Genomic DNA, 72,089 nt, shown 5'->3' with positions numbered 1-72,089 from the left:
GATAGTCGGCGGAGGGGCTGCTTGACTGGTTTCGCGTCTTTTCGGACGTGTAGTTTGTTCTCGGCGAATTCCTTCGGAACACCCGGCATGTCCTTGGGGGACCATGCAAAGATGTCCCGATTCTCACGGAGGAAATCGGCGAGCTCGCCTTCCTATTTGCTGTTCAGGCTTGCCACGATGACGGCAAACCTCTCGGGGTGCTCGGGGTCAAGGGGTATCTTCTTGGTTTCTTTGGCCGGCTGGAAAGATCCTTGGGCATCATACTCCTTGGGGTCGGGGGACTGGTTTGGCTGCTTGCTGGCCATGGCCACGACCCGGTCCAACATCTTCTTCTCTTCGGCAATCACAAGGGACTCGGCCAGCCGGCTGCTGGCGGCAACACACTCGGAAGACTTCTTGTAATCGCCGGCTATGGTGATGACGCCCTTGGAACTTGGTATCTTCATCTTGAGGTATGCATAGTGGGGAACTACCATGAACCTGGCCAAGGCGGGTCGGCCAAGCAACGCGTGGTAGGGGCTCTCCAGGTCCACCACTTCAAACCAGATTGCTTCCCGGCGGAAATGCTCCTTTTCCCCAAAGAGTACATCAATCTTGATCTTGCCAATGGGGGCGCAGGACAAGCCGGGTACGATGCCATGAAACACTGTCCGAGTAGGCATGAGCTGCTTCGTCTTGACATTTAGCTTCTCCAGGGTGTCACGGTACAGGATGTTGATGCTGCTCCCGCCGTCTATCAGCACGCGGGAGAAGCGGGCAGCGCGTCTGTCCGTCGCGAGGGTGGCTTCCAGGACCAACGCATAAGAGCCGAGAGACGGCATCACCCCTGGATGATCGGCCCGGCTCCAGCTGATGGGTTTTTATGACCAATGCGTGTGTCCGGCGGGGTTGGCAGTGACCACGCTGACTTCCTGGTGCTCTCGGTGTTTGCCGCACCGGTCTTCGAGCTGGCTTGTAAAGACGATGTAGGTTGCTTGCTCGTCGGGGAATTCATCATGCACGGCTCCGACTGCGGGCCGAGCGGCCGGAGGCGGCGGGCCGGCAGGCAGAGGCGGCGCGAGCCCCTCGCCTTTAGAGATTCGAGTGAGCCAATGGCACTTCCGGGTTGTGTAGTTGGACGGCTTCGCGCCGCTATGGAATTTGCACGGGGCGTCGAGAGTTTGCTCGTAGGAGAAAGCCGGCTGCCAAGCTGGCCGGCCACCCTTGGGCTTCATGGGCGCATGTCGCCCTTCAGGCAGCGCGTCTTTGACTGTGGCCACCTGCCGACTGGCGGGAGGCGGCGCAGGGCCCTTGCGCTTGTGGTCGTTCGGGTGTGGGCGTCGGCCGGAATCTCCTACCGGCATCTTGGGTGCCGGGTTGAGTACTTTCCCGGACGCGTCTACCCGGAGCTCGGTCTTCATCGAAGAGTCGGCGGTGGCGTATTTGTCTGCTATGTCCAGAAGCTCGTCGAGGGTAGTCGGCTCGTCGTAGAGGAGCTTGTGCTTGAGGAGGGTACCTTCTCGGCACCCGGCAGTGAAGTATTCAATGGCTTGCACCTCGTGCACCCCCTCGCAAGAATTGCGGAGCTCGGCCCAACGCGTGAGGTAGTCGCGAGTGGACTCGGCTGGGCCCTGTACACACAGGGAGAGCTGCCTGGGCTTGGGGGCCCGCTTGTAGGTGCTGGTGAAGTTGCGGATGAAAGCTTCGGTGAAATCTAGCCAGCTGTTGATGCTGAGAGGCTTGAGGCTGTTGAGCCAGGTCCGCGCCGTGCCTTGCAGCATGAGGGGCACGTACTTCACGGCAACGCACCGGTTACCATTGGCTATGCTGACCGCCGTGGAGTAGTCGATCAACCAATCTTCCGGCTTCACGGAGCCGTTGTACTTGGGCGTGTCTCTTGGGAGCGAGAACCCTTTGGGGAAAGGCTCGTCGCGGATGCGGGGGCCGAAATAAGGCGGGCCGACATCGTCTTCTTCTTCCAGCGCCAGGGATCACGCCAGGCGGTCGATCCGATGGCGGGCGTCGTTCTCACCGACTCCTTCGCGACGACCTAGTCGGCCGCTGAGAGTCAGGTGCGCCACTGGCGGCGGGGTGGGATATCTCTCTCCACGGGGTGGAGGCAGAGGCGGGTTGCCCAGCCATTCCATGGCTCGGGGATGGCCGTCCGCGTCTCGCTCGATGGAGATTTGGGTCCGGCTTCGGCTGGCCGCCGGCTCTTTCTCGTGCCGCGCGCGGGTGTTGCTCGTAGTCGGTGTCCAGGACGTTGCACCGTGATCTTGGCGCGGGGGAGGGCTTCCCGCGCGGGCGTCGGCTTCGTGCCGCCGTGCGGCCGCGTCAATCAGTTGCTGGATGCGCCGGGTCATGTGGGGGAGTTCTTCGGCCTCCAAGCCATCCAACTCGTCCACGGCTGCCTGGGCGGCACGCAAGTTCTTGAGCGGAGTGGCATAGACCGGGCAGTCGACTCCCAACATGTCGACGATGACGGCGCCGCGTTGCTTGACAATGCCGGCCCGGCTTGCCCCGCCCGGGGCCGGCATGCCGAAGGCGGCGCGGTCAGCTTCGCGCTGGTAGGCCTCAGTGAGGCGTCTCATGGAAGCCATCCTCCGGCCCTCTGCGAGGAGGGCGAGGCGGCGCGCCTCCAGTGCTTCGTCATCAGCATCAGCCGGGAGGGGGGTGGACAAGTCGTGGGCCGCCGCGTGCGGGGCGTCATGGGTGCTCTCGTCGGCCGGGCCGCTGTGGCCGACGACCATCACTTCGGTGGTGACAGTATCGCGGCCGTCGGTTCGAGGAAGCGGGTCGTTGTAGATCGCGACGTTGGTGGGGAAGGTGTCGAAGGAGGCCGTGTCGGAGCCGACAGGCATCGGGTCGGTGGAGCCAACCGACTCCAGATCCACAGCGGGCTCGCTGGAGACATGGAGCTGGCCGAGGAGGTTGGCGAGGTGGTCGGTGCCCGCATCGGAGGCGATCTCGTCGGAGATGAGGGTTTCGCCGAGGAGATTGGCGAGGCTGCTTGCCGCGCAGATGCTGGTGACGCCTTGCAGCGCGTCGTGGCAAGCGCCATCGGGCGTGCCGGGCTGGCTACGCTCGCTGGGGAGGAAGAGGGTTCCCGTCCAGAACAGGTCTCCGGTCGACGGTGCACCTGGCCCCATGGTGGGCGCCAAATGTCGGGTGGTAGGTGCGACATATGCCAACGGGTGGCTTATCATTGTGGGAGCCAGTAAGACGTCGCCGGTGCCTGGAAACGGGATGAGGCGAAGACATGCACGCCGGTGAATCTTACCCAGCTTCGGGGCTCTCCGTGGAGATAACACCCCTACTGCTGCTCTGCGGGGTCTCCGCATGATCACTAGATGGACAAGTAGCTACACAATGCTCCTTGAGCTGTTCGGTGGGAGGAGGAAGAAGGGCACGACTAGCTTGGTTCTTCTCCTGGTGTGGTGTCTAAAACTAGCTGGGGGTCCAACCCTTTGCATGGGTGCCCCGGGGGTACAATGGTAATCCGACTGGGCGCGGGGCCCAGCCGTCTGTGACTGCGCTCGCCGGCTTCTGTGCCGGCCGCTGGGGCCCGCCGACTGGTGGGTCCCGCCAGCTACCGGCCCCTTGGTCGACAGGCAGGCCCCACCGTCCAGGATCTGGTCGGCGGCTGGTCACTGTTGCTCTATCTTGGTGACGTGGGCTTCGTCGTGGTAGGCGTGGCTACAGTACCGCCGCCCGGTGGGCGATTGCTGTAGCCTCACCGCGTCTTATCTCCTTAATGGGGCGTCTCCTTCGAGGAAGATGGCAAGCCGGCTGCGGGGAGCCGGCTCTCTCTTGGGCCGACTGGGCGAGGTGTGGCCGCCTTCGGGTGTCTCTCTGCCTGAAGGGACCCACCGCCCGTGGGCCGCACTGGTAGTCCGTCGTGGATGGCGTCAGGGTTGGCATGGCAGCAGTGTTGCGCCGGGCGGGTCATGGTCACCCGTACAGCGCACTGTGCCGATCGTGCTCCGGGATTTGGGGGTGGCAGGTTTTACTGTAGCCACGCCCCGTCTCATCGCCGCTAGGTGGATGCAAACTTTGAGGGTACGGTCTCGACCGCTTTATGGGAGCCGGCTTCTTGGAGTCGGCCTCCTCGCGGCCGGCTTCTCGAAGTCGGCCCTCCCATGGCTTTCTTCATGAGGGCTAAAGTCGGGCCGCCTTCCGAAAGCCGGCCTGGGTGACAGCCAGCAAGGGGAAGGCGGCCCCATGTCTTGGATTCTTGAGAGCCGGACGGGCTCGTAATTTTTTCAGAAGGGCCAGGGGAAGCCGGCTAGGCTACCCATGGCTATTTACTCCGACATGTAGCTTCTCTGTTTTGAATAATATTCCTTGAGGAGCAGAACTGACCACAGTAATGGGATGACCAAGGAAATAATGCTTCAACTTGCGAGTAGCCATGAACACTCCATAGACTAGCTTATACTAATGTGGGTACCTCTGCTTAGATTCATATAACCTCACTGACATAATAAGCCGGCCTATGATCTTGAGCATGATTATCATTTGTGAGTAGTTACTTTTGTTCTTGAGGTCATGGGAGAAGTCATGTTGCAAGTAATCATGTGAACTTGCTATGTGTTCGATATTTAGATGATATGTATGTTGTGATTCCCTTAGTGGTGTCATGTGAATGTCGACTACATGGCACTTCACCATATTTGGGCCTAAGGGAATGCATTGTGGAGTAGTTATTAGATGATGGGTTGCTAGAGTGACAGAAGCTTAAACCCTAGTTTATGCGCTACTTCATATGCGATTGATTTGGATCCAAATGTTTAATGCTATGGTTAGATTTTATCTTAATACTTTTCTCGTAGTTGCGGATGCTTGCGAGGCGGTTAATCATAAGTAGGAGGTTTGTTCAAGTAAGAACTCCACCTAAGCACCGATCCACCCACATATCAAATTATCAAAGTAGAGAACACGAATCAAACCAACATGATGAAAGTGACATGGTGAAATTCCCGTGTACCCTCAAGAATGTTTTGCCTATTATAAGAGACCATTTTGGCCCGTCCTTTGCCACAAAAGGATTGGGCTACCTTGCTGCACTTTATTTACTGTTACTATTACTTGTCCTTGACAAATTATCTTGCTATCAAACTACCTATTACGGACTATTTCAGTGCTTGTAGAAAATACCTTGCTGAAAACCACTTGTCATTTCCTTCTGCTCCTCGTTGGGTTCGACACTCTTACTTATCAAAAGGACTACGATTGATCCCCTATACTTGTGGGTCATCAAGAATATTTTCAGGCGCCGTTGTCGGGGAGTGAAGCGCTCTTGGTAAGGAAAAATTATTAATGCGTGTTGAAATTTATTGTCACTTGCTACTATGGAAAATCATCCTTTGAGGGCTTTGTTCGGGGTATCTTCGCCTCAACTGAAAGCACAATTAGTTTCCCCTCAACCTAATGCACCTACTGAAAATATTGGTTATGAAATTCCTTCGGGTATCATAGAAAAATTGCTAGCTAATCCTTATGCAGGAGATGGAACACTACATCCTGATATGCACTTGATCTATGTGGATGAATTTTGTGGATTATCTAAGCTTGTAGGTTTTCTCGGAGATGAATCTAAGAAGAAGGTTTTTCCTTTATCTTTGAAGGTAAAAGCATTGACATTGTATAGGCTCTGCGATGATATTGGATCTTGGAACTGGAATCGATTGAAATCGGAATTTCACCAAAAAAATATATCCTATGCATCTAGTTCATCATGATCAAAATTATATATATATATATATATATATATATAAATTGGCCACATCAAGGAGAAAGTATCGCTCTAGCTTGGGGGAGGCTTAAGTCAATATTATATTCATGCCCCAATCATGAGCTCGCGAGAGAAATTATTATTCAGAACTTTTATGCTTGGCTTTCTTGTGATGATCAATCCATGCTCGATACTTCTTGTACTGGTTCTTTTATGAAGAAGACTATTGAATTCAGGTGGGATCTTTTAGAAAGAATTAAACACAACTCTGAAGATTGAAAACTCGATGAAGGTAAAGAGTCAGGTATTAAGCTTGATTTTGATTGTGTTAAATCTTTTATGAATACCAATGCTTTTCACAAGTTTAGCACTAAATATGGACTTGACTCTGAGATAGCAGCCTCTTTTTGTGAATATTTTGCTACTCATATTGATCTCCCTAAGGAGAAGTGGTTCAAATATCATCCCCCTATTGAAAAAGAAATTAAAGAACCGGTAATAGCTAAAGATGAAACTATTACTTACAATGTTGATCCTGTTGTGCCTACTGCTTCTATTGAAAACCCACCTTTCCCTGTTAGGATAAAGGAACATGCTAAGGTTTCAACCGTGGTTTGTGAAAGAAATATTAAAGCACCTAAACCTTCTAAGCAAATTAAAGTAGAACCTTGTTGCTATGGTTAAAGATATCATGGTAGAAAATATTGATGGGCATGTTATTTACTTATGTGATGAAGCTGCTAGAATTACTAAACCCGATGATAAAGATAAACATAGACATGTTGTTGGCCTGCCTGTTGTTTCACTTAAAATAGGAGATCATTGTTATCATGGCTTATCTGACTTAGGTTCTAGTGTGAGTGTTATTCCTTTTACCTTATACCAAGAAATTATGAATGACATAACACCCGCTGAAATAGAAGACATAGAAGTCACTATTAAACTTGATAATAGAGACACCATCACACCACTTGGGATTGTTAGAGATGTTGAAGTCTTGTGTGGGAAAGTAAAATATCCTACTATTTTTTTAGTTATTGGTTCCCCACAAGATGACTTTTGTCCCATTATCTTTGGTAGACCTTTCTTGAACATCGTTAATGCTAAAATAGATTGTGAGAAACAAACTGCCGGTGTTAGCATTGGTGATGAGTCTCATGAGTTCAATTTCTCTAAGTTTAGTAGACAACCTCATAAGAAAGAATTATCTAGTAAGGATGAAATAATTGTCTTGCTTCTATAGTTGTGCGTCCTACTGATCCACTAGAACAATATTTGCTAGACCATGAAAATGATATGCATATGCATGAAATAAATGAAATGGATAAAATTTTCTTTGAACAATGGCCTCTCCTCAAACACAATTTGCCTATTGAAACTCTAGGTGTTCCTCCTCCACCTAAGAGTGATCTTGTGTTTGGATTAAAACAATTTCCTGACACTTTGAAATATGCTCATCTTGATGAGAAAAAGATATATAATGTTATTATTAGTGCTAACCTTTGAGAACAGGAAGAAGAAAGATTATTGAAAACTGAAGAAGCACCGAGCTGCTATTGGATATACTATTGATGATCTTAAGGGCATTAGTCCCACTCTCTGCCAGCACAAGATTAATATGGAACCTGATGCTAAACCCGTTGTTGATCACCAATGACGTTTGAATCCTAAGATGAAAGAAGTGGTAAGAACTAAAATATTGAAGCTTTTGGTAGTAGGTATAATCTGTCCCATAGCCGATAGTAGATGGGTAAGTCTCGTTCATTGTGTCCCTAACAAGGGAGGTATTACCGTTGTTCCTAACAATAAAACTAAACTTATTCCACAAAGAATTATCACTGCTGTAGAATGGCAATTGATTTTAGAAAATTAAATAAAGCTACTAGAAAAGATCATTACCCTCTGCCTTTTATTGATCAAATGCTAGAAAGACTATCTAAGCATGCACACTTCTATTTTCTTGATGGATATTCTGGTTTTTCTCAAATAGCTGTGTCGCAACCTGATCAAGAGAAAACCACCTTTACTTGCCCTTTTGGAACTTATGCTTATAGACGTATGCCTTTTGGTTTATGCAATTGATACGTCTCCAACGTATCTACTTTTTCTCACGCTTTTCCTCTTGTTTTGGACTCTAATTTGCATGATTTGAATGAAACTAACCCCGGGCTGATGCTGTTTTCAGCAGAACTATCATGGTATTGTTTTGTGCAGAAATAAAAGATCTCGGAATGGAACGAAACTTTACGAGGATTTTTTATATCAATAATAAGAATTTTTGGAGCCAAGACCCACCAGAGAGGGGCCCCTGCGTGGGCACAACCCACCAGGGCGCACCCCCTCTCCTAGCGCGCCCAGGTGGGTTGTACCCACCTGGTGGCCCCGCAGACGGCCCCCCCTGATTCTATAAAATCACATATTTCCAGAAAAAATCAGGGAGAAAGAATTATCGTGATCCATGAGACAGAGCCGCCGCCAAGCCCTATTCTTCCTCGGGAGGGCAGCTCTAGAGTCCGTTTGGGGCTCCGGAGAGGGGGATCTTCGTTCTTCATCATCACCAACCCTTCTCCATTGCCAATTCCATGATGCTCCCCATTGGGAGTGAGTAATTCCTTTGTAGGCTCGCTGGTCGGTGAGGAGTTGGATGAGATTCATCATGTAATCGAGTTAGTTTTGTTAGGGCCTGATCCCTAGTATCCACTATGTTCTTAGATTGATGTTGCTATGACTTTGCTATGCTTAATGCTTGTCACTTTGGGCCCAGTACCATGATTTCAGATCTGAACCATTTATGAATTCACCATTATATCCATGTTCTAGATCCGATCTTGCAAGTTATAGTCACCTACTATGTATTATGATCCGACAACCCCGGAGTGACAACAGCCGGGCCCACTCTCGGTGATGAACGTAGTTTGAGGAGTTCATATATTCACTATGTGTTAATGCTTTGTTCAAGTTCTCTATTAAAAGGAGGCCTTAATATCCCTTAGTTTCCAATATGGACCCCGCTGCCACGGGAGGGTAGGACAAAAGATGTCATGCAAGTTCTTTTAATAAAGCACGTATGACTATTTACGGAATACATGCCTAAGTTATATCGATGAACTGGAACTAGTGCAGTATCGCCCTAGGTTATAACTGTCTCATGATGAATAACATCCAACAAGTCACCGATCCAAAGCCTACGAACTTTTCCATATTGTTTCTGCTAAGTTACTACTGCTATCATCACTGTTACACTTGCTACAAAATTACTGCTATCACTGTTACTGTTACTATTGCTGCTGTCACTACTATCAAAACTATCAAACTACTTTGCTACTGATCACTTTGCTACAGATAATAATCTCCAGGTGTGGTTGAATTGACAACTCAGCTGCTAATACCTTCAAATATTCTTTGGCTCCCCTTGTGTCGAATCTATCAATTTGGGTTGAATACTCTACCCTCGAAAACTATTGTGATCCCCTATACTTGTGGGTTATCAGCAATGCACCTCCTACCTTTCAAAGATGTATGACTGCTATATTCTCTGATTTTTGTGAAAAGATTGTTGAGGTTTTCATGGATGATTTTTCTGTTTGTGGAACTTCCTTTGATGATTGCTTAAGCAACCTTGATTGAGTTTTGCAGAGATGTGAGCAAACTAATCTTGTCTTAAATTGGGAGAAGCGCCACTTTATGGTTAATGAAGGTATTGTTTTCAGACATAAAATTTCTGAACGAGGTATTGAGGTGGATAAAGCTAAATTTGATGCAATTGATAAAATGCCATGTCCTAAAGATATTAAAGGTATTCGTGGTTTCCTTTGTCATGTTGGTTTCTATAGGAGGTTTATTAAAGGCTTCTCTAAAATTTCTAGGCCCCTTACAAATCTTTTACAAAATGGCGTTCCATTTCTTTTTATGATGATTGTGTAGAAGGCTTTGAAACACTTAAGAAAGCCCTAACTTCTGCACCTATTGTTCAACCACCTGATTGGAACTTGCCTTTTGAAATTATGTGTGATGCTAGTGATTATGTCGTTGGTGCTGTTCTAGGACAAAGAGTTGATAAGAAATTAAATGTTATTCAATATGCTAGCAAAACTCTAGACAGTGCCCAAAGAAATTATGCTACTACTAAAAAATAATTTTTAGCAGTCGTGTTTTCTTGTGACAAATTCAGATATGATATTGTTGATTCCAAAGTAATTGTTCACACTGATCATGCTGCTATAAAAATATCTTATGAAAAAAAGCTAAACCGAGACTCATTAGGTGGGTTCTCTTGCTACAAGAATTTGACTTACATATCACTGATAGGAAAGGAGCTGAGAACCCGTAGCAGATAACTTGTCTAGGTTAGAAAATATTCTTGATGCCCCACTACCTATTGATGATAGCTTTCTGATGAACAACTAGCTCCCATAAATGTTTCTCATAACACTCCTTAGTATGCTAACTATGCTAATTACATTGTTGCTAAATATATACCACCTAGTTTCACATACCAACAAAATAAAAAAAAATTCTATGATTTAAGACATTACTTTTGGGATGACCCACATATTTATAAAGAAGGAGTATATGGTATTAATAGATTTTGTGTACCTGAGCATGAACATGAACAAATCCTATAGAAATGTCATTCCGAATCTTATGGAGGGCATCTTGTGGGAGATAGAACTGCTCACAGGTATTGCAATCTGGTTTTTATTGGCCTACTCTCTTCAAGGATGCCCATAAGTTTGTTTTATCTTGTGATGAATGTCAAAGAATAGGTAATACCGGTAAGCGTCAAGAAATGCCTATGAATTATTCACTTGTTGTTTAACCATTTGATGTTTGGGGTTTTGATTATATGGGACCTTTTCCTTCATCTAATGGGTATACACATATTTTGGTTATTGTTGATTATGTTACTAAGTGGGTAGAAGCTATTCCAACTTGTGGTGATGATCATAACTCTTCCATAAAATGCTTAAAGAAGTTATTTTCCCAAGGTTTGGAGTCCCTAGATATTTAATGACTAGTGGTGGTTCACACTTTATTCATGGTGCTTTCTGTAAAATGCTTGCTAAATATGATGTTCACCATAGAATTGCATCACCCTATCATCCTCAATCTAGTGGTCAAGTTGAACTTAGCAATAGAGAAATAAAACTAATATTACAAAATACTGTCAATAAGTCCGAAAAGAATTGGTCTAAGAAATTGGATGATGCACTTTGGGCCTACATGACAGCTTATAAAAATCCTATGGTATGTCTCCCTATAAAATGGTTTATGGAAAAGCTTGTCATTTTCCTCTTGAGTTAGAACATAAAGCATATTGGGAATTAAAGAACTCAACTATGATTTCAAACTTGCCAGTGAAAAGAGGTTATTTGATATTAGCTCACTAGATGAATGGAGAACCCAAGCTTATGAAAATGCCAAGATGTTTAAATAAAAAGTTAAAAGATGGCATGAAAAAAGAATCCAAAAGTGGGAATTCAAAGTGGGTGAATATGTTCTTTTGTACAACTCTCGTTTTAGATTCTTTGTAGGAAAACTTCTGCCGAATTCAGGGTTCCGCAGACCCTTGAGAGGTTCGACCACTTGGGTGCGTGCGAAGAACTTTCCCTTACCAGCCTGCCTGCTCAACGATTCCACGGCCTAGCTCGACGAACCCAAGAGACAGGAGACACAGAAGTTTATCCTGGTTCGGGCCACCTTGTGGTGTAATACCCTACTCCAGCTTTGTGGTGGATTGCCTCAAGGGGCTGAGGATGAACTAGAATAGTGGTTGAACAACCTCAGGAGGTGAGGTGTTCTTGAGCTCGATGAGCTGGTGGGTGAGAGGATGATTTGAATGATCCGTCCTCGTCTATGGTGGTGGCTAAGTCCTATTTATAGTGGCCTTGGTCCTCTTCCCAAATGTAACACAGGGAGGGATCCCACAACGGCCAAATTTGAAGGGAGACAACTAGTACAAGCTATCCTGACAAAAGTAGTCTTCGCCTGCAAAAGGCTCTGGTAGTGACAATACGGTGGGCTCCACGATGACCTCCGTCCTGCCGTCCTGGCGGTCTTGGTCTTGTTGCACCAATAAGGAAACCTTTGCTTGATTCCTTGGAACTCCGCGCCTGCGCTTGCCTCCTTAGCACCAAAGAGGAAACTGGTACACTGTACCCGCTGGCGCCTACCTGGCCTTGGTCGTCATGGCTCACATTATGCGAACCTCGTGAGGTGCACCTGGCCTTGATATCTCCGCTCCTCGGGAGCCAGCACTAGGCTGCCCCCAAGGGAGGTCTTGGTGTCGTCTGCCTCGCGAGGCTCGGTCCCTTGCGGGGGTGTTGGATTGTTGTTGCAGAAGCTAGGCCGTACTAGGCCATCGATGGGGCCATGTCGTAGGCCGCAGGCAGGCAAGACTGGGTACCCCCGTTCCCAGGATGCTGACAGTAGCCCCCGGGCCCAAGGCGTGCTTGAACTTGGCTTCGAGCAAAGCCAAAGGGCAAGGGCAGAGCGTCGCGTGCCCCAACCGCCTGCGGCCTCGATTGACGCGTGGCGATTAATGGGACGAGGGCGCCTCCGCTTCCCCATGCTACCTCGGCAACCGTTCGACTTGACGAGACTTAGCTGCATCCAGAGAAAAAACATCATTAAGTGCGACCGTGGAGGCTGGTGGTTGGCCTCCTTCCGGGTACAAATGAGGGGAGGGGTGGAGCCCCTTTGCTCATCTCCTTCTTCCCATCACCCGCTTCTTCTTCTTCTTCTTCTTCCTTGTCTCTCCATCTTGATGTAGCTCCCATGGCACCGATTAGGAGGTTCTCTACGGCAGAAAAGGGAAAGGCCCCTCGGGAGGAGCCTGAACCACTTCCGCCGAAGAAAAGGTTCAGCCGCCCTTGCGACGCCGGGGAGAGATAGGAGGTGGCACGGCCCTGGTACGAGCGACCACTGCCTGGCTTCCCGCTCCGTCTGTACGCCCGAGTGCAGGGCCCCGGAGAGGGCGACAGCGCCCAGCGCCGTGCGGGCCACGGCCACGGTGGCCAGGATTGAGGCTGCGCGGCTGGCTGGCCCGCGAACCCACGCCGAGGGAACCTCGTGTGAGTTCTTGATATGGGCGGCAATGCTGCTGTGCACTTGGATCCGATTCCCACGGTTCTTCGCTGAGGAGATGCCACCGAGGGGGCCGCTTGAGTTTTGGCTGCAACATGCCGGGTGTTGCAGCCTAGCCACAGGGGCGGAGGTCGAGGCCGTCCCTCCGAGTGGCATCTTCATGACTCGAGGATGGGGAAAGGTCTCTCGTGCCTGCCGCGCGGACGGGGCCTTCGCCATCCAGTTCGAGTACGATGGCGCTTCCACGCTGTTCTTCAGGGTCTTCGACGAGGAAGGTCACCGCCTGGAGTGCTGCCCCGGGGGAAGCTGCCAGGATGACGCGGCAGCAGGTGCTAGCTCTGCTTCCGGTCCTGCCGACAGCTCCTCCAGCAGCAGCGACGACTCCTCGGAGTCCAGCGACTCTCCGACCCAGCGAGTCTCCGGAGTCAAGCGACAATAGCTACATGCCTCCGAGCTCTCACCATGCCTGGAGCGCGGCAGCGGCATTCGCTCGACGTCGACGATGATCTGGATGGGGTTGGCACCGTCCTCGCGTGGCCCACTATTGATGATGGTGTCAGCGGTGATATCTGAAGTCAGGGCTCCTTGAGATTTTTCTTCTTTTGTTCCCTGCGAGGAATCGAGACAAACCCGATGGGGGTATGTAAAGAACATGTAATGCCTTTGCTCCAATGTCTATTATTCATATTATAAGATTGTGGTTGTGCATCTTGCTTGGGCACTGTTCCCCCCTTTTCGTGCTCGCGGTAGCTTAGCGCTCTACGCCGGCAGGTCCCAGTCCCCAGGTAGGCTTCAGCCGTCACTGGTATGCCAGGTCGTGATGCCATGGTCAAGGCCAGGAGGTGAGCGGCCCGAGGTCCGATAAGAGCTCCTGAGGCGCGATGCTCAAGAGGTCCCCTTTGGCGTGCAAGCAGCTCCCTAAAGGCCGAAAAGGGAAGTAGCATTGCCGGAGCGAGTTTATGAGAGTGGAGAACAGCGAACAAAGAGATTCGCGCCGTCATGCATGGTTGACTTATCTTTTGGCAACCCTGAGGTGGTTCCTTGTGTGATGCCCGGTTTTCGCTTTAGCGGTGGTGCAACTAGGTACGGCTCGCGCCAACCTCCCCTTTCCTCGCTCATCTAAATGCTCTGCATCCTTGGGTCCCGACCCTCGAGCGAGGCTCAGCCACCACTGGTATGCCAGGTCGCGATGCCATGGTCAAGGCCAGGGGGTGAGGGCTGGAGAGTTAGTAGGAGCTCCTGAGGTGCGATGCTCAGGAGCTCCCCCTTTAACGCGCAAGCGAATCGCGTAAAAAAAGAGGGCGGTCGGCGGGGCCGCCCGTAGTTAAGCTCTGAAGATTCCTCCAGGTTAGTCCGAGAGGAGAATATAACTCATAATCGCGTTTTGCTGTCCTGTCGCTGATCTTTCCGCAAGAAGATGAAGGCACTGAGGGTCTGGTGAGGTGACATGCACGGAGCGGGCCACGAGCCAGAGCTTGATCTGTCAGGTTTGTCAGTGTTGTAGGGACGGACCCAAGCACAAGCGCCATGCCAGCATGCATAGCCCCCGTTGCGGGATGAGCAGGAGGCTGGTCAGTAACGTGGGAAACCACGAAGGGCAACAAGGAAGCACGTGATAACATAAATCGTCTCATGGAAGGAGATAACGCTACTTCTGATAGATGCAAAATGGCACATGCCACGGGGACAGACCCACGCGGCCTGGGGATGATGCAGCCCGAGGGGCGCCCACCCCCAACAAAGCAAATTTAGGATGCAAAAGGATACATGTCGCAGGGACTGGCCCATGCGACCTGGGGATAATGCAGCCTGTGGGGCGCCCCCAACTGAATAAACTGGAAAATGTCACCTGGCTCCGTTGCTGAAGAGATGTTGGAGTAGCTGAAGATGCGTGCTGAAGAGGTAGCTCCTCACGAGCCGCCTGGGTCTTAGATCTCGGGAGGCCCTGAAGGCTCGGGAGGCTCGTGAAGAACCATCCCCATCTCCGCTAGGACCGCGTGGTGCCTGGCCTCCTGAGCTACCATGACACTCCGCAGGCGATGCTGGAAGGCAACAGCCGCCCTCGGTAGGCCAAAAGTCATGCGAACATAGCTGTGAGGGGGGCCCTCACACCGACCAACATGCAATGGCCAAAACCGCTCCTGGGATGCGGCCCTGTTGTGCCCCGGAATGATGACGCAGACGCGCAGCCCATTGTCCTTGCCAGGACAAGGAGCCGTGCCAGGTGGTGGGTGGCGGTCGCCGCACATGGCTCTCGCATCTTGAAGCTCCTCGGTCGCCTTGGTGATCAACTCCTGAGCACCCGGCACCTTGTGCCTTGTGCCCTCGCGAGGGAAGCGTGTGATGTAGCACGCCTCCACGTGGTGCCCGAGCGCCTCCCTCGTGACATTGGCTAAGTCAGAGGCCCTTGAGAAGGGAGCCCCCGAGCCCAGCCTGAGGAGGGCGCTGGGCGCTCCATGCACAATAGGGAGGCGCCCCGTCCATGGGCGCTGGTCCTGAGGTGGTGTCGCTGGAGAGACCGCTCTCCTGAGGCTCTTGGCGGAGGAGCTGCTTCTTCTTCTTGGGGGCAGCCTCAGGAGGGTGGATGGTGCCCTCGTTGTCTGGGTCCTCGATTGCTGCGGCCTGGTAGGCGCGCCCGACAGAGCACACCGCATCCTTCTCCTCCCAGGCTACTGTGATGATGTCGCGGTTCCCTGGCATCTTGAGGACATTGTAACCATGGTGAGTCATCACCATGAACTTGGCCAGGGCTGGATACCCTAGGATGGCATTGTACGGAAGGCGGATGTGGGCGATGTCGAAGTCGATGATCTCGGTGCGGTAGTGGTCGCGTTGGCCGAAGGTGACAGGGAGACGGATCTGCCCTATCGGGGTGGTGGAGCCGTCGGTCACTCCTGAGAAAGGCTTGGTGGGCTGCAGCTGGTCATGTGGTACTTGGTGGCGGTCGAACGTCTCGATGGAAAGAGCATTGAACCCCGCTCTTCCATCATGAGGGTCTTGGTGACGAGGAAATTGCTAATGACGGGCGAGCAAAGCATCGGGAGGGTGCCGGCAGTTGCCGCGCACTTGAGTTGGTCGGATGAACTGAAGGTGATGGTGCACTTGGACCACCTGAGCGAACGTGTGGCCTCGAGCCTGGGGAGGGCCACGTTCACCTCACGAGCGAACTACTTGAAGATGCGCTGAGAGGCTGGGGCCTGAGCGTTGCCCAAGATGCAGGCGATAGCGCGTGGCTCATAGAAGCCCCCAACCCCCTCATCCTGGTGGTGGTAGTCGTTCCTTCTTGGTGGCGGTGGTAGCGGAGGGAGGCCGGCATTGCCCTGGGGACTATCCTCATGAGGTTGATCTCTCCAGGTGCCCTCGCGAGGCTGGCCCTACCAGCAGTCCTCATGAGGCTGGTCGCGCCACTCCTGGCGGAGGCCACGGTCATCCCAGCGTCCTCCACTTCGACCTCCTCCGCGGCCGTATCCCCGATCGTTGCGCTCGGGGCATCGACCGAGGCGTCCGTCGCGTATGGCCCTGAGCTCCTGACAGTTGTTGGTGTTGTGGTTGTGTACGTTGTGGAAGATGTAGAACGATGACTGCCCTTGGATGACTCTGGGTGGTCGCAGCCGTGCTTCATCTCTCGTCCAGCCACGAGCACAGCCGCCCCTTGCGCTTCATGTCCTTGGCCTTGGCCTTCTTGTCTTCTGGGTTGGCTGCTGGGAGCTCGAGGAAGGAGAGGTGCCCTTCCTCAGCTCGCGCGCACTTGATTGCCATGTTGAACATCTCCAGAGCCGTGCACAGGTCCTCATGGATGGCGAGCTCCTCCTTCATCTTGACATCGGACGCCATCGGGGAACACCGAGATGATGGCCTCGTCCGAAACCTTGGGGATCTTGAGGCGAACGATGTTGAAGCGCTGGATGTACTTCTGCAGGGTTTCCCCCGGCTGCTAATTGATGTGTCATAGGTCACTCGTGGTAGGTGGGCGGTCGCGAGTGCCCTAGAAGTTGGCGACGAAATGCTCGCGCATATCGCCCCAGGAGGAGATCGATCCCGCAGGCAAGTTCAGGAGACACGAGCGCGCCATCCTTGAGAGACATGGGAAACCAGTTCGCCATGACCTTCTCGTCGCCGTTAGACGCCTTGATGCTCATCTCATAGAGCTGAAGAACTCCGCGGGGTCTGGGGTGCCGTCGTAGCGCGGGGGCAGGTCAGGCTTGAACTTGCCCGGCGAGATGACGTTGCGTAGCTCTGGAGTATAGGCTCGGCAGCCCGCGGTGGTCACGGGAGCCTGTCGTGGAGGTGGAGCCCGGTCTTGGCGCTCACGCGCCGCTGCCGCAGGCGGCGCGTGGTCTTGACGCGGTGGTGCAGGGAGCGTTCGAGCACCTTCTTGCGGATGCTGGACCTCCTGTCAGCTTTCTTCTCCGTGTGCGGGCGCCCTACGTAGCGGGTCATGCCGTGGGGCCGCGTGTCTTGGACCGAGGGCGACGTCCTGACGAGGAGGTGCCGGAGGTGCTCCGTTGGCTACATCGCCCACAGCGGGTGGCGGGCGAGGCAACAAGAGGGATGGTGCAGGGGAGCCCCCAGCCGTGCTGACAAGCTCGGCGATGCGGTCCAGCCAGTCCTCGTAGAAGTCCTCGACGAGGCGATAGAGCAAGAGCTCGCACACCATGAGCAACACAGCCTATGCATCTGCGGGCCCGCGACGAGCGTGAGATGATGAGCCAGCCGAAGTGAGCGATGGGGTGGCGGTGCGTCCATCCCATCGCATGGAGGGGTGCTGTAACGAAGCTTGTTGCTCGTGCCCCGCCGGGCCAGTGGCGGCTTTGGCGGCAGGTGATGGAGAACGACGGGGAGGTCCGCCGACGGGCGCTGTCTGGGCGACGCAAGCGGCAAGATCGGCCTGACACTCGTCACGAGCTTGACGAGCATCGGCCATGGAGGCGGTGAAGCGGCGGCGGGTTGACCGATGGAAGAGAGGCTTCGACACACCCCTACCTGGCATGCCAAATGTCAGATTCAGGGTTCCGCACACCCTTGAGAGGTTCAAACACTGGGGTGCATGTGAAGAACTTCCCCTTCCCAGCCTGCCTGCTCAACGATTCAACGGCCTAGCTCGACGAACCCAAGAGACAAGGGACACAACAGTTTATCCTGGTTCGGGCCACCTTGCGGTGTAATACCCTACTCCATCTTTGTGGTGGATTGCCTCGAGGGGCTGAGGATGAACTAGTACAGTGGTTGAACAGCCTCAAGAGGTGAGGTGTTCTTGAGCTCGATGAGCTGGTGGGTGAGAGGATGATCTGAATGATCCGTCCTCGTCTATGGTGGTGGCTAAGTCCTATTTATAGTTGCCTTGGTCCGCTTCCCAAATGTAAGGCGGGAAGGGATCCCACAATGGCCAAATTTGAAGGGAGACAACTAGTACAAGCTATCCTGACAAAAGTAGTCTTCGCCTGCAAAAGGCTCTAGTGGTGACGCTGCGGTGTGCTCCGCGATGACCTCCGTCCTGTCGTCCTAGTGGTCTTGGTCTTGTTGCACCGATAAGGAAACCTTTGCTTGATTCCTAAGGACTCCGTGCCTGTGCTTGCCTCCTTAGCACCAACGAGGAAATTGGTACACTGCGTCCGCTGGCACCTGCCTGGCCTTGGTTGTCATGGCTCACGTCATGCGAACCTCGTGAGGTGCACCTTGCCTTGATATCTCCGCACCTCGGGAGCCAGCCTGGTGAGGCCGCCCCCAGGGAGGTCTTGGTGTCGTCCGCCTTGTGAGGCTCGGCCCTTCGCGAGGGTCTTGGATTGTTGTTGCTGAAGCTGGGCCGTACCAGGCTGTCGATGGGGCCACGTCGCGGACTGCAGGCAGGCAAGCCTGGGTATCCCCGTTCCCAGGACGCCGACAACTTCTTTCCAAATGGGAAGGACCATATATTATCGAAGAGGTTTATTGCTCTAGAGCTATCAAAATTAATATTGCCGAAGGCACTAATCCGAGGGTGGTCAATGGGCAAAGAATCAAACACTATATCTCAGGTGCGCCTATTAATGTTGAAAGCAATATTATCCAAACCATGACAACAGAGGAACACATAAAGGAAACCATCCGGAACACTCGAGAATCATAAAAAAGTAGTAGGTACGTGATATGGTAAGTAAACGGACTCCAAAAAAACCGCAAAAAATATTTTCTGTTAGTTTTGGAATATTGCAAAAATTAGGAAAATAAGAAACAACCAGGAAGGCAACCGAGGAGGGCACAAGACACCAGGGTGCGCCTGACTTTCCTGGCGCACCCAGGTGGGTTGTGCCCACCTCGGGAACCTTCCCGGCTCCGTTTTACTCTTGTTGGCTTGTTTCCCAAGATAAAAAATCTTTATATACACCCCAAACGCATTGACCACAGTATCGCAAAGAAATCTTCTGTACTTCTTTCTTGTTGTTTTCTGACAGATCTAGATCGCAATGGCCGCTCTAAGCTCCTCCAAGGACAAGTTCTTCGAGAGGGTAATCAACCCTTAATTTTTGGTGGTGATGCAACACCCTCAAACCATCGAGATGCATGAGGGGGTGCTCCACATCCGGAATGTTCAAGGTCCCAATAAGACTGGAACCATGGAGGCCATGCTCGAAGCTATGGAGTAGGAGGTCTTCAAATGCAAGGGGACGGTGGAACATGGGCTCAGTGCCAATCACCTCATCAATATGGATTTCACTCGTGATCACAAGGTGGATGGCCAGTCCATGAAAGACATCGTCTTCACCCTCAACGAGCAAATCAATTTTCTGCAAAGCAAAATCGATGATCTCCAAATTAAAGTCTTTGAATATGAGGCAAGATTTAAAGGTATGAGTTTAGCTACCAGTTGAAGGACTCATGAGAATCGTGCTTCCTCTTATTATGGTGATCCGCTGCCATGGAAGCCACAGGATAAGCTCGTTACTATCTCATCACCACCATCATCATCATCTTCCCCACCAAAGGAGACTTGAGTAACGGGTATGGGGACTCCCCTTAGCTTGTGCCAAGTGATAACCCACAAGTATAGGGGATCGTTTGTAGCCTTTTTCGATAAATAAGAGTTTCAAACCCAACAAGGAGCTAAAGGTAGAAGAAATATTCCCTCAAGTTCTATCGACCACCGATACAATTCTACACACACTTCACATTTGCTTTACCTAGAACAAGTATAAAACTATTTTGTAGGTGAAAGGATAAGTTTGCAAGAATAAAACTAGAAGTACTTTGCGAGAATAAAACTATGAATAAAATGCAAGGCAATAAAATTAGATAGCTTTTGTCAACAAGAAAGTCTTTTGTCCCTAGGCAATCGATAACTAGACCGGTAATCATTCTTGCAATTTTACATGAGGGAGAGGCATGAGCTAACATACTTTCTCTACTTGGATCATATGCACTTATGATTGGAACACTGGAAAGAATCTGCAACTACCAAAGATTATTAAGTTCATAAAACCCAACCATATCATGAAGTATCATGTCCTCTTTACTCCCATACGCAACAACCCACTTGTCCGTGTTCATGCTTCTGTCACTCCGGCAACCGACAGCAAGCAAATTATGAATGTATTGCAACACCCTACAGCGGGTACCCCTCATGCTTGCATGGGAAGGAGGGCACCGTAGGATAGCACCATTATAAAATATACACTCAAACCAACCACGATCATCAATTAGCCCATAGGACAAAACATATCTACTCAAACATCATAGGATAACCACATATCATTGGGAAATAATATATAGTGTTGAGAACCATGTATAAGTACAGATTACAGTGGGGAGAAGGGGTGTTACACTGCTGCATAGAGGGGGAGAAAGTTGGTGTTGACGGTAGCAAGATTGTTGATGTAGATCGTCGTCATGATCCTTGCCCCGACGGCACTCTGTCGCCATCGGGGGAGAGGGGGAGAGCCCCCCTCCTTCTTCTTCTTCTTCCTTGGCCTCCCCCTAGATGGGAGGAGAGTTCCCCCTCTGGTCCATGGCCTCCATGGTGGTGGAGGGGCGAGAGCCCCTCCGAGATTGGATCTCCCTCTTTGTTCTCTTCTGTTTTGCGTTCATGTTTTCTGGCCCTTCACCGTTTCTTAAATTCTCGGACATCTGTAACTCCGATTGCGCTGAAATTTTTGCATGATTTTTTCCATAAATTATATTTCTTGCACCCAAAGAAGGGCTTCGACGACTTATGGGGAGGGCACAAGACACTTGGGCGCACCAGGGGGTGCCCGGCGCGCCCTGGTGGGTTGTGGAAGCTGTGGGCCTCCATTAGCGTTGATTCCACCTCCCAATCCAAAATAATTCTCCATAAATTTTTATTGCATTTGGACTTTGTTTGATATGGATATTCTGTGAAACAAAAATCATGCAACAAACATGAACTGGCACTGGGCACTGAATCAATAGGTTAGTCAAATAAATCATATAAAATGTTGCAAAAGTCTATGAAAGTTTTATAATATTGGCATGAAATAATTAAAAGTTACAGATACAACGGAGACATATCATCATCTCCAAGCTTAATTCCCGCTCGTCCTCGAGTAGGTAAATGATCAAAAAGATAATTTTTGATGTGGAATGCTACCTAGCATAATCTTGATCATATGTCTAATCATGGCATGAATATTAAGACATGGGTGATTCAAAGCAATAGTCTATAATTTGACATAAAGACATCAATACTCAGGCATCCCAACAAACAATCATTTCTTTAAAAATATCAACGCTAAATAAATCTATCCCTACAAAATCATATAGTCTTTTCATGCTCTATCTTCTTAACACAAAGTATTTATCATGCACAACCCCGATGACAAGCTGAGCAATCGGTTCATACTTTTTAATGCGCTTCAGCTTTTTCAACCCCCACGCAATACATGAGCGCGAGCCATGGATATAGCACTGTCGGTGTCAAAACCAATAAATCTTGTGGTAGGAGGTCCCGAGTTGTGGATTCCTGGATCAATGGTAACATGAACGAACGAGACAATGTTTTACCCATGTTCGGGCCCTCTTGATGGAGGTAAAACCCTATGTCCTGCTCTTGTTTATATTGATGGAGTATCAAGTACAGAGTTGATCTACCTCGAGATCATATGTTGTGGTCTAAAACCTGAGGGTATGATGAATAATGTCATAATAATCTAGCGACTAGCCTGGCCTCGGCTTATATAATGTACCGGAGGCCTAGGAACAAGGGTCCTGGTCGAATACGTTGGTGGAGAGGAGTCATTGTCTTGATCATCAAGTCTTGTGGAATCTTCCTCATGTGCAGCATGGGCTGCCCGAAGTGGCCCATGAGTGAACCGCCATGGGGGTCCTCGGCCCGATCCAGGTGGTTGGGAGACGACGTGGTGAGTACCCCCTAGTCCAGGACACCGTCAGTAGCCCCCTGAACTGGTCTTCAAGTTGGGGGCTCTCCTCGATTGTTCCGAACTGTTCTTCATCTTCAGTCGTCGGTCTTGAAAACTGGTTCAACAAATCTTTTTATCTTCGATCTTGAGGATCGCCGAAATAAATCTGAAGAGTTTACACGTCGGGTATCCCGAGGAGCCCCTTTAAGTCATCGGCCATTATTGATGCCTTGTTATTTTTACGCCCACCTTGGGTTTGAAGTGTTTCCCATGCGGCGGTGTCCTCTCACGTCCGCGCTCCAACGCCGGACTGCATTCGAGGTATCTTTTGCAGCTGAGCACCAACGTCGGACCGCTTTCGAGCTTCAACGCCAGAATGTATCCGAGCTCCAACGTTGGACTGTATCTGAGGTGTCATAGATTACCTTGGTCTTGAAAAAGTTTTAGCCGAGCTTAATGCCGGAAATGCCCTCTAAGGAGCTAGCCACTTGCATCCGAGCTATATGCCGAACTGCTTCCAAGGTGGCTCAACACCTCGGTCATGGGCTGATTGTTTGCAGATTTTATTTTCGATGCGTATAAATTTATTTGCTGACGAGATGTATGGCCAGTAGCCCTCAAGGTGTCTGTCGGCCTAAAATCCGAGAGGCACCTGAAGGAAAATATGAAACCGTTGATCCTAGTAGCTTCTGAGACTCAGGTCATGAAATAGGCCTGAGGATCAACTCCTAGCTCGGCAGCATACATAGGAATATAAACGCAATGTAATATATTAGAGGTAATAGTGATCGGTGGACAGGCCCTTGAGAGAGGGTTTTGAGAAGTCATCGTAATATATTAGCTTGATGCCGGATAAGTCCCAGACGGTACTTATTGTTGTTCGAAGACGTGTTTGCCCATAGTTCGGTCTAGCAGAACACTGAGCACTTATGAATTTTCTGCATTAAATAGGCAATGCAGTAGCCCCCGAGACACTGGTCGGGTGGCAACACTAGATCAGGGGATCGATACGCCCCTTTTAATATTAGTGAATGATAATCCTGAAGCCCAGTAGCCCCCGAGCCTTAATGTGGGCACGGGTGGCCGAATTAAGGATCGATATCCAGAGTAAAGTCACAAATTATGTGTAATGATTCTATGTATCCAAGTACTTTACATCATTAATGCTCGGATCCGCATTGTACAAAACTTTGTTGACCGACCATCGGCTTCAACCTCCTCGGCCAGAAGCCGAGGAGTGTTTGTCCTACTTTATAAAGCCGTTATAAGGGCAAAGATTTATGGAAAACAAGGCAATCCGGGCATACGGTTTTATAAATAAAGCTATGCAGAGAGATATGAAACATCTTCCAAAGAAAATAATCCCGCTATTGGTTCCTTTATTTGGGTTGTCATGCTAATCATGATCATGAAACCTCACCTCCAATCAATGTGGGAGGAAAATATTGAGGATTTAGTTCGGGGAAAGTTCCCGAACTCTATGGTATTAATGAACCAAAATTTTCACTTCCGTCGTTCTGAACAATTATATCCTTTAAGATCGCTAGCTTTCGGCTTCACCCAGTCTGAGGTACTAACTCGGATGACCCAGTAGTAACAATCACAGAGGTGCTCCCTTTACCGCCTAGCAGAACAATCGGGAACGTAGGGGTAAGCACAGGAGCCAGGCAACCCAACTTGGCCAAAATCTTAAGTCAAATTGATGCATATTTATGGCTTTATAATGATGATTATGGAAGGTAGCCCTCGTATATAAAATACCAACACCGATGATATATTTATTTTGACTCCGTTGCAACCGTTTATCACTTGAAAGTGGCACATCATCATCCACCCCCCTTGTAGATGCTACGCAGGGTGTTTCCGCAATAACAAGACAACCCTTAGCCGATATCTCGGTGCCCGAGGGCGGTTGTGTTAGTAGAAACGAGGCAATCAGATATGCGGGCTTTATAACTTTCACTTAGTCATAGGAGCTTTAAACTGGGGAAGCTAGCTATGAGCCCCCGGTTAGTGTTCGGCACCGACCGAAGTCTAGCCATTATCACTTCGGCCAATGTTATGAAAGGCCCGTCATTTAATAAGGGGTAATCGGTATCGATCTATAGTTTGATACCATCATCGGATCGCTGACCAGTTTACACCATTATGATAGTAAGTTTTTGGCTTTCTCCACTGAGGTGCTTAACCATTCGAGCTAGAAGCACAATCGCAGTGGTTCTCCCTTTCCACACCAAGCCGAACAAAGTGGAACATAGGAGGCAAGCACAGGTGCCGGGCAACCCAAATATTGACCAAAGACACAATTTGAAACCGATGCATATATAGCAATATTCGAGAATTTTTGTGCTGAATCTCTAAAGGTGTCCAGCGCTACAATACGAGACTTATGCTGGAAAAAAAATAGTTTAAAAGTGCCATAGGCTTGAAAGAACAAAAAACTTCAGTAAAACTTTACGCCCGAACTAAATCAAGTCATTTGGTGCCAATTCGAAAATTGGTCTTACTTTTGTGCTTCTGTCGTGCATTAATATGACACATCCGATCTCAAGACTTCAAGCGGGCCAGCCTACGGCTGCAAACTCCTATCCCGAAGGCAGAGTACTGCTCGTTAGACTAGTTTAGCGAACTAAACTCGAGTGGTCACTAGAGAGAAAATGGGCTATCCGGCTATTGACCACACACTCGCGTCGAAAAAGGAGTGATAGAAAAGATTTTGCAATTACTAGGAAGAAAGCACATTTACTATAAAACGGCTCCTATAAATTTAAGAGCCCCCTAGTAAACTTGGGTAAAAGAATTTTATGTATAATGATTGTATGTACTGAAGTACTTATATCATATATGTGTTCACCTGAACTTTTAAACGCGTCTTAACCGACCGTCGGCTTCTCCCTCTTTGGTCAAGGGCCGAAAAGTGTTATGTACTCCACCTGTCGAGAATATCGACGGTGCTTCTGATAACCAGGCAATCAGGTCATAAGGTTGTAACAGACAAAGCGCGCTCAGGGAACTTATGCTATATTACTGACGAAGTGTAAGAAGCATCTTCGAAGAAAATAATACCCCCACCGATACCTCTCTTTGGTTGCTCATTATTACTATGAGACTTGTCCAATAGATTTTTGTACTCATGAGTTCTGTTGTGTGACGACCATGATTGAAAACGAGCTAGCTTTCGTCTTCACCCAGTCTGAGGTCCGAGCTCGGATGACCCGATCGTGACAATCGCAGAGGTGCTCCCTTTACTCCCTAGACGAAAAATCGGGAACGTAGGGGTAAACACAGGAGAAAGGCAACCCAGCTTGCGGAACACTTAAGTCAACATGGTGCATATTGTGGCGTAATACACGAATAAGGAATGAAGCCATACAAGTATAATCATATGCAAGAGGAAAGGTTTCATAAAGGAAGCCCCCAAGTAAACTGGGTATTTGAATTTATGTGTCACAAACAAAGTTTTGACATGGAAGTTTTTCACGAACAACTTTTTGCCAAAAAAGTATAATGCTTGGTCGAACCGAAGAAAATTGAAAACTAAAAGTTTTTTAGCATGAAAGTGACTTAGCTGGTTAATGTGCTCGGTATTGATGACGTGGTCCGAGCTTACAGCAGGATGAGCTCCCAGCCCCCAAGCCGGCCCCAAGGTGGCAGAGCAAAGAGCTCGACGCTCCGAAGTGGCGACATAGCACGGTCGATGCAGGCCGGCAGTGTGACGCCAAAGTACCCAGCGTGGGTTAATGAAGTGATGACGAAGCCCCGGTCCAGCCGAGGTGACGTGGTATGTCGATACGGCGAGGTGACAGCGCTTCCCAATCTGGATCATTTACCTATGCACAGAAGATAGTGCAAGCCGGAGATAATAGTAATAATAATAATAATTTTTTTAAAAAGGATGCATGATTAATAATTTATGCAAAGTGACTAATAAAAGAAATATTGCCTATGTGTTGAACACTCGATGAGGTAGAGCTCCCTCAGCGATGCCAAAGTCCCGAGGCAACCAAACATGTCGGTATGGCAATTTGACCAACAAGGTGATCATGCAAGCCGATTTAGGCTGATTGGGACGATGACGTCGGCTTGCTGAAGTGACCGTGTGACGCAGTCGAAGTCGATTACCTACACATGTAAAATAGTGTAGTCCAACAATAATAATATAAATATATAAAAATCGTCGCATAATTAATTTACGCAAAATAATTTATTTAAAGATATGTGGCCTGGCGCCGAAGTCAATGTCGATGCAGGGCGTCGGCGTGATGCGGTAAAGGCGTGACAAAGCCAAACCACCACGCGACCGTCGTTAATGCGGCCACCATTTGATAGACCTATGTACATATGATGGAACAAACCAGAGTAATAATTCCTCGGGAAAAATAAACCCAAACAAGCAAAAATTACTAGGATTAATAGCACCTGGTTTATTTGTTGTAGCAATCCGAAGAAAGGTGACTCCCAAAATTGGGACTCGATCCGCACACCCATTGTCTGATGGGTGATAAAGCGACGGCATGGCGACGCTGACAAAGGTTGGCTCGCCGAGATAAAGCCCCCGGTCCAGCTAACATGACGAAGCTGGTCGGCTGGTGACGTCGGAGTCACCGGAGTATGTTGATGAAGAAATAGCAAAGTCCCCGATCCAGCCGAGGTGTCGAAGCCTCCATGTCAGCTGATGAGTCGAAGCAGGTCGGCTGGTGACGCCGAAGTCACTGGAGTAGGTTTGATGAAGATATGGTGAAGCCCCCGGTCCAGCCGAGGTGACGGAGCGGGTCGGTAAGGAGATGTTGCAGCTGCCGTGTCAGTTGAGGTGTTGAAGCAGTTCGGCGTGATGGACATCGACTTAAAGAAGCAACAGTGCAGCCATGCCGACGCAGGTCGTAACTTCTGACGCGGTCAATGCCGGCTTGATGAAGTGACCATGCGACGATGCCGGTGTGCCCGCTTTATGTGATCCGTAGGGTGGCGATGTTGGTGATGATTTATCGTTTGTGATTCCGAACTCTTTGTTCGGCTCGCCGAGATGATGATCCGGAGAAGTTGAGCTCGGCTCAACAAAGCGATGACGTGTCTAGTGCAGGTTGGCAGCCGTGAAGCAATATTACCGGACTGGTTTGACACCAGCATGACGGTGAAGATTACCTCTAAAAAGGAGCAAAATTCGCGAGCATGTGTTCGAAAACAAAACACAATACCCTAGAAAGAGATTCTTCCAAAAAGGTTGTCCAATATCTCGGTCTTGAAGAGAGATGATCACAGGTCGGATTTGTATTTGCACACAAAACAGATCCGAAAAGTGATGCACTAATCGGAAGGTTCCTGGAGTTTGAACGGTCGGATCGAACTGAAATTTTGAGAGGTGGTGGATATGGAAATTACACGGCAGATGAACGGTTGGATCTTCCAAATAACCTCTGAGTTGGACTCTGGAGACCACACCCTAAACTCGTCCTGATTCCCGTCCAGACTTGACAGGGCTCCGGTATATCGGAGATCGGTGGAGATTGCTCCATCGGAACGCGACGAAATTTTACAGGGTTCTTGTAGACTCAATTCCGCACAATTCCACCTAAGGAATCGTCAAAGAGATGCTCAAGGAGGTGGTGGAAGAGGTTACAAGTTTGCTCTTCGAAGGAACAACACGGTCGCCCGAGGGCAATGTTGACGTTGAGCCCCCGAGCTCCAAGGATGATTCCTCCATGACCATGATAGAGATCGGAGTTGATGTTTGATAAAGGCCCTCATCCAAACATGACGATTGGAGGCGGGGCACAGTCCTTTGTCAAGCCAAGGTGACCAGTCGAGTCGGTGACGAAGATGCCGACGTCGCAGTTGATCTGCAGGCGAGCCATTGATCTTTTATCGATCTCACAGCGGAACTCTCAATGAAAGCACCATTATCAGTGTCAAAACTGGTAAATCTCAGGGTAGGGGGTCCCGAGCTGTGGATTCCCGGATAAATGGTAACATGAACGAAGGAGATAATGTTTTACCCAGGTTCGGGCCCTCTTGATGGAGGTAAAACCCTACGTCCCACTCTTGTTTATATTGATGTAGTATCAAGTAGAGAGTTGAACTACCTCTCGATCATATGTTGTGGTCTAAAACCTGAGGTTATGAAGAATTATGTCATAATAATCTAGCGACTAGCCTATCCTCGGCTTATATAATGTACCGGAGGCCTGGGATAACAAGAGTCCTAGTCGGATACGTTGGTGGAGAGGAGTCATTGTCTTGATCATCAAGTCTTGTGGAATCTTCCTCGTGTGCAGCATGGGCTGCCCGAAGTGGCCCATGAGTGAACCTCCATGGGGGTCCTCGGCCCGATCCAGCTAGTTGGGAGATGACGTGGTGAGTACCCCTACTCCAGGACACCCTCAAGCACTACGGGTGGAATAGAGTATGATGATAGGGGTAAATATAGAGAAGACAAAAAAGTAAGAAAGTCTCACATTGACGCGGCTAACCAACGGGCTGTGGAGGTTCCCATCAATTGATATCAATGCAAAGAGTAGGGATTGCCATGCAATGAATGCACTAAGAGTTACTCCCTCCGTTCCAAATTACTCGTCATGGTTTTAGTTCAAATGTGAACTAAAACCACGACAAGTAATTTGGAACGGAGGGAGTATACGTGTATGAAAGCTCAAACAGAAAACTAAGTGGGTCTGCATCTAATTTTATAATGAAAAATTCCCACTAGTATATGAAATTGACAACATAGGAGACTCTCTATATGAAAAACATGCTGCTACTTTGAAGCACAAGTGTGGAACTAGCATGCCCCTTCTCTTCCTTATTTATTTCATTTTTCTCTCTTTTTCTCTTCTTTTTATTTTTTCTTTTCTTTTTCTTTTTTATTTTTTTATTTCGGTCCGGAGTCTCGTCCCGACTTGTGGGGGAATCATAGTCTTCATCATCCATTCCTGTGACACCCCAAAATTTTGGCCTTGTTTTATTAAATTAAAATCTTTGCCAGGAATTAAAACTTTGATTTTTTTGGACTCCCTTTTGATTTTTTTTGAAACATTTCCTTTCTTATTATCATTGAGTTGTTCCCTAAAGTGAAAACCTTTCAAATATGTTATTGGACTTGTTTAACCTGTCAAGAAAAACTTTTCTTTTATCAGTATAACTAATTACATAATTAATTTGCTTGATATTTATTTTCTTGAAAAATGGTTTTTCAAGGTTATATGGCCATATTTGAACTACAACCATTTGATAAATTCACCTAAAATTCCAACCAAAATTTGGAGATGTCATGTGATGTTTTTAAATCACTTTTATACAAAAATATCTTTTATTCATGTAATATGTTGAGCTCTGCATCAATTTTTATTCTCTGGTCCAGAGTGCAAATTTGCACTACAACCCATTTAAATATTTCTTTCTGGCCTCCACCAAAATTATGGAATGTTGGTAGTAGCATATGATTCAACATTATGCAAAAACCTAGTGCTGTTGTTTGAAAATTTTGAGTGAATCAACCTCTTTTCCATTCTAGTCCAGCCTTGTGATTTCTACTGCAACCCTATTTATTTTTGCTCCAGTAACCTTGTGCCTTCTCCTACTTGTAGACAGCCCTACCAAACCCCTAAGTCCAGGAGCATGCACCCATTGGCATATTTTTGGTTCATGAAATAATGCCATTCACATCCTGTCCAGATTTGAAGTTCTGCGAAACTTGCACTATCAAGTTTGTGCTTTCCACCAACTAACCTCACCACCCTCTTGTGCATCCAAAGAGACCCCACTCTGGAAGTTTTGGACACTCCAAGTACTGCCTAGATGCCTCTGGCATTTTGTCAAACACCCTGTGGGCATGAACAGATTTGGCACGATTGTAAGTTTGAGTTATGAACTTGACCGCCTGACCAAACCACCTTGTCCCTTGTTACCCTTACTAAACCTAGCCTAGTCTTGTTGCTTGCCAACCTCACCTGTGACCTGTAGCATGCCACGGCATTGTATCGAACACCTTCCGTGCGTGCACTAGACGCGCCCAGAGCGCGCGTATTGCACGAACCGCGCCCGAGCCAACACGCTGCCCCCCTGGTTTGGCCCGCTCTGCAGCACCACGCCACGCACTCCCCCCCCTCACAGCAACGCGCCAAGCCGCCCTGGCAGCCTACAGCGACGCCGACAGAGCTTTTGGTGGCACTCCGGCGTCCGCAGCGCGCCTCTGCCACGGTCGGCGCCGCCAAAGCCACCCCGGCTCGCCACCTGCCCCTGGGAATAGCGCAAGCTTATCCCCTCGCTCGTCGGCTAGCTCTCGTCGCCTCCACGTCGCCTTGCAACACAGTAAGGCGGTCCACCGACGAGCTCATCCACGGCAGCCGCGAACCGACTTGGAGACGCTATATAAAGGAGCCCCGAGCTCGTCTCCGCACACAGGCAACCCCAAGCCATCTCCCTAGGACCCCCATTGGCAGCCAATCAACCCAGGGAGGTCTCCTTCCCCATCTCCGGCAACCGCAGCCGCCGCCACTGCCCCGGCCATTCCGGCACCACCAGGGCCTCCCCCTCTCCATTCTCTTCACCAGGAACCTTCTCATCCTCCCGTGAACTCGTTCCCCTGCTCGATTTTGATCGGGAACCACCGCAGCCCCAAACTCACTTCGCCCCCGAGGCCATCTCCGCCGCGAAGCTCGTCGCCGGCAACTCCGTCCACGTCGGCGACCATGGCGGGTACCCCCGAGTTCGTCTCGACCTCCTGAGCACGCCCATGCGCTCAGATCACCGAGGGACGCCGCCATTCACCGGCGAGCCTCGCCGGAGCTCCGCCTCTGTTCGGTCAGGGGGAGACGACGCGCGCGTCGACCAGTCAAACCTGACCAGTGGGCCAGGCGGGCCCACTGTCGGTGACCCACGCGCAGTCCATGCTGGATAAGTGGAGGCGTATTTCCAGAGTACGCCTTCGACGTGTACGTATATTCGAAACGTTTTTCTTTTTCTGTTTTAATTTTAAATAACAGATTTTGACCAAAACTTTGACTGAGCTTAACTTTTTAAATATAACTCCAAATGAATTGATTCTTTTTCCTATATCTCTCAAATTCTGTCTAGTTTATTTTAAGATTTATTTGAAAATTTTCCAAACAACTTTTTTGTACTGTTTTTGAAAAATGTATTATTTGCATATTTTTGAAAATAGGATTTTGAAGAGAAGAAAGCTTTCAAAAGTTTTGGAGTGCACCCTGCCTTTCCACACCATTGAAGGCAAGCATTCTGAACCCCGGAAATAAAATTTTTCGGTGTGTTAGTTGACACGTTTATAACACCACCTTATATCGGAGAACTTGTTATTTCATGTGATATGATCATTTGCATGAATGCATATAGTGATTTCCTTGCTGTTGGAAATGAATATACTTGTGATGGTAATCATCCTCATGTGCCTTGCATGCATGCCGAAAAGGAATCCGGAAAAGCCTCTGCCTTGGGTAGGAGTGAGCTTGTCGCCGGTCCCCGTCGGGACGGTTATGTCCGGTATGGCATAGTAAGGTATAATGGGTGGTGATTTCTTCGGTTGAAATATATTTGATATACATGTCATGCAGGGGACTTATAAACCTCCTGAGTCGACCATAGACCGAGTCTTGTTCCAGTAACCCCCATACTTGCCTCGTACTACCACTTGTCCCTGCCGCAGGCAGGGTACGGTTCAGTAAATCGTCAACCCCTTTCTAGCACACACCATACAGAGAGGCCATGGTGGAAGATGTCGGTTGTAGCCGGTAGGCATGCCACCTGGTCAGGGGGCATGGGTGTTTCCGGTTGGGACCAAGAGGGGAGGCCACCCCTTAGAACGCGCGATATAAATTTGATCCCATGCTACGCGAGGTTGTAGCCTCCCCACTTAGAGTTTTGCTTAACAAGTGTCGTGGGTGATTCCAGACACCGATGAGTTAAGCTGGTGTGTGCAAGTTAGGCGTGTTTTCAACTAAAAGGCCGTAGACGGAATTAGTCCCGATGGACTAAAGGAATCCGTTACTCGTGGGTAAAGAGTACACCCTCTGCAGAGATTAAACCTATTCGAATAGTCGTGTCCATGGTTAAGGATTACAGTCTGGGATGGGTCAAGTGTTGGTCTTAGTGTCGGTCTTCGGAGGAGATATTGTTAAAGCAAACTTGGATACCGACTAGTTACTTGTGAGGGCCATGATTATTATTTTGTGATGGACTAACCCGTTGCATTATTTGTATCCCTGGGATGGTTCTACCTCCTGGATATTCATTGTGATCATTTATTTTATGAGCCCTTTATGTGGTGTCGCTCAGACGCCCGACTGTGGCATTTCTTTTATAAGCCCTTTATGTGGTGTCGCTCAGACGTTCGACTGTGGCATTTCTTTTAAAGCCCCTTATGTGGTGTCGCTCAGACGCCCGACTGTGGCATTTCTTTTATAAGCCCTTTATGTGGTGTCGCTCAGACGCCCGACTGTGGCATTTCTTTTAAAGCCCCTTATGTGGTGTCGCTCAGACGCCCGACTCTGGCATTTCTTTTATAAGCCCTTTAAGTGGTGTCGCTCAGACGCCCGACTGTGGCATTTCTTTTAAAGCCCCTTATGTGGTGTCGCTCAGACGCCCGACTGTGGCATTTCGTTTAAAGCCCTTTATGTGGTGTCGCTCCAGACGCCCGATCGGTGCCTTTTATTATTATTATGTTATTACATTTTCATAAACAACCTGCTTGCATGCATAAAAGATGTTTTATTTATGACTGACGATGTGATCATAGAATTTTTCCGTGCATGATTATCAATTATATTATCCCAGTGTTCATAATGTTTGCGAGTACATTCAAAGTACTCACTGGCTTGTCCCTGTCTATTGTCTTGGCCAGATTTCTGCTTGGAGAGGAGCGTTGCGGTGACATCCCCAGAAACTAAGCAACGGTGATAGCAGCCTCGCGAAGATAGGAGTTGACCTGGTCAGCTGTTCCTGTGGGAAATGGAGTCCCATAGACACTGACGACCCACAAACCGCTTCCGCCATCAACCACTAGAAACCCAATTGTTGTACTCACAGGCGAGAATGGTCTTGTACTACATATTTTGTATTTTTGCTTGGAATTTCTGTATCAAGTTGGTGCCTCATCAGCTAACAGTAATCCTGGGGCTGGTGAGCACGACGGCCATTTTCTGGAAATCAATGTCTGGAAAAATCGGGTCGTGACAGACTTGGTATCAGAGCCAGGCTGACCATTGACTAATCCTATCTTAGCCGGGTCTATAAACTTAGGCAAACCAACCCACCAAACCATAACCAAACCCCAGCCAAGCTTCTCGCGCAAGATAGCCACACAGTGACCCAACACCTTTTGGTAGTCGGTGCCCAACCTATCAACCTAACCTGTCGCTCATGCGCCAGTGACCGAATCCTGAATAGTCTTTTCGCAAGCGTGCGAAGGAAGACTCCGTCCCCTTATCTATAAAAGGGCATGCTAGCCTCAACCCAACACTGCACAACCTCTACCCAAACCGAGCCACAATGCCTGGCCCCATCATGCACAATGAGACCACAGCAACCAACCTTGGAGGCTTTGTGACCATACTCGCAAACCTCATCCGTCGTGCCTATGCGTTAGAAGAGCCCCCGGAATATGTTGTGTACCAAGGACCCATGAGCAGTGAGAACCGTCAATTCTGGGCCACTGTACACATCTACGGTAGGGGTCTAGCACCCGAACGCCCCTACAGGTTCACCGGAAGAACGACTTCCTTTGAGCCACAAGCCATCCAACTAGCTGCTCGAGAAGCTATAGTTCATCTCCGGCACTTGTCGCCCAGAGTTAACTGTCGCTCGTTCCACTACTACCCCAGACGTGAAGGGTATGGTAGACCACCCCAAGTTGCCAACGGAGATCACGAGACAGATCCTGCATTGTTGCACCTAGTGCGCTATGTAAGTGCACTAGAGGAACTGTGCGATCAAATCACTATTGATCTGATCGCAGCTCGAGGAGAGCTGGTTCATCGAGCCCCGGCGAGAGAAGAGAACAAGCCCAACGGCGACAACCCAGTCGTGCTGTTTGGACACCCGATCGAGTCCCTGAGGCCTGCCCCAGCCATCGGCCAAGGTGCTGCCATAACCCCAGAGGTGCTTCGTCGCATATTGGGAGCACACTCCAACGGGATTGTGCCCAACAATCCCCGAGATGGTCCTCATCGCTACCCCAAGCCTGCAGCCCCTCAACCCACTCCAACTAATTCCGACGACGAGACCCGTGGAGGAGCCTCAAGGCACGCCCGCTTGGATGTAAATGAGGTAGACTAAGTCACCCGAGTCGTATCAAGTCCCAATGTACCCTCGCTTTGTAATCGTGTGGCCTTGTAATTAAATGCCGCCTGTTGTTGTGCCTCTGTTTTAATAGTAGCCTTGCTTGGATACGCCAGTATGTAGTATAAGATTTCTATCCCGGACACAGTTACCAAAAATCACCCCGACAACCCCCACAGTAACACGTCACTTTAGTGAAATGTGTGTATCTGTGGCTTGACGCCGACCCTTGGAGCAGAGCTGAAAATTTTCTTTACCATTCACCACGGTAAAAATGACCCAGCTCCGGTGCTATAAAAAGGCCACCGCATGACCTTGCCAAGCACCTCTCACCTTGTGCACCACCCTCACAACCATTTCTTCCCATGCCGAGCCCCAGCATTTATTTGAGAACCCCAGATGCAACCCAGGGTAGTTTTGTCAAGATATTGCAGGATTTAACCTGCAGTACCATGGGCGCTACCCAGCCACCCCAGTACGAGCTGTTCAAATCAAGAATTACCCCTTCCACCTCGAGATATTGGGCAGCAGTACACATCCCTCCCGTAAACTCAAACCAAGATCCAACGGAGGTCTCCTTCGTGGGGAAATCTGTGCCAACCCCACATATGGCCATAGAAGCTGTTGCATACGAAGCGCTTGCTCGCCTTCGATTCGCGATACCCTATGCCAGCGGACGAGGGTATTATTACTTCCCGAGGTGTGCAGCACCCGGAGGGGTGACATCTTTTCCCGGTGGACGCATTGAGAGAGACCCAGTCCTGGCCAACCTTGTCCAATACGTCATCGCTCAAGAGCGTTTAACCCAACGTGTGATGGGTTATCTCCAGAGCCTCGCAGATTTAAATCCTCAGATCGCCATCGGCAGAGTACTAAGGCCCGACCAGGAGAGACACGTGCATCGACTGGTCAATCCACTTCCCCCGATAGAAGAGGAGTGTATCCCAGTACCGGAGACGTTTTCTAGGGACCCCGTCCGGTTACCGTTTCCATTTTAGACGTCGCTGCAGTGTTCATTATTGCAACATTTATTTATGTGTGTGACTTATGCGTGATACCCTGAGTTTGTACGACGAGTCAATTATTTGGCTTCTACTAATGTGTGTAGTTTTTGTTGTGGTTTATGCCCCTTTAAATTAACTATTTTTCCCTCGTAAAATCCTGGAGTGAGATTTCTTTTCCCTGAGTTGCTACATCTGCACCTTCTCACGGCGTGGATTAATTAATTTCTCGCAACACCACGGCAGCAGACTCACAACCATAATCATGCGAACACATACACTGTTTGCAAAACTTTGCAACGGTGTTACATCCAGCTAATCACCCCCTAACAACAGTTAGCACCCGGCACACCCCATCTACTCCTCGTGATCACCACCACCGCGGAGAGCCAACACCCGAGCAGCAGCGTCGCGACGATCGTCGAGGATCATCGCGCACAGGAGCACGAAGAGCCCCAGCAGTGTCGCCAGCCCTCCGCATATCAAGATCACAAACCAGTCCGGCATTGCCTCCGCCATTAGAGCCTAACCCGAGCTTTTGTAAGCAGTAATAGAGGAAGAAGGAGGAGGAGAAGTGAGGCCAGGTGCGAGGAAGAAGAGAGGGGCACCCCGGGCATTTTATAGCTCGAGCTCGGTGTACGGTGGGCGAAGTCCACCAACGCCGCTCGTCGCCGATCGCCGGTGTTTGGAGACGAATCCGCGAGCAGTGCCGACAGCACGCTGGCCCGCGAGGTGAGTGCACGCTGCACCGGCAGCTAGCACGCCGCGCACTATCGTGGTACGGCCTAGATGCCCTACGCGCTAGACATCGCCGGTGGAGAAAGCGCGGGAAAGCGCGTGGGAGAGAGGAAGAAGAGAGAACCAGAGGGAGAAGAAGAGGCTGACAGTGGGCCCCGGGCCCACCTGTCGGCCAGAGAGAGCACTGTGCTCTCGGGTACGACCAGCGTATTATAAGATTTAGAATTTATTCTAAATTTACTGCGTCCGACGTAGAAATCTCACATTTTTGTCCCGAACCGTAGATTTTTCCACGCAGCACCAGTATTCACACTGTGGTTTTTCACCACTTATTGCCCTCTCACTGTAGCCACATTTTTACTGCTTATAGTTTTTCTTAAAACAGCTTTTAACAAATCTCGAGGACGAGATTTTTCTTAAGGGGGGTAGTGTTGTGACACCCCAAAATTTTGGCCTTGTTTTATTAAATTAAAATCTTTGCCAGGAATTAAAACTTTGATTTTTTTAGGACTCCCTTTTGATTTTTTTGAAACATTTCCTTTCTTATTATCATTGAGTTGTTCCCTAAAGTGAAAACCTTTAAAATATGTTATTGGACTTGTTTAACCTGTCAAGAAAAACTTTTCTTTTATCAGTATAACTAATTACATAATTAATTTGCTTGATCTTTATTTTCTTGAAAAATGGTTTTTCAAGGTTATATGGCCATATTTGAACTACAACCATTTGATAAATTCACCTAAAATTCCAACCAAAATTTGGAGATGTCATGTGATGTTTTTAAATCACCTTTATACAAAAATATATTTTATTCATGTAATATGTTGAGCTCTGCATCAATTTTTCTTCTCTGGTCCAGAGTGCAAATTTGCACTACAACCCATTTAAATATTTCTTTCTGGCTTCCACCAAAATTATGGGATGTTGGTAGTAGCATATGACTCAACATTATGCAAAAACCTAGTGCTGTTGTTTGAAAATTTTGAGTGAATCAACCTCTTTTCCATTCTGGTCCAGCCTTGTGATTTCTACTGCAACCCTATTTATTTTTGCTCCAGTAACCTTGTGCCTTCTCCTACTTGTAGACAGCCTTACCAAACCCCTAAGTCCAGGAGCATGCACCCATTGGCATATTTTTGGTTCATGAAATAATGCCATTCACATCCTGTCCAGATTTGAAGTTCTGCGAAACTTGCACTATCAAGTTTGTGCTTTCCACCAACTAACCTCACCACCCTCTTGTGCATCCAAAGAGACCCCACTCTGGAAGTTTTGGCCACTCCAAGTACTGCCTAGATGCCTCTGGCATTTTGTCAAACACCCTGTGGGCATGAACAGATTTGGCACGATTGTAAGTTTGTGTTATGAACTTGACCACCTGACAAAACCACCTTGTCCCTTGTTACCCTTACTAAACCTAGCCTAGTCCTGTTGCTTGCCAACCTCACCTGTGACCTGTAGCATGCCACGGCATTGTATCGAACACCTTCCGTGCGTGCACTGGACGCGCCCAGAGCGCGCGGATTGCACGAACCACGCCTGAGCCGACACGCTGGCCCCCTGGTTTTGGCCCGCTCTGCAGCACCACGCCATGCACCCCCCCTCACAGCAACGCGCCAAGCCACCCTGGCAGCCTACAGCGACGCCGACAGAGCTTTTGGCGGCACACCGGCGTCCGCAGCGCGCCTCTGCCACGGTCGGCGCCGCCAAAGCCACCCCGGCTCGCCACCTGCCCCTGGGAACAGCGCAAGCTTATCCCCTCGCTCGTCGGCTAGCTCTCGTCGCCTCCACGTCGCCCTGCAACACAATAAGGCGGTCCGCCAACGAGCTCATCCACGGCAGCCGCGAACCGACTTGGAGACGCTATATAAAGGAGCCCCGAGCTCGTCTCCGCACACAGGCAACCCCGAGCCATCTCCCTAGGACCCCCATTGGCAGCCAATCGACCCGGGGAGGTCTCCTTCCCCATCTCCGGCAACCGCAGCCGCCGCCACTGCCCCGGCCATTCCGGCACCACCAGGGCCTCCCCCTCTCCGTTCTCTTCACCAGGAACCTTCTCATCCTCCCGTGAACTCGTTCCCCTGCTCGATTTTGATCGGGAACCACCGCAGCCCCAAACTCACTTCGCCCCCGAAGCCATCTCCGCCGCGAAGCTCGTCGCCGGCAACTCCGTCCATGTCGGCGACCATGGCGGGTACCCCCGAGTTCGTCTCGACCTCCTGAGCACGCCCATGCGCTTAGATCACCGAGGGACGCCGCCATTCGCCGGCGAGCCTCGCCGGAGCTCCGCCTCTGTTCGGTGAGGGGGAGACGACGCGCGCGTCGACCAGTCAAACCTGACCAGTGGGCCAGGCGGGCCCACTGTCGGTGACCCATGCGCAGTCCCCGCTGGATAAGTGGAGGCGTATTTCCAGAGTACGCCTTCGACGTGTACGTATATTCGAAACGTTTTTCTTTTTCTGTTTTAATTTTAAATAACAGATTTTGACCAAAACTTTGACTGAGCTTAACTTTCTAAATATAACTCCAAATGAATTGATTCTTTTTCCTACATCTCTCAAATTCTGTCTAGTTTATTTTAAGATTTATTTGAAAATTTTCCAAACAACTTTTTTGTACTGTTTTTGAAATATGTGTTATTTGCATATTTTTGAAAATAGGATTTTGGAAGAGAAGAAAGTTTTCAAAAGTTTTGGAGTGCACCCTTCCTTTCCACACCATTGAAGGCAAGCATTCTGAACCCCGGAAATAAATTCTTTTTGGTGTGTTAGTTGACACGTTTATAACACCACCTTATATCAGAGAACTTGTTATTTCATGTGATATGTTCATTTGCATGAATGCATATAGTGATTTCCTTGCTGTTGGAAATGAATATACTTGTGATGGTAATCATCCTCATGTGCCTTACATGCATGCCGGAAAGGAATCCGGGAAAGCCTCTGCCTTGGGTAGGAGTGAGCTTGTCGCCGGTCCCCGTCGGGACGGTTATGTCCGGTATGGCATAGTAAGGTATAATGGGTGGTGACTTCGTCGGTTGAAATATATTTGATATACATGCCATGCAGGGAACTTATAAACCTCCTGAGTCGACCGTAGACCAAGTCTTGTTCCAGTAACCCCCATACTTGCCTCGTACTACCACTTGTCCCTGCCGCAGGCAGGGTACGGTTCAGTAAGTCGTCAACCCCTTTCCAGCACACACCGTACAGAGAGGCCATGGTGGAAGATGTCGGTTGTAGCCGGTAGGCATGCCACCTGGTCAGGGGGCATGGGTGTTTCCGGTTGGGACCAAGTGGGGAGGCCACCCCTTAGAGCGCGCGATATAAATTTGATCCCATGCTACGCGAGGTTGTAGCCTCCCCACTTAGAGTTTTGCTTAACAAGTGTCGTGGGTGATTCCAGACACTGATGAGTTAAGCTGGTGTGTGCAAGTTAGGCGTGTTTTCAACTAAAAGGCCGTAGACGGAATTAGTCCCGATGGACTAAAGGAATCCGTTACTCGTGGGTAAAGAGTACACCCTTTGCAGAGATTAAACCTATTCGAATAGCCGTGTCCATGGTTAAGGATTACAGTCTGGGATGGGTCAAGTGTTGGTCTTAGTGTCGGTCTTCGGAGGAGATATTGTTAAACCAAACTTGGATACCGACTAGTTACTTGTGAGGGCCATGATTATTATTTTGTGATGGACTAACCCGTTGCATTATTTGTATCCCTGGGATGGTTCTACCTCCTGGATATTCATTGTGATCATTTATTTTATGAGCCCTTTATGTGGTGTCGCTCAGACGCCCGACTGTGGCATTTCTTTTATAAGCCCTTTATGTGGTGTCGCTCAGACGCCCGACTGTGGCATTTCTTTTAAAGCCCCTTATGTGGTGTCGCTCAGACGCCCGACTGTGGCATTTCTTTTATAAGCCCTTTATGTGGTGTTGCTCAGACGCCCGACTGTGGCATTTCTTTTAAAGCCCCTTATGTGGTGTCGCTCAGACGCCCGACTGTGGCATTTCTTTTATAATCCCTTTATGTGGTGGCGCTCAGACGCCCGACTGTGGCATTTCTTTTAAAGCCCCTTATGTGGTGTCGCTCAGACGCCCGACTGTGGCATTTCCTTAAAGCCCTTTATGTGGTGTCGCTCCAGACGCCCGATCGGTGCCTTTTATTATTATTATGTTATTACATTTTCATAAACAACCTGCTTGCATGCATAAAAGATGTTTTATTTATGACTGACGATGTGATCATAGAATTTTTCAGTGCATGATTATCAATTATATTATCCTAGTGTTCATAATGTTTGCGAGTACATTCAATGTACTCACTGGCTTGTCCCTGGCTATTGTCTTGGACAGATTTCTTCTTGGAGAGGAGCGTTGCGGTGACATCCCCAGAAACTAAGCAACGGTGATAGCAGCCTCGCAAAGATAGGAGTTGACCTGGTCAGCTATTCCTGTGGGAAATGGAGTCCCATAGACACTGACGACCCACAAACCGCTTCCGCCATCAACCACTAGAAACCCAATTGTTGTACTCACAGGCGAGAATGGTCTTGTACTACATATTTTGTATTTTTGCTTGGAATTTCTGTATCAAGTTGGTGCCTCATCAGCTAACAGTAATCCTGGGGCTGGTGAGCACGATGGCCATTTTCTGGAAATCAATGTCTGGAAAAATCGGGTCGTGACAGACTTGGTATCAGAGCCAGGCTAGCCATTGGCTAATCCTATCTTAGCCGGGTCTATAAACTTAGGCAAACCAACCCACCAAACCATAACCAAACCCCAACCAAGCTTCTCGTGCAAGATAGCCACACAGTGACCCAACACCTTTTGGCAGTCGGTGACCAACCTATCAACCTAACCTATTGCTCATGCGCCAGTGACCGAATCCTGAATAGTCTTTTCGCAAGCGTGCGAAGGAAGACTCCGTCCCCTTTTCTATAAAAGGGCATGCTAGCCTCAACCCAACACTGCACAACCTCTACCCAAACCGAGCCACAATGCCTGGCCCCGTCGTGCACAATGAGACCACAGCAACCAACCTTGGAGGCTTTGTGACCATACTCGCAAACCTCACCCGTCGTGCCTATGCGTTAGAAGAGCCCCCGGAATATGTTGTGTACCAAGGACCCATGAGCAGTGAGAACCGTCAATTCTGGGCCACTGTACACATCTACGGTAGGGGTCTAGCACCCGAACGCCCCTACAGGTTCACCGGAAGAACGACTTCCTTTGAGCCACAAGCCATCCAACTAGCTGCTCGAGAAGCTATAGTTCATCTCCGGCACTTGTCGCCCAGAGTTAACTGTCACTCGTTCCACTACTACCCCAGACGTGAAGGGTATGGTAGACCACCCCAAGTTGCCAACGGAGATCACGAGATAGATCCTGCATTGTTGCACCTAGTGTGCTATGTAAGTGCACTAGAGGAACTGTGCGATCAAATCACTATTGATCTGATCGCAGCTCGAGGAGAGCTGGTTCGTCGAGCCCCGGCGAGAGAAGAGAACGAGCCCAACACCGACAACCCAGTCGTGCTGTTTGGACACCCGATCGAGTCCCTGAGGCCTGCCCCAGCCATCGGCCAAGGTGCTGTGATAACCCCAGAGGTGCTTCGTCGCATATTGGGAGCACACTCCAACGGGATTGTGGCCAACAATCCCCGAGATGGTCCTCATCACTACCCCGAGCCTGCAGCCCCTCAACCCACTCCAACTAATTCTGACGACGAGACCCGTGGAGGAGCCTCAAGGCACGCCCGCTTAGATGTAAACGAGGTAGACTAAGTCACCCGAGTCGTATCAAGTCCCAGTGTACCCTCGCTTTGTAATCGTGTGGCCTTGTAATTAAATGCCGCCTGTTGTCATGCCTCTGTTTTAATAGTAGCCTTGCTTGGATACGCTAGTATGTAGTATAAGATTTCTATCCCGGACACAGTTACCAAAAATCACCCCGACAACCCCCACAGTAACACGTCACTTTAGTGAAATGTGTGTATCTGTGGCTTGACCCCGACCCTTGGAACAGAGCTGAAAATTTTCTTTACCATGGAAATATCATGCTAGCTATCTTACGATCATGCAAAGCAATATGGCAATGAATGCTCAAGTCATTAAAATGGGAGCGGTGGAAGTTGCATGGCAATATATCTCGGAATGGCTATGGGAAGGCCATAATAGGTAGGTATGGTGGCTGTTTTTAGGAAGATATAATAAGTCTTATTTGTGATAGAGTGTATCATATCACGGGGTTTGGATGTACCTGCGAAGTTTGCACCACATCTCGAGGTGAGAAAGGGCAATGCACGGTACCATAGAGGCTAGGAAATTGCGGAAAGGTAAGAGTGTGTATAATCCATGGACTCACATTAGTCATAAATAACTCATATAATTATTGCAAAAATTTATTAGCCCTATAAGCAAAGTACTACTATGCATGCCCCTAGGGGGATAGATTGGTAAGAAAAGACCATCGCTCGTCCCTGACTGCCACTCATAAGGAAGACAAATCAATAATAAATCATGCTCCAACTTCATAGCATAATGAGATACTATACGTGCATGCTTCGGGAATCACAAACCTGAACACCAATATTCTTCCTAACCACAACCGTTTACTAGTACCTCCCACATATTATCATCTCTATATCGCAAAACTATTGCAAGGAATCAAACATATCATATTCAGTGATCCACAAGTTTTATGTAGGATTTTATGACTAACCATGCAAATCAGCAAATCATGTTGACTCTCTAAATAGATATAAGTGAAGCATGCGAGTTTAATTCTTTCTATAAAAGACCATGCTCTAACAAATATAAGTGAAGCAAAAGAGCATTTTACAAACAACGGTTTTCTATCTGAAGAGAAGCACGCAATCCAAACTTTAAATGATATAAGTGAAGCACATGAAACATTCTATAAAGCCAAACTCAAAAAATATAAGTGAAGTGCAATGTGCATTCTATAAATCAACCATGGACTATCTCATACCATCATGGTGCATAAAAGAAAAGTGAAAACTAAACACAAAAGACTCTCCAAGATTTACACATATCACATGAACAAAACAAAAACGAAAACATATCGACACTTGTTGAAGAAAGATGGGATGCCTTCTGGGGCATCCCCAAGCTTAGATGCTTGAGTATCCTTGGATATTTACTTGGGGTGCCTTGGTCATCCTCAAGCTTGAACTCTTGCCTCTCCTCCTTCTCATATCGAGACCTCCTCGATCTTTGAACACTCCATCCACACAAAACTTAACAGAAAACTGGTGAGATCCATTAGTATAATAAAGCAAATCTCTACTTTAAGTGTTGTTGCAAAAAAATAATATTTTTCTGCATTGTAGCTACTATATTATAACTTTTCCATGGCTTATACCACCGATAGAATCAATAGTTTCATCAAAACAAGCAAAACAATGCATCAAAAACAGAATTTGTCTTAAACAGGACAGTATGTAGCAATCTGAACATCTTCCATACTAATGGTACTCCAAAAATTCTGAAAAATTGGGAAAAAATTGTATGTCAATACTATGCAAAAAGTTTCAGAAACTTTCGATGTTCCAGTAAAAATTGTAAAATCGCGCACTACAGCCAAAGTTTCTATTTTTGCACCACCTATACCAACAAGCAATCTAATCACCCCAAAGGAAAATCTTGGCACATTATTTTTATAATACAATGGATTTTTATAAGGGGATAATTATTTTTGTGAGAAACTTCCATGAAAATTTACATTGTTTCCATGAGCATCAACACAAGTGTTCAAGGTCGACCCTCACTGTCGGGTGGTAGGTGCGACATATGCCAACGGGTGGCTTATCATTGTGGGAGCCAGTAAGACATCGCTGGTGCCTGGAAACGGGATAAGGCGAAGACATGCACGCCGACGGATCTTACCCAGCTTCGGGGCTCTCCGTGGAGATAACACCCCTACTGCTGCTCTGCGGGGTCTCCGCATGATCACTAGATGAACAAGTAGCTACACAATGCTCCTCGAGCTGTTTGGTGGGAGGAGGAAGAAGGGCACGGCTAGCCTGCTTCTTCTCCTTGTGGGGTGTCTAGAACTAGCAGGGGGTCCAACCCTTTGCATGGGTGCCCTGGGGGGTTTATATAGGCATAGTCCCCGGGGGTACAATGGTAATCCGACTGGGCGCGAGGCCCAGCCGTCTGTGACTGCGCTCGCCGGCTCCTACGCCGGCTGCTGGGGCCCGCTGACTGGTGGGTCCCGCCGGCTGCCGGCCCCTTGGTCGACAGGCAGGCCCCAGTGTCCAGGGCCTGGTCGGCGGCTGGTTACTGTGGCTCCATCTTGGTGATGTGGGCTTCGTCGTGTTAGGCGCGGCTACAGTGCCGCCGCCCGTCGGGCGATCGCTGTAGCCTCACCGCGTCTTGTCTCCTTAATGGGGTGTCTCCTTCGAGGGAGGCGGCAAGCCGGCTGCGGGGAACCGGCTCTGTCTTAGGCCGACTGGTTGGAGGCGTGGCCGCCTTCGGGCGTCTCTCTGCCTGAAGGGGCCCACCATCTGTGGGCCACGCTGGCGGCCCGTCGTGGGTGACACCAAGGTCAACATGGCAACAGTGCCACGCCGGACGGATCATGCCTACTCCATACGGCGCACTGTGCCAGGCGTGCCCCGGGATTCGGGGGTGGCAGGCTTCACTGTAGCCACGCCCCGTCGTACTGCCGTTAGGTGGGTGCAAACTTTGAGGGTACGGTCTCGACCACTTTATGGGAGCTGGCTTCTTGGAGTCGGCCTTCTCATGGCCGGCTTCCCGAAGTCGGCCCTCCCGTGACTCCCTTCATGAGGGCTGAAGTCGGGCCGCCTTCCAAAAGCCGGCCTGGATGGCAGCCAGCAAGGGGAAGGCGGCTCCATGTCTTGGATTCTTGAGAGCCGGACGGGCTCGTAATTTTTTCAGAAGGGCCAGGGGAAGCCGGCTAGGCTACCCATGGCTATTTACTCTGACAGTAGTCCCCGAAGCTGATAGAGCTTTGAGGCGGACAAAGGAACGAGAAGCTTGGTCAGCTTCCTATCCTGAAGAGCCGGCTTTGCTGATGTATGCCGACTTCAGGGAGCCCTGCGTCTTGCAGGCGGGAAAGTGGTCGACCCGCGTGCTGACCGTGGGCCCTCCCGTGGGCCACGTGGCAGCGAGACCCTGACACCGCACGCGCGCGACGGGACGCCGCCGTAGGCCCGGGCCCGCCACTCCTAGGCCCCGGCCCGAACGCTGATCTTCTGTGGCCCAGGTGGACCGCTCGCCTTCCCGTGGCGATTTTATTTCGCCATTAGGGCGCAACAAGTGCGGGACGTGGGGGAGTGGGCACGATCGATCCCCACGTTTCCCCACGCCACGCCTCCTCGGCTCCGCCACGCGAGCCTATAAGTAGGGGGAGGATGGGGAGCGACAGAGGTTCACACGCTCTCTCTCGCTCCGCCCCTTCTCGTCCTCGCTTCTTCCTCTCGTTGCCGCCACAGCCTCTCGTCTCAGCGCCGCCGCGCCTCCACATTGTCTCGCTCCCATGGTGCTGTCAAGCTCGTGGGACGGCTCCAACGTCCATGAGGACCACGTTGAATTCCTCCGCCAGACTCGGCGCCTGCCCGACGCCAACCTCGTGCGGGTCCGCCTGGCGCCGAAGATGGAGATTTCGCCGGCGCCGGAGGAGGGCGAGCGGGTCGTCTTCCGCTTGCACTTCCTGCGTGGCTTCGGCCTTCCGGCGAGCGGATTTCTGCGCTCCTTCCTCGAGTTCTACAACCTTCAGCCACATCACCTCACGCCCAATGCGGTAATGCTACTGTCGGCCTTCATCTCCCTCTGCGAAGGTTTCTTGGGGCTGCTCCCCACGCTGGAGCTCTGGGGGGAGTTCTTCCAGAGCAAACTCGGCACCGTCGTTGCAGGCGTGCCCGCCCCCTGCGGGGCCTCCATCGCCATGAGGAGGGCGAGCGCGAACAACCCGTTCCCGCCCATCCCCCTGATCCAGTCGGTGAAGATCTGGCAGAAATCATACTTCTATGTGAAGAACGTCGCCGAACAAGGAGACCACGTCAACCTGCTGGCTTACGTAGCCGGCCCGCCGGCTGGGAGGCAGCCCTCGTGGAGTTTCCGGTCCCGGTCACTGTCTCAGGCCGGGAACGCCGCCGTCTCCCGGCTTCGGGTAATGATCCAGTCGGAAGGCCTGAACGGGGCCGACTTGGTGGCCGCCTTCGTGGAGCGCCGGATATCTCCTCTCCAAAGCCGGCCCCACATGATGTGCCAGATGAGCGGCCGCTTCGACCCAAGCCGGCTGAGCACCAGGGAGATGCCTCATGCAGAGGTATCATATATGGTAAACTATATCTCCAACTTCAAGCTCGCCGAGGACTGGCGATACGGCAAGGCGCCGTATTCTCGCGCCAACCCTCCGCCCGTGGTAAGCTTTCCTTTCTTTCTTCTTGTTGGTAGTCGGCTTCATGAGGGCCGGCTTCTGATCAGCCGGTTCTTCTTAGCAGAACCCCCTTCTCCCGCCGACGACCGGCGCAGCGGGGATAGAACGCCAGTATGCCCCGACCGCATGGCAGACGACGTCGACGACCCGGACTTGGGGGCGGCCGCCATGGAAGACGCCGTCATGGGGGATGACGCCGAGCCCGGGGGCTCAAGGCTCACCACGAGCTTCAAGGACTGGCCGGACGATGCTGAAGCCGAAGTCGCCCCGCGTCGCCAGCCGGCGGCCGACCATCAGGGCGCGGGCTCGTCCATCGCGCCGGCTGCCGGTGGTGGCACACAGAAGCGCCGGGCCGCTTCAGGCCTCTTTGGCAGTCGGCCGAAGAAGTCCAAAGCCTCCACCGCGGCGACCAAGCGAGACGAGGCGGCTGCGAAAGCGGCCCGCTTCCGTAAGGCGGTGAAGCAGCCCCAGGCGGTCTCAGCGTAAGTCGTCAATTGCCTTGTCGCATGCTCTTCATCATTCTCTTCTTGTTCGAGCATTCTTCTTAATTTCTTCCGTTTGTTGGACAGGGCGCTGCTTTCCCTTGAGCGAGGTCCGGGCGGCTCTGTAGTTGGGCCGACTGGAGGTTCTTCAAGCTCCCGCCGCGTGGTCCCCCGCGCCGACCTCAGGGAGGCCACAAAGCGGAACGCCCGTGAAGCGCGGGAGGAGCGTGAGGCGGTGGAGAAAGCGGCCGCCCAGGCGGCGAGGGAGCAGGCCGACACGGCAGCCAAGGCCCAGATGGAGGCGGCGACTGCGGAGCCGGAGGCGGAGGGTTCGAGCAACCAGCCTCCGCTACTCACCATTGCCCTCCGAGCCGTGGCCCCCGACACCCCTTTGCCCTTGGCGGAGGAGATCGTCCAAGACCCGCCGCTGATGCAGAGGGGGGAGGACCCCGTGGCCTTTGCACGGAGAGCGCCGCCAGCAGCGCCAACCGGAGCGGGCCAAGGCGGCCAATCGTCAGCGGCGCCGGAGAGGCCGACCGGGGGTGAGCCAGAGGACAGAGCCGGCCTTGAGATGCAGCCGGTGACGGGCCGGCGCGCAGGGGGAGGCGCCGCTCCGCCGGAGTTGCGCCGAGTCGCGGGCGCAGGCCCGTCGGCGGAAGATCTGGAGGCGGCCAGCACTGCCACATCCGAGTGGACTCCCAGCGGGGGGACTGGCGAGCTGAATGTGGTGGCTCAAGGGGTCCGGAGCCGGCTGCATGCTCAGGCCGCCCTGCTGCAATAGTTCACCCAGGAGTTCCTGTCGACGCGAGCTGCCATCTGGGTGAGTCCTTCGTTCTTGGCCGCTTTTGATTTCTTGATTTATTCTGTGGGGGTGCGTCAGCGCACCCACTGGGTGTAGTACCCGAGATTCGGGCCGACTGCTGTGCAGTCGGGTCGGATCTTTCTCGACTGCTACCTTACTTTGCTTCTTGTCTGAACTTGCAGGAATATCACAACTCCCGTGCTGCCGCCTTCAACTCCCAGGCTCGGGAGTTGAGCCGGAGGACCGACGACCTGGCCGACAGCTGAAGTAAGTACTCGATCTTGTCTGTCTCCTGTGGGGGCGCGTCAGCGCACCCACTGGGTGTAGTCCCCGAGATTCGGGCCGACTGCTGAGCAGTCGGGTCGGATCTTTCTTGACGACTCTTTCCTTATTGGTTTTTCTTTTTCTCTGTCTTCAGGGGCCAACGCCGACTTGAGGAAGGAGCTCGGCGAAGCGACGGCCGCCATTCATACCAAGGACGCCGAGTACGCTGCCTTTGTCCAGGAGCATGATCGCCTGGCCAAGAAGCTGGCCGACCAAGAAAAGAGCCACAAGGCGGCCCTGCAGGAGGTGCAGGATAGCGAGGCCACCCTGAAGGCAGAGTATGAGACCGAGGCGGCGAGCTGGGCTGAGACCCGGCGAGCACTGGATGAAGGCTTCGGCCGGATCGAGGACTTGATCGACGGTAAGCCGCCTTCCTCGCTCCTCTCCTGCCCCTTGGCGCCTGGTTCTTGTCCTAACTTGTGCTGCTACTTATTTTTTGTGTCGACTACTTCCTCGGCTACTCCGCCTTCGCCGCCCAAAGCATCGAGGCCCATCGCGAGGCGCGCCGTCAGGCGGGGGCCAACATCGCGCCGGATGCGAACCGGACACTTGAGGAGCAACTCTTGGTTGTCCAGGCGCGGTTGCAGCCGGCTCATCGGATGCTTTGCCGGCTCCAACGTGCCGGGGCGCAAGTGTTGGCCGCCCTCTGGCCCGGTGAGACGATCCCCCGCACCCCAAGCCGGACGGCCGACTGGCTGGAGGTCGCAGTTGGTCGCTTTGAAGCTTGGAAGGCGTCAGCAGCCCACCTCGGAGCTAGGCGGGCGTTGGAATTTGTTCGGGCTTGGTACCCAGGGCTGAGCCTGGACCAGCTGCGCACTTGGCGGATGGAGGCTGACGCGAAGCTGGAGGAGGTGAGGCCGGCTATCGCCCAGCGGGCTTCGACGATCGCCGAGTGCACCGACATCAGCGTTTTCGCACCCGAAATCGATGATGACGGTGTTTCTCAGCCGGAGGAGTGGTTCGGGCTGAACCCGGCGGTGGGCGAGGACTCGGCGGAGGAGATTGCCTCCAGCGACGAGGGTGAGGACGACGAAGAGGAGGATGGCGAAGACGTCGAGCCGGCTGGTGGAACAACCGGCCGACCTCAGGCCGACCGTGCCTCCAGCAATGAGGCGCGTGGAAGCGCGCCCTCTGCGGGAGGCGGTGACCAAGCCGAAGTTCGCCAGCAGGCCGCTCCTTCAGCCGGCACGACCGTCTCCGCCAACCAGCCCGGCTCGTCGGTCGCTCCGCCAGCTTGACCTGTCATCTTTATCTTTCCTGCTTGTTGTCTTTTGAACAATCTTCATTAAGTTTTCGCAGTTCCACCCACTGGGGGTGTATCCAAACTATGTTGAATGCTGGCCTCTCGGAGGTCTTTTATGTAAATATTGTTATGTGCATGTTCGGTTTCCATTCCCGTATGCTTTTTATCCTTAGGCCTTTTCCTTTGCCGCCTTCCCTCTTTGGGGAGGCAAGTACTTGAGGTTTCTTGGATTGAAGTGAAGTGAATGGAAACCGGCCGGCCGGCTACTCTGGTAGCCAGTCGGTAGTGGGAGAAAAACCGGCTTTTGTTATATTAGTCCGTTAGTCCCTAGCCGTTTTTCGTGTGGGCGCCCATTCCTGCCTTTAACTCTTGCCAGCCGGACAGCCGGCTCTTCGAACTGCGACTTTTGGCAAGAGAAGGCTTGGGAGCCGGCACACTACTTGTCTGACTGTGGGTAGGACTTCTAATATAACTCCAGTCGGCCAGTCCCCGAGTCGACTAGTCGAACCCGGTGCCGGACGGAACAAGTAAATGAAATGAAAAGGTCATAGGCATGACACTTTTCATTCATAAATAAGGGATGGCAGTCCCCGAGCCCTCCTCGGGGGGCCTATTGTCTCGTACTTAATACAAAAGTTAGCGTGATACATACTGTATTTCAGCTGTAAAATCTTCGAAGGAGGTTGGCGTTCCATGGTCGTTCCGAATCCTTGCCGGAGTCGTCTCTCTTGCGTGCCTTTGGATTCTGTGCATCGATCAGGTAGTAGGAGTCGTTGCCTAGAGCTCTGCTGATGACGAAGGGGCCTTCCCAAGGGGCCGAGAGTTTGTGCTGGCCGGCTGTTCGCTGGATCAGCCGGAGCACAAGATCGCCCTCTTGGAAAGATCTTGGCCTGACCTTCCAGCTGTGGTAGCGGCGCAAACCCTGCTGGTAGATGGCAGACCGGCTGAGGGCTAACAGCCGGCTTTCTTCTACCAGGTCGACGCCGTCTTCTCGTGCTTCCTTGGCCTCCGCTTCCGTGTACATGGTTACTCAAGGCGAGTCGAACTCGATGTCAGTTGGGATGACCGCCTCGGCACCATACACAAGGAAGAAAGGGGTGAAGCCGGTTGACTTGTTTGGTGTAGTGCGCAGACTCCAGAGGACATCCGGCAGCTCATCGAGCCAACAGCCGGCTGAGCGCTCCAGAGGTACGACCAGTCGGGGCTTGATGCCAGAGAGGATGAGGCCATTGGCTCGCTCGACCTGGCCGTTTGACTGCGGGTGGGCGACGGATGCTAAGTCCAGTCGAATACCATGGGCTGCGCAGAAACGCGCCAAGGCTCCTTTGGCAAAATTCGTGCCATTGTCAGTGATGATGCTATGTGGCACCTCGTACCGAGTTGTTATGTCTGCAATGAACATCACAGCAGTCGGCCCATTCAGCTTCTTGATCGGCTTTGCTTCAATCCACTTGGTGAATTTGTCCACGGCGACGAGCAGATGCGTCATGCCGCCGCGCGCCGTCTTGAATGGGCCCACCATGTCCAGTCCCCAAACGGCGAAGGGCCAAGTGAGGGGAATGGTCTTGAGTGCCGAAGCCGGCATGTGTTGTTTGGAGCTGAAGAGTTGGCACCCCTTGCAATGTTTAACTAATTCTTTGGCGTCATCCAAAGCAGTCGGCCAGAAGAAACCATGGCAGAAGGCTTTGTCGACAAGTGATCTTGAGGCCGCATGGTGGCCGCATTCTCCTTGGTGAATGTCTCTGAGGATTGCAATGCCCTTATCTTGCTCGACGAACCGTTGGAGGATTCCAGTGACACTGCGCTTGACTAGTTCTCTGTTGACGATTGTGTATGCTCCGGCTCGACGTTGGACTTGTCTTGCTTCTGTTTCGTCAGCCGGCAGATCTTGGTTTACTAGGAAGTTGAGGATGGATTGAGCCCATGACGGAGCCGCGACTTCTTCTACTGCCAATGTGGCTAGTGCCACCAGGGTGGGCGGGCTGGGTGGTGAGATGCTGGAGTCGGCCGCCGGCTGTTGTGCTGGTGCAGTCCCCGGGCCGCCTACCGCAGTCCCCGAGCCGGGTGTGGCAGTCCCCGAGCCGGTTGCCGAAGTCCCCGGGCCGGCTACGGGAGTCTCGGGGTCGTCTGCTTGCTTCCTCGAGCCGGACCCGGCCGCATCAGGGTCAGGCGGCACGAAGATGGAGTCGGACTTTGGAGACGGCTTGATAGATGGCTTGAGGAGGCATTGTAGAGCGACGCCGGTTGGTATTGCTTGCCGAGTAGAGCCTATTCGAGCCAGGGCATCGGCCTGCTCGTTGACGGCTCGCGGTACGTGGAGGAACTCGCATCCTTGAAAGTATCCGCTGAGTTGTTGGACCAGGAAGCGGTAGCTCTCCATATTTGCGTCCTTGGCGTCCCAGTCGCCGGATGATTGCTGGACCACCAAGTCCGAGTCGCCATAACATAGGATCCGGCGAATGCCAAGTTCTTTGGCAAGCCGGAGCCCGTGTATGAGCGCCTCGTACTCGGCCACGTTGTTGGAGGCGGCAAAGTGGATCTGTAGCGTGTATCTGAGCTTCTCGCCTTTGGGAGAGGTAAGGACGACGTCGGCTCCCAAGCCGGTGCGCATCTTGGACCCGTCGAAGTGCATGCGCCAATGGGTGGAGTCGGGAGCCGGCGGCAGGTACTGGGTCTCGGCCCAGTCGACGAGGAAGTCGGCCAGTGCTTGGGACTTGATGGCGGTGCGGGGCCGGTAGAACATCGTGTAGGGGGCCAGCTCGATGGCCCATTTCTCCACCTGGCCGGATGCGTCCCCGCTGCCTATGATCTCGGCCAGCGGGGTGGTTCATACGACCGTGACGGGATGCTCTTGAAAGTAGGGCTTCAGCTTCTTGGCGGTGAAGTACATGCCGTAACACATCTTATGGTAGTGCGGGTAGTTCTGCTTTGAGGCGGACAGCACCTCGCTCAAATAGTACACCGGCCTCTGGACCGGCTGGGCTCGGCCTTCTTCTGGGTGTTGGACTATGATGACGGTGCTGACCACCCGACTGGTTGCGGCAATGTAGAGGAGCATGGGCTCTTTCTCAGTCGGCGCCGCCAGAACGGGCGGCGTGGCCAGCATCTTCTTCAGCTCGTGAAAAGCTTGGTCGGCCTGGTCGTTCCACTCGAAGTGAGTGCTCTTCTTCATGAGGCGGTAGAGGGGGAGAGCTTTCTCTCCGAGCCGGCTGATGAAGCGGTTCAAGGAGGCCAAGCACCCGGTGAACTTTTGAATGTCTCGAAGCTTGGTGGGGATCGCCATTCTCTCGATGGCCTTGATCTTCACCGGGTTGCATTCAATGCCGCGTTCGGAGACCAGGAAGCCTAGGAGCTGGCCGGCTGGAACTCCGAACACGCATTTCTCGGGGTTGAGCTTGATTTGGAACGGGCGCAGGTTCTCGAACGTTTCCTTGAGGTCTCCCAGCAAGGTGCCGCGCTTCTCCGTCTTCACCATGATGTCGTCCATGTAAACGTGAGCGTTTCTGCCGAGTTGCTTGAGGAGGCACTTCTGCATGCAACGCTGAAAAGTGGCACCGACATTTCTCAAGCCGAATGTCATAGTCAGGTAGCAGAAGGCTCCAAATGGCGTGATGAAGGCGGTCTTCAGGCGGTTGTCTGGATCCAGCTTTATCTGGTGATATCCGGAGTAAGCATCCAAGAAACTCAACAGCTCGCATCCGGCTGTGGAATCTATCACTTGGTCAATCCTTGGCAGGGCAAAGGGATCTTTGGGGCAGGCCTTGTTGAGGCTCGTGTAGTCTATACACATGCGCCACTTGTTATTCTTCTTTAGCACAAGGACCGGGTTGGCAAGCCACTCTGGAAAGAAAACTTCCATAATGAAGCCGGCTGCCAGAAGCCGGGCTATCTCCTCTCCCACAATCCTACGTTTCTCCTCCGACAGTCGGCAAAGGGGCTGTTTGACTCGCTTTGCGTCTTCTCGAACGTGTAGTTTGTGCTCGGCGAATTTCCTTGGAACACCCGGCATGTCCTTGGGGGACCATGCAAAGATGTCCCGATTCTCACGGAGGAAATCGGCGAGCTCGCCTTCCTATTTGCCGTTTAGGTTAGCCCCGATGACGGCAAATCTCTCCAGATGCTTGGGGTCAAGAGGTATCTTCTTCGTCTCCTTGGCCGGCTGGAAAGATCCTTGAGCATCATGCTCCTTGGGGTCAGGGGACACGGCCGACTGCTTGCCGGCTATGGCCACGACTCGGTCCAGCATCTTCTTTTCTTCGGCAATCACAAGGGACTCGGCCAGCCGGCTGCTGGCTGCTGCGCACTCAGAGGACTTCTTGTAATCGCCGGCTACGGTGATGACGCCTTTGGTGCTTGGTATTTTCATCTTGAGGTATGCATAGTGGGGAACTGCCATGAATTTGGCCAAGGCAGGTCGGCCAAGCAATGCATGGTAAGGGCTCTTCAGGTCCACCACTTCAAACCAGATCGCTTCCCGACGGAAATGCTCCTTGTCCCTGAAAAGTACATCAATCTTGATCTTGCCAATGGGGGCGCAGGACAGGCCGGGTACGATGCCATGAAACACTGTCCGAGTAGGCATGAGCTGCTTCGTCTTGATGTTTAGCTTCTCCAGGGTGTCACGGTACAGGATGTTGATGCTGCTCCCGCCGTCTATCAACACACAGGAGAAGCGGGCGGCGCGTCAGTCTGTTGCAAGGGTGGCTTCCAGGACCAACGCATAAGAGCAGGGAGATGGCATCACCTCTGGATGGTCGGCCCGGCTCCAGCTGATGGGCTTTTTTGACCAATGCATGTGTCCGGCGGGGTTGGCAGCGACCACGCTGACTTCCTGGTGCTCTCGGCGCCTACTGCGCCGGTCTTCGGGCTGGCTGGTAAAGATGATGTAGGTTGCTTGCTCGTCGGGGAATTCGTCGTGCACGGCTCCGACCGCGGGCCGAGCGGCCGGAGGCGGCGGGGCCGTAGGCGGCGGGCCGGCAGGCGGAGGCGGCACGAGCCCCTCGCCTTTAGAGATTTGGGTGAGCCAATGGCACTTCCGGGTTGTGTGGTTGGACGGCTTCGCGCCGCTGTGGAACTTGCAGGGGGCGTCGAGAGTTTGCTCGTAGGAGAAGGCAGGCTGCCAAGCTGGCCTGCCGCCCTTGGGCTTCTTGGGCGCGGGTCGCCCTTTAGGCGGCGCGTCTTCAATTGTGGCCACCTGCCGGCTGGCGGGAGGCGGCGCGGGGCCCTTGCGCTTGTGGTCATTCGAGTGTGGGCGTCGGCCGGAATCCCCGGCCGGCGCCTTGGGCGCCGGGTTAAGTACTTTCCCGGACGCGTCTACCCGAAGCTCGGTCTTCATCGAGGAGTCGGCGGTGGCGTACTTGTCCGCTATGTCTAGAAGCTCGTCGAGGGTAGTCGGCTCATCGCAGAGGAGCTTGTGCTTGAGGAGGGTGCCTTCTCGGCATCCGGCTGTGAAGTATTCTATGGCTTGCACCTCGTGCACCCCTTCGCAAGAGTTGCGGAGCTCGACCCAACGCGTGAGGTAGTCGCGAGTGGACTCGGCGGGGCCTTGTACGCACAAGGAGAGCTGTCTGGGCTTGGGAGCCCGCTTGTAGGTGCTGGTGAAGTTGAGGATGAAGGCTTCGGTGAAATCTAGCCAGCTGTTGATGCTGCGCGGCTTGAGGCTGTTGAGCCAGGTCTGCGCCGTGCCTTGCAGCATGAGGGGCACATACTTCACGGCAACGCTCCGGTTGTCGTTGGCTATGCTAACCGGTGTGGAGTAGTCAATCAACCAATCTTCCGGCTTCACGGAGCCGTTGTACTTGGGCGTGTCTCTTGGGAGCGAGAACCCTTTGGGGAAGGGCTCGTTGCGGATGCGGGGGCCGAAACAAGGCGGGCCGGCATCGTCTTCTTCTTCCACCACCGGGGATCGCGCCAGGCGGTCGATCCGATGGCGGGCGTCGTTCTCGCCGACTCCTTCGCGGCGGCCTAGCCGGCCGCTGAGAGTCGGGTGCGCCACTGGCGGCGGGGCAGGATATCTCTCTCCACGGGTGGAGGCGGAGACGGGTTGCCCTGCCATTCCATGGCTCGGGGATGGCCGTCCGCGTCTCGTTCGATGGAGATTCGGGTCCGGCTGCGGCTGGCAGCCGGCTCTTTCTCGCGCCACACGCGGGTGTTGCTCGTAGTCGGTGTCCGGGACGTCGCGCCGTGATCTCGGCGCGGGAGAGGGCTTCCCGTGCGGGCGTCGGCTTCATGTCGCTACGCGGCTGCGTCAATCAGTTGCTGGATGCGCCGGGTCATGTGGGGGAGGTCTTCGGCCTCCAAGCCGTCCAACTCGTCTACGGCCGCCTGGGCGGCACGCAAGTTCTCGAGCGGAGTGGCATAGACCGGGCGGTCAACTCCCAGTGTGTCGGTGATGACGGTGCCGCGTTGCTTGACAAGGCTGGCCCGGCTTGGCCCGCACGGGGCCGGCGTGCCGAAGGCGGCGCGGTCAGCTTCGCGCTGGTAGGCCTCAGTGAGGCGTCTCACGGAAGCCAGCCTCCGGCCCTCTGCAATGAGGGCGAGGCGGCGTGCCTCCAGTGCTTCGTCGTCGGCATTAGCCAGGAGGGGGTGAACAAGTCGTGGGCCGCCGCGTGCGGGGCGTCGTGGGCGCTCTCGTCGGCCGGGCCGCCGTGGCCGACAACCATCACTTCGGTGGTGATAGCGTCGCAGCCACCGGCTCGGGGAAGCGGGTCGTTGTAGATCGTCACGTTGGTGGGGAAGGTGTCGAATGAGGCCGTGTCGGAGTCGACAGGCATCGGGTCAGTGGAGCCAACCTACTCCAGGTCCACAGCGGGCTCGCTGGAGACATGGAGCTGGTCGAGAAGGTTGGCGAGGTGGTCGGTGCCCGCATCGGAGGCGAGCTCGTTGGAGATGAGGGTTTCGTCGAGGAGATTGGCGAGGTTGCTCGCCGCGCAGACGCTGGTGACGCCTTGCAGCGCGTCGTGGCAAGCGCCATCGGGCGTGCCGGGCTGGCTACGCTTGCGGGGGAGGAAGAAGGTTCCCGTCCAGAACAGGTCTCCGGACGACGGTGCACCTGGCCCCATGGTGGGCGCCAAATGTCGGGTGGTAGGTGCGACATATGCCAACGGGTGGCTTATCATTGTGGGAGCCAGTAAGACATCGCCGGTGCCTAGAAACGGGATAAGGCGAAGACATGCACGCTGGTGGATCTTACCCAGCTTCGGGGCTCTCCGTGGAGATGACACCCCTACTGTTGCTCTGCGGGGTCTCCGCATGATCACTAGATGAACAAGTAGCTACACAATGCTCCTCGAGCTGTTTGGTGGGAGGAGGAAGAAGGGCACGGCTAGCCTGCTTCTTCTCCTTATGGGGTGTCTAGAACTAGCAGGGGGTCCAACCCTTTGCATGGGTGCCCTGGGGGGTTTATATAGGCCTACTCCCTGGGGGTACAATGGTAATCCGACTGGGCACGGGGCCCAGCCGTCTATGACTGCACTCGCCGGCTCCTGCGCCGGCTGCTGGGGCCCGCCGACTGGTGGGTCCCGCCGGTTGCCGACCCCTTGGTCGACAGGCAGGCCCCACTGTCCAGGGCCTGGTCGGCGGCTGGTTACTGTGGCTCCATCTTGGTGACGTGGGCTTCGTCGTGTTAGGCGCGGCTACAGTGCCGCCGCCCGTCGGGCGATCGCTGTAGCCTCACCGCGTCTTGTCTCCTTAATGGGGCGTCTCCTTCGAGGGAGGCGGCAAGCCGGCTGCGGGGAACCGGCTCTGTCTTAGGCCGACTGGTTGGAGGCGTGGCCGCCTTCAGGCGTCTCTCTACCCGAAGGGGCCCACGATCTGTGGGCCACGCTGGCGGCCCGTCGTGGGTGACACCAAGGTCAACATGGCAACAGTGCCGCGCCGGACGGGTCATGCCTGCTCCGTACGGCGCACTGTGCCAGGCGTGCTCCAGGATTCGGGGGTGGCAGGCTTCACTGTAGCCACGCCCCGTCGTACTTCCGTTAGGTGGGTGCAAACTTTGAGGGTACGGTCTCGACCGCTTTATGGGAGCCGGCTTCTTGGAGTCGGCCTTCTCATGGCCGGCTTCCCGAAGTCGGCCCTCCCGTGACTCCCTTCATGAGGGCTGAAGTCGGGCCGCCTTCCGAAAGCCGGCCTGGATGGCAGCCAGCAAGGGGAAGGCGGCTCCATGTCTTGGATTCTTGAGAGCCGGACGGGCTCGTAATTTTTTCAGAAGGGCCAGGGGAAGCCGGCTAGGCTACCCATGGCTATTTACTCCGACACTCACTTCTCCAATGCATCACTTTTCAATCGCTTCTCTTTTAGAGAAAAACGTTTTTAGGTTCCGCTCCATATTTTTTGTTTTTAAACTTTACAAAAGCACTCAAAAGAAATAAATGACTCTCTAAAACCTCCGGGTTGTCTCCCTGGCAGCACTTTCTTTAAACCCATTAAGCTACGCATAAAGTGCTCAAGTAAGGGATCCACCCGAATCCCAAGGTATATCAAAGCAAATTTTAATTAACAATGATTTATAATTTAGTAGTGAGCACAAAGCAACATATATCATGTAATGATGAAGTCTAACTCTCTTCCTATGCATCAGCATGTCATACAATAACAATTCATGCACATCAAGTAAAGGTCAATGCATAGTATAAGCAATTTCTTGCAATTCTATCGTGTTGGAAACATAGAGAGGTGGAGAAGTAGTTCCTCTCTCATAATAATTGCAAGTAGGAGCAGAAAGCACATGCATATTATATTCATCAAAATCATCATGTGTAGTGGTAGAATGCAACCGATTGATGTAATCCTTAATAAGAGCAAACTTCCCGATATAGTGTAGTTTGGAGAATTCAAAAACATAATAGGATTATCATGTGTGGGTGCAATAGCAACAATTTCATTCTATCTTAACATAATAAACTATAGCAATTTCATCTTCATAAGCATAATTCATAGTGGCATAATGTCCACAAGCATAGCAATCATCAAGTTCATCAAAAAGGGATATTTCAAATGAATCAACGAGATCATAGCAACTACCATAGTTTTCATACTTCAGTAAGAACGAAGGGACATTAAACAATATATGAGTTGAAGAGTTACTCTCATTAGAAGGTGGGCACAGGTGATCAATCCGCTCTTCCTCCTTTTGTTCTTCGCTCTCATCATCATCTTTTTCATCCAATGAGCTCACAGTTCCATCAATTTCTTTTTCCATAGACTCTTGGAAAATATTTGTCTCTTCTTGGACAGCGGAGAAGTTCTCAATATATGGTTTAATATAAGCATTAGAAGAATAATTTCCATAGCAATATTTAAGTATGGCAAAATTTCCAGATTTTAAAGAGTAGCATCATAATTTTCAATCAAAGAAGCAATTTCATAAGCACCCTTAAAAGCAACAAATTCTTAAATTTGTTCAATATCATAATAATTATAAACACCCTTGGCACAAGAACATAAAATTCCATTATCCTTAAACTCACATTGGAAGGGAAGGTGTTTTTTAGGGTCTTCAGAACAACAAGTAAAATCATGTATTTCGCATAAATTCAAAGCATAGCAATAGAAACTATTAATATGATGCCATTAAAGTTTCCCTTCTTGAGATAAGCGGTGTCACACAAAATGAGCATGCTCATCTAATGATTTGCCCTCAACTAAGCCAGTTGGGGTTTCAGCACGAGCACATAGGGATCGAAGATGATCCAAGTAGAAAGCTTCAGTAGTATGATAGATTCTGGGTGGTTCTTCAACCATTGGTTTAGTAGGTACAACTAATTTTTTTGGTATTTTGAGTTTCCTACCCATAACTAGAGATAGAAAACAAGAGCACAAAATAAAAACTACTTAGTGATAAAGCAAACAAGCACACGCGAGAATATTCACCCCACGCTATTGCTCCATGGCAACAACGCCAGAAAAAGGTCTTGATAACCCACAAGTATAGGGGATCATTTGTAGCCTTTTCAATAAATAAGAGTGTCGAACCCAATGAGAAGCTAAAGGTAGAACACATATTCCCTCAAGTTCTATCGACCACCGATACAACTCTACGCACACTTGACGTTTGATTTACCTAGAACAAGTATAAAACTATTTGGTAGGTGAAAGGATAAGTTTGCAAGAACAAAACTAGAAGTACTTTGCGAGACTAAAACTATGAATAAATGCAAGGCAATAAAAGTATATAGCTTTTGTCAGGAAGAAAGTCATTTGTCCCTAGGCAATCGATAACTAGACTGGTAATCATTCTTGTAATTTTACATGAGGGAGAGGCATGAGCTAACATGTTTTCTCTACTTGGATCAGATGCACTTATGATTGGATCTCTAGCAAGCATCCACGACTACCAAAGATCATTAAGGTCGTAAAACCCTACCATAGCATTAAGTAGCAAGTACTCTTTACTCCCATATGCAACAACACATTTGTCTGTGTTCAGGCTTCTGTCAGTCTGGCAACCGACAACAAGAAAATTATGAACGTATTGCAACACCCTACAGCGGGGACTCCTCACATTTGCGCAAGACAGAGGGCACCGCAGGACAGCAGCATAATAAAATATACACTCAAACAACCACGATCATCAATTAGCCCATTGGACAAAACGAATCTACTCAAATATCATAGGATAACCACATATCATTGGGAAATAATATATAGTGTTGAGCACCATGTTTAAGTAGAGATTTGATGTTGCTCGAAGCTACGTCCGTATTTCCCCAAAGAGGAAGGGATGATGCAGCACAACGGCAGTAGGTATTTCCCTCAGATATGAAACCAAGGTTATCAAACTAGTAGGAGAACCAAGCAATACAACGTAAATAGCCCCTGCACACAAATAACAACTTCTCGCAACCTGACGTGTTAAAGGGGTTGTTAATCCCTTTCGGGGTACAGCGCCTCAAGTGGCAAACGGACATGAGATAAATTTGTAATAAATTGATAGATCGAACGCCAAACAAAATAAATAAGAATAAATTGCAGAAAGATATTTTTGGGTTTTTGGATTAATAGATCTGAAAATAAAAGCAAATAAAATAGATCGCAAAGGAAAATATGAGAAAGAAGACCCAGGGGCCATAGGTTTCACTATTGGCTTCTCTCGAAAAATAGCAAACAGTGGGTAAACAAATTACTGTTGGGCAATTGGTAGAACTTCAAATAATTATGATGATATCCAGGCAATGATCACTATATAGGCATCACATCCAAGATTAGTAGACCGACTCCTGCCCGCATCCACTACTATTACTCCACACATCGACCACTATCCAGCATGCATCTAGTGTATTAAGTTCATGGAGAAATGGAGTAATGCAATAAGAACGATGACATGATGTACACAAGATCTATCTATGTAGAGATTGACCCCATTGTTTAATCCTTAGTAGCAACGATACATACGTGTCGTTTCCCTTTCTATCACTGGGATCAAGCACCGTAAGATCGAACCCACTACAAAGCACCTCTTCCCATCGCAAGATAAATAGATCAAGTTGGACAAACAAAACCCAAATATCGGAGAAGAAATACGAGGCTATAAGCAATCATGCATATAAGAGATCAAAGAATCAAATGACTTTCATGGATATAAAAAGTTAGATCTGATCATAAACTCAAAGTTCATCGGATCCCAACAAACACACCGCAAAAGAGTTACATCATATGGATCTCCAAGAGACCATTGTATTGAGAATCAAGACTTACTACGGACCCGAAGGTCTACAAAGAACTACTCACGCATCATCGGAGAGGCACCAATGGAGGTGGTGAACCCCATCCGATATGGTGTCTAGATTGGCTCTGGTGGTTCTAGAATCTGCGGCGGCTAGATGAATATTTTGTCGACTCCTCTAGGATTCTAGGATTTTTGGGGTATTTATAGAGTGAAGAGGCGGTTCGGGGGGCACCCGAGGTGGGCACAACCCACCAGGCGTGTCTGGGCATCCTGGCGCGCCCTGGTGGGTTGTGCCCCCCTCGGGGCACCCCCCAGGCGCAGCCAAGGCCCGTTGTGTTCCTTCTGGCCCATAAAAATTCTTCATAAAGTTTCGTGGCATTTGGACTCCGTTTCATATTAATTTTCTGCGATGTAAAAAACACGGAAAAATAGGAACTGGCACTTGGCACTATGTCAATAGGTTAGTACCAAAAATGATATAAAATGACTATAAAATGATTATAAAACATCCAAGATTGATAATGTAACAGCATGGAACAATCAGAAATTATAGATACGTTGGAGACGTATCAGCATCCCCAAGCTTAACTCCTACTCGTCCTCGAGTAGGTAAGTGATAAAAACAGATTTTTTGATGTGGAATGCTGCCTATCATGTCATATCATATTCTTTTCTTTATAGCATGGACACTTGGACTTTTAGGTTATTCAAAGAAATAGTCTAGTTTTGACATGATAATTTAGATACTCAAGGATATCAACAAGCAACCATGTCTTTCAAAATATCAATGCTAAAATAAGTTATCCCTAGCCCATCATGCTCAAACATTGATCCATTCATGAAACACATTCAAATATTAGCTACACCCAATACTTAAGTACGATCATATTACCTCCTAGTTAGTGCTTTTATAAGAGAAGATGGAGACTCAAAATAAAAATTGCATAAAATAAAAGAAAGGCCCTTCACAGAGAGAAGTAGGGATTTGTAGAGGTGCCAGAGCTCAAAGCGAAAAACTTAGAGATAAAAACATTTTGGGAGGTGTATCCATCCTACCAACGAAAACGACTTAGAGTTCCCAATACTTTCCATGCATAGATATATCATAGGCGGTTCCCAAACAGAAAATAAAGTTTATTCCTTTTTCCACCATACTTTCACTTTCCATGGCTAGTCGTATCCACGGTTGCCCTCCATACCAACACTTTCCAAGGAATTTATTATTTGACAACATAAAGTAAATTCATTTTTTTGCATTTCAGGAATGGGCATCCCTAATACCTTTTCCTTACTCCCGTGCAATGACAAGTGAATAAACACTCATCGTGGGAATAACACATCTAGCATGGAAAATATTAGCCACCCCTCACCGCTCCGCGAGCAAAACAAACACACAAAAGAGAAGTTTATTTTGAAAATTAGAGATGGCACATGCAAATTTTCTTAGAATGGAAAAATAATACTGCATATAGGTAGATATAGTGGACTCATATGGAAAAACTAGGTTAAAGGTTTTTGGATGCACAAGTAGTGATCATACTTAGTGCAAAATGAAGGCTAGCAAAAGATTAGGAAGCGACCAACCAAGAAACAGATAATCTCATAAGCAAGCATTAAGTATAAATAACACCGAATGATGCACCACAAGTAGGATATAATTTCATTTCATGACTATTGACTGTCGTACTTGCATAGGGAATCACAAACCTTAACACCAATATTCTTACTAAAGCATAATTACTCACCAACATAACTCACATATCACATCATCATATCTCAAAACTATTACTAAGAATCAAGTTTATTTTGTCCAATGATCTTCATGAAAGTTTTTATTATATCCTTATTGGATATCAATCACTTTGGGGCTAATTTTCATGTGTTGCTTTTGACAAGCTCCAACAAATATAAGTGATGATCAAGAGCATAATAAAATTTTCTTTCTCTCAAATTAATTTAAGTGAAGCAAGAGAGAATTTCTTGAAAATTTTACTAACTCTCAATTAAATCTAAGTGAAGCAAGAGAGCATTTCTTCAAAAATACTAAAGCACATCACGCTAAAAAAATATATAAGTGAAGCACTAGAGCAAGTCCATAGCTCATAAAAATTTAAGTGAAGCATAGAGAGCAATTCTAACAAGTCATGACATAATTTTGGCTCTATCAAATAGGTGTGTACAGCAAGGATTGATGACTTAAAACACAAAATAAAACAAACAAAGACTCATATCATACAAGACGCTCCAAGCAAAACACGTATCATGTGATGAATAAAAATATAGTTTCGAGTAAAATACCGATGGTCGTTGAAAGAAAGCGGGGATGCCACTCGGGGGCATCCCCAAGCTTAGTTGGTTGCTCATTTTTGGATAATAGCTTGGGATGCCGGGGCATCCCCAAGCTTAGGATCTTCCATCCTTCCTTCATCCATCGTAAGATAACCCAAAACTTGAAAACTTCAATCACACAAAACTCAACAAAACCTTCATGAGATCCGTTAGTATAAGAAAGCAAACCACTACTATAAGTGATGTATCAAACCAATTCATATTTTCTTTTTGTATTATATATACTGTATTCAAACTTTTCTATGGAAAAAACTCATCAAAGAAAACCATAGAGCCATCAAAATAAGCACACAACACAAAGAAAACAAAATCTGTCAAAACAGAACAATCTGTAGCAATCTGACTATTTAGAATACTTCTGTAACTCCAAAAATTCTGAAAACTTAGGAAAACCTGATAAATTTGTATATATATCTACTTCAAGTGGAATGGGTATTTTATCGCTCTCTGGTAAAAAAGTAAAGTTAATTTTGTGAGCATAAAAGTTTCTGTTTTTTCAGCAAGCTCAAACAACTATCACCCAAGAAGATCCTAAAGGCTTTACTTGGCACAAACACTAATTAAACATAAAAACACAATCATAACAATAACATAATTGTGTTAACCCACAAGAACAGAGAGCAAAAAGCAAAAATAAAATTTATTCATTAGGTTGCCTCCCAACAAGCGCTATAGTTTTACGCCCTTGGCTAGGCATAAAGAAGGATCTAAGTTTTGTCATCTTTGGTTTGAGATCCATAAGATGCCCTCATGATTGATTCATCAAGTGGCTTAATTCTAGTTCTAGGAAAGTGTTACATACCCTTCCTCAAAGGAAATTGGAACTTAATATTGCCTTCTTTCATATCAATCACGGCACCGGTAGTGCGTAAAAATGGTCTACCAAGAATAATTGGACAAGACGGATTGCAATCAATATCGAGAACAATAAAATCTATGGGCACATAATTCCTACTTGCAAGAATAAGAACATCATTAATTCTTCCCATGGGCTTTTTAATAGTAGAATCCGCCAAGTGCAAATCAAAGAACATTCTTCAAGACTAGTAAGACCAAGCACATCACGTAAAGATTTCGGAATTGTAGAAACACTAGCACCCAAGTCACACAAAGCAAAACACTCACAATTTTTAATCTTGACTTTGATAGTAGGTTCCCATTCATCATGCAATTTTCTAGGAATTGAAACTTCTAATTCCAATTTTTCTTCAAGAGCTTTCGTCACAGCATCAACAATATGTTTAGTAAAAGCTTTATTTTGTTCATAAGCATGGGGTGATTTATCATGGATTGCAACAAAGAAATACAATCAATAAAAGAGCAACTATCATAATTAAAGTCTTTGTAATCCAAAAGAGTGGGCACATCACTAGTTAAAGTATTGACCTCTCCAAACCCACTTTTATCAATTTTCTCAACAAGATTTTCACCCTCCGAAGTATTGGGACACCTTCTACCTAGAGTTGACTCTTCTCCAATCCCTTTTTCATCAATATTAACTTTACTAAACAAGGAATCAATAGAAGAAACACCAATCATTTTAAGATCTTCATCACTTTTGCCTTCTAACGAGATTGGTTTAGCGGCCATTTGATTTACTAAGGTAGCTTGCGGATCGGATATTTTTCCTAGCAAACTTTCGGCAAAAGCATACTTAGATTGGAGATTGCAAACTTCTCTACCGATATCATCAAGTTGTTTTGTAATTGCATCAAGCACAACAGAGTGCTCCTTAATTTCTTCAGTAAAATACTTATTATGCTCAAATTGTGTAGTCATATATTCCTTAGTATTTTTCTCAATTTCAAGAAAAATATTTGGGTAAGGAACATCATAGTATTTTATTTGAGGCATCATGACTACGTAAACAAGAGTGCACACAAAAATGGATCCGGCAAGGAAACGACAAACGAAAAGAAAGGCGAATAAAACGGCAAATTTTTGTGAAGTGGGGGAGAGGAAAATGAGAGGCAAATGGAAAATAATGTAAATTGAAAGGAGATGAGATTTGTGATTAGGAACCTGGTATATGTTGAAGATCCTCCCCGGCAACGACACCAGAAATTCCTTTTGATGTAGCCTGAAGCTACATTGGTATTTCCCCAAAGAGGAAGGGATGATGCAGCATAGCGGCGGTAGGTATTTCCCTCGGACAAGAAACCAAGGTTATCGAACATGTAGGAGAACCAAGCAGCACAACGTAAAGAGCCCCAGCACACAAATAACAACTTCTTGCAACCCGACGTGTTAAAGGGGTTGTCAATCCCTTTCGGGGTACGGCGCCTCAAGTGGCAAACGGACGTGAGATAAATTAGTAGTAAATTGATAGATCGAACGCCAAACAAAATAAATAATAATAAATTACAACAAGATATTTTTGGGTTTTTGGATTAATAGATCTGAAAATAAAAGCAAATAAAATAGATCGCAAAGGCAAATATATGAGAAAGAAGACCCGGGGGGCGTATGTTTCACTAGTGGCTTCTCTCGAGAAAAATAGCAAACGATGGGTAAAAAATTTATTGTTGGGCAATTGATAGAACTTCAAATAATTATGACGATATCCAGGCAATGATCATTATATAGGCATCACATCCAAGATTAGTAGACCAACTCCTGCCTGCATCTACTACTATTACTCCACCCGTCGACTGCTATCCAGCATGGATCTAGTGTATTAAGTTCATGGAGAAACTGAGTAATGCAATAAGAACGATGACATGATGTAGACAAGATCTATCTATGTAGAGATAGACCCCATCGTTTTATCCTTAGTAGCAATGATACATATGTGCCGTTTCCCTTTCTGTCACTGGGATCAAGCACCGTAAGATCGAACCCACTACAAAGTGCCTCTTCCCATTGCAAGATAAATAGATCAAGTAGGCCAAACAAAACCCAAATATCAGAGAAGAAATACGAGGCTATAAGCAATCATGCATATAAGAGATCAAATAAACTGAAATAACTTTCATGGATATAAAAAGATAGATCTGATCATAAACTCAAAGTTCATCGGATCCCAACAAACACACTGCAAAAGAGTTACATCATATGGATCTCCAACAGACCATTGTATTGAGAATCAAGAGAGAGAGATGAAGCCATCTAGCTACTAACTATGGACCCGAAGGTCTACAAAGAACTACTCACGCATCATCAGAGAGGCACCAATGGAGGTGGTGAACCCCATCCGAGATGGCGTCTAGATTAGATCTGGTGGTTCTGGACTCTGTGGCGGCTAGATGAATATTTCGTTGACTCCTCTAGGGTTCTGGGATTTTGGGGGTATTTATAGAGAAAAGAGGCGGTCCGGGGGGCACCCGAGGTGGGCACAACCCAGCAGGGTGCACCTGGGCCTACTGGCACGCCCTGGTGGGTTGTGCCCCCCTCGGGGCACCCCCCCAGGCGCAGCCAGGGCCCGTTGTGTTCCTTCTGTCCCATGAAAATTCTCTGTAAAGTTTCGTGGCATTTGGACTCCGTTTGATATTGATTTTCTATGATGTAAAAAACATGAAAAAAAACAAGAAGTGGCACTTGGCACTATGTCAATAGGTTAGTACCAAAAAATGATATAAAATGATTATAAAACATCCAAGATTGATAATATAACAGCATGGAACAATAAAAAATTATAGATACATTGGAGACGTATCAAGATTACAATGGGGATAAGGGGTGTTACACTACTACATAGTGGGGGAGAAAGTTGGTGTTGACAGTAGCAAGATTGTTGATGTAGATCGCCGTCATGATCCTTGCCCCGGCGGCACTTCGGCGCCACCAGGAAAGAGGGGGAGAGAGCCCCCCTCCTTCTTCTTCCTTGGCCTCCCACCTAGATGGGAGGAGAGTTCCTCCTATGTTCCGTGGCCTCCATGGAGGCGAATGGGCGGGAGCCCCTCCGAGATTGGATTGCCCTCTCTGTTCTCTTCTGTTTTGCGTTCCTATTTTCTGGCCCTTCACCATTTCTTAAATTTCCAGAGATCCATAACTCCGATTGCGCTGAAATTTTTACATGATTTTTTTCATAAATTATCTTTATTGCGGCCGAAGAAGGGCTCCAACCAACTTACCGGGAGGGCCCAAGACAATTGGGCGCGCTATGGGGTGCCCGGCGCACCCTGGTAGGTTGTGGAGGCTGTGGGCCTCCGTTAGCGTTGATTCCACCTCCCAAAAATCACATATATTCCAAAATAATTCTCCGTAATTTTTTATCGTGTATGGACTTTGTCTAATATGGATATTCTGTGAAATAAAAAACATGTAACAAACAGGAACTGGCACTGTGCACTGAATCAATTGGTTCGTCCAATAAATCATATAAAATGTTGCCAAAAGTATGTGAAAGTTGTATAATATTGGCATGAAACAATCAAAAATTATAGATACAATGGAGACGTATCACCAAGCTTGGGGGAGGTGCCCCGGTATCATATCACCACCACCTTCTTCGCCTTTAGTTATCCTAAGAATTAGTTGAATAAAAGTTTAGTTTGATCTATTTTCGAGTTCTTTCTTAGTGATCTATCTATCTATATAACTGTGTGCGAAATATATAATAAATAGTAGTTTGAGTTTTGTTTCTTTACTTTTATGTTCCAATAAAAAGAAAGGAAAATAAATGAAAAAGATCATATGCTAATATTATGGTAAGTAATGACATCACATAAGGAAAAGTATAATTGGTAAAATTTATTGGATATTGACAAACATAGCATTGGTCAATGATGCAATTCATGAAAGAATTAATAAGGGAAGAGAAGATCCACATGCAAATACACTATCTTGGACATCTTTTATGATTGTGAGCCCCCATTAAATATTTTATGCCAAAATTGTTGACGTTGGATAAGGAAGAGAACGTGATGATTTATGTTTGTTCATATTCACATAGAAGTTATATTGTCATAGATCCTTCAACATGTGGTGCTTGCTCAACATCTTTGCTAGCCAAAACCTCCGCACTAAGTAGAGATACTACTTGTGCATCCAAAAACCTTTAAACCCAAAATCTTATTTTGAGAGTCCACCATACCTACCTATGGATTGAGTAAGATCCTTCAAGTAAGTTGTCATCGGTGCAATAAGGCAATAAAAATTGCTTCTAAATGTGTTGGATCATTTAGTGTAAGAGAAAATTGAGCGTTGTACAAACTTGTGATGGCAAAGTAATAAAGGCAACATACTGCATAATAAATGTTGCTATCATAAGGGGCAATATAACATGACGTTCTTTTACATTAAGAGATTTGGCATATAAAACTAAAAGCACATGACAACCTCTGCTTCCCTCTGCGAAGGGCTTATCTTTTACTTTTATGTATTTACTTTTAAGCAAGAGTCAAAGTATTCTTCCCTATTCCTTTTTATTTTCTCTTTTTTGCAAGCATCATGTGGTGAGGAAAGATCTAGGCACATATATCTAGTTGGATGATACGTCTCCAACGTATCTATAATTTTTTATTGTTCCATGCTATTATATTATCTATTTTGGATGTTTTATATGCATTAATATGCTATTTTATATTATCTTTGGGACTAACCTATTAACCTAGAGCCCAGTGCTAGTTTCTGTTTTTTCCTTCCTTTTGAGTTTTATAGAAAAGGAATATCAAACGGAGTCCAAACGAGCTGAAAATTTACGGTGATTTTTTATGGACCAGAAGAGATCCATGGAGCATCAAAGCCAGGCCAGGAGGTGGACGAGGAGTCCACAAGCCTAGGGGGTGCCCCCTAGGGCACGCCCCTGGCTTGTGGGCCCCTTAGTGTCCCCCTAACGTGAGACCGACGCCAAAAATTCCTATAAATCCAGAAACACCCCAAAAAGAAACCTAGATCAGAAGTTCCGCCGCCACAAGCCTTTGTAGCCACGAAAAACCAACCGGGAGCCCGTTTTGGCACCCTGCAGGAGGGGGAAACCATCACCGGAGGCCATCTTCATCATCCCGGCGGTCTCCATGACGAGGAGGTAGTAGTTCACCCTTGGGTCTGAGGGTGTGTACCAGTAGCTATGTGTTTGATCTCTCTCTCTCTATCTATCTATCTATCTCTTGTGGTCTTGATATGGCACGATCTTGATGTACCGCAAGCTTTGCTACTATCGTTGGATCATATGGTGTTTCTCCCCCTCTATCTTCTTGTGATGAATTGAGTTTTACCTTTGAGGTTTCATTATTATCGGATTGAATACTACTATGGATTTGAGAACACTTTATGTATGTCTTGCGTGGGATACCCGTGGTGACAATGGGGTGTTCTATTGATTCACTTGATGCATGTTTTGGCACTCAACTCGTGGATTCTCGAGGTGACATTGGGGTAATCTATGCATAGGGGTTGATGCACGTTTTGTCCTTGTTTCTCTGGTAGGTATCTTGGGGCAGTCTTTGAGGTTCTTTGTGTTGGATTGAATGTTATGAATCCAAAGTTGTTTGATGCATATCGTATAATTGACCCACGGATACGTGTGGTGACATTGGAGTATCTAGGTGACATTAGGGTTGATTGACGTGTGTCATATTGTGTTATTTTACTACGAACTCTAGGGCTGTTTGTGACACTTATAGGAATAGCACAATGGATTGATCGGAAAGAATAACTTTGAGGTGGTTTCGTACCCTACAAGCAATTTCATCTTATGTTCTCTATGATAGGAACTTTGGAGTGACTTTTGCCGCATGTTGAGCGATTGCCATATGATTAATTATGTTATCATTATTAAGAGAACTTGCACTAGTGAAAGTATGAACCCTAGGCCTTGTGTTCAAGCATTGCAATACCGTTTTTGCTCAATTTTGTTACTAGTTACCATGCTGTTTTTATATTTTCAGATTACAAAAACCCATATATACTATCCATATTACACTTGTATCACCATCTCTTCGCCGAGCTAGTGCACCTATACAATTTACCATTGTGTTGGATGTGTTGGGGACACAAGAGACTCTTTGTTATTTGGTTGCAGGGTTGTTTGAGAGAGATCAGCTTCATCCTACGCCTCCCACGGATTGATAAACCTTAGGTCATCCAAATTTGCTATTGTCCTACAAAACTCTGCGCTTGGAGGTCCAACACGAGTCTACAAGAAGAAGGTTGCGTAGTAGACATCATTGGATATGAGTGAGCATGAATTATTATTTCTGACATCACCCTTGAGGAGAATACGTTGGGAGGCAAAACTATAAGCCCCTATCTTTATATGTCTCCCGTTGAAACTTTTTGCTCGTGTGTATGCTATGAGTGTTAGCAATCATAGAAGATTAAATAATGGCTGAGTATGTGGACTTGCCAGAAGGCTCCGATACGTGACCCTTCCTGAAAATATGATGACTTGTAGTTGCAAAGTTGACTGAGAACATAGTTTGTTGGTTTTCAATAGAACTTATGCTTTTTACTTTGATGTTGTGATGAATTGTTACTTGTTCATGAGAAGTGTTAGGGCATATTTATCCCTAAGTGGTTTTGGTGATTGATGACAATGTGTTTGCGGACTAATCGTGTGTATTAAGCATTTCAGACTATCAAGCATATGGCACAAGATGATTCGTGCCCCTCGGAGTTCCAAGTGAAGCGGTTTTCTTTCCTTCGGTTCTTTTTGGCGGTTTTGAGTCATAGGGAAAACCATACTATCAAGAGGGGGTACGCTTCGGAAAGGTTTGGGTGGAATCAACACGTACAAACTCATATTGCACCCATCGCCACTTTCTGCTTCATTGGAGTTGTCCTTCGTTTGTGTCGAAGAAGGGGAGAAGAGCTGCAAGCGATAGTACCGCGGGCAGCAGCTGTAGTACCTCCTATAGGCGGTAGTACCGCTGTTACTCCCGCTCGTAGTTGGGGCCTCGACTTTTTCATGTCGGGTTTTATGGTAGTACCTATGGGTCTCTACTGTGCTACCTGTTCGCCCCTAGAAAACTGGCAGTTGTAGCAGCGGTAGTAGAAGCGGTAGTACCGCCCCTACTACCGCGGCTACCACCGCCCGTTCCTCTGCTTCTTCCCCTGCTCTTCTACATCTCCTGCTCATATTTCAAGGAGCTGTAGTACCGCTCTCAAAATGGTAGTACCGCTCCTGGAGCGGTAGTGCCGCTTGCTTGCGGGCTGTGAGGTGCATAACAGTTGGATTTGTCCCCCACTATAAAAGGGGGTCTTCTTCCCCAAGAAGACTCACCTCTTCCTCCCCCAAACTCCATTGTTGCTCCAAAGCTCATTTTCGCCCGATCTCTCTCCCTAGCCAATCAAACTTGTTGATTTTCTAGGGATTGGTTGAGAAGGCCCGGATCTACACTTCCACCAACAGAATTTTGATTCCCCGAATAATCCCTTGCGGATCTTGTTACTCTTGGGTGTTTGAGCACCCTAGATGGTTGAGGTCACCTCAGAGCCACATTCCATTGTGGTGAAGCTCCGTGGTGTTGTTGCGAGCCTCCAATCAAGTTGTGGTGATTGCCCCAACATTGTTCGTAAAGGTTCGGTCACTGCCTTCAAGGGCACCACTAGTGGAATCACGGCATCTCGCATTATATGAATACAGTGGCCCTAGTGGCTTCTTGGGGAGCATTGTGCCTCCACATCACTCCAACGGAGACATACTTCCCCTCAAAGGGAAGGAACTCCAGTAACACATCCT

Source organism: Triticum dicoccoides, chromosome 4A (genome assembly GCF_002162155.2).
Source record: "Triticum dicoccoides isolate Atlit2015 ecotype Zavitan chromosome 4A, WEW_v2.0, whole genome shotgun sequence".
NCBI classification, from domain to species: Eukaryota; Viridiplantae; Streptophyta; class Magnoliopsida; order Poales; family Poaceae; genus Triticum; species Triticum dicoccoides.
The sequence above is the reverse complement of the archived record's forward strand: the minus strand, read 5'-3'. Positions refer to the sequence as shown.